The sequence below is a fragment of the Quercus lobata genome, chromosome 5 (genome assembly GCF_001633185.2).
Source record: "Quercus lobata isolate SW786 chromosome 5, ValleyOak3.0 Primary Assembly, whole genome shotgun sequence".
NCBI lineage: Eukaryota > Viridiplantae > Streptophyta > Magnoliopsida > Fagales > Fagaceae > Quercus > Quercus lobata.
In genome coordinates, this window is record NC_044908.1 from 55,582,507 (window position 1) to 55,654,595 (window position 72,089).

Here is a 72,089-nt window from a genome sequence, read left to right on the forward strand (position 1 = left end):
ACTTATGGCCTAAAGATCTCCTTGATCTTTACTTCAATGAACACATGATTGCCTAAGAGAGTGGGCTCTCTTCCTTAAGAATAGAATCCCCTAGTTGTGTATGTCTAATATGTGAGAGAACAATTCCTCTCCCTTGCTTTAAACTAGGGCGGGTTTCCTATTTCTGTCCCCACCCCACTCTCACTTCAGGGCCGGTTTTTTACCCCTCCCCATTCTAGTAGATACTCATAGGTACCCATCCCACCACTCTCAATTTTTTAATATATATCATTTATTATAATTTTATTTTAAATACATAAATTAAAACTCATAAAATATTTTTTATATTAAGAAAAAAAAAAGTTCCTGCATTACAAAACATTCTCAAACATAATTATACAAACATTCAAGTATTAAGAAACACAGAAACAATTCAAATATAATAGTATAACAAATAAAAAATATAAATATATAAATTCAATAATATAATATAAAACAAATCATTAATTTAAAGTTTGAAAGCTACAAACACATATATGCCTTATAAAAAAAAACCAACAAAAAATGTTGTTTAATAGTTTAAATATAAACAAGGCAAGTGCAAAGTGAGTATCAAGAAAATTGTTAACCCTCATTCCCACCTTATTTGCTATGCAGGGAAGGTAAAAACCTGTCCATTAAAGGTGGGTGAGGTACATACTTGTGGGGGGCGGTTTAAATTGTCCTTCCTACTTTAAAAGTGTAGTACATAAGAGTTTAGGGTTTTCTCAACTAAACCAATCCATTTTATACTTAGATTAGCTAATGGGCCACCCTACATGGGCTTTTAATAACGTGGCTTTATGTTAATTAAATTAAAAATAAATTTTAGTAACCCCTTACTAAAATAGTCAGACTTGACAATTTACATAATAAATTTTTATTAAATCTATCTTAAGATGATGTTTCATGTCTTTAATCGAATGGATTGAGAATAATGTTCCCAACATGCTACATGTGATTACTAATGTTTTGACAGTGCAAAATCTCACTTCGGTAGACATCATCGTAACCAGCAATTATTGTGAGATTATTGGTTCAAGTAACAATAGTTGGTAGAACACAAAAATCTCACAATGGTCCATTTTAGTGTGTCTCAAACACTTGAGACATACTAACATATCAATAAAAGTTTCCACCTGCATGATCAAAATAGATCATCATAATTGACTAGTTATGGTCTTTGTAGATAAATTGCCCTATTTCATCACCAACCACAAATTAGGGTTAATGATTTTACAAGGAACTTATGATTTAAGTTTTCTCTATGTGAATCTTATTCTCATACCTAAATTGTATACAATACTCCCTATGGACTACACTAAATATCCAAAAAACTCATGCCCAAACAGTCTTGGAAAATAACACACTTTAATTAATCAAGGAATGTCACATATATTACACTCAAAGGCATATATAATTTGATAGTTATAATAGGGAAACGAGGATTCGAAACTTTGAGAATGTTTTCACCATAAATATAAAAAAAAGTCTCAACCAATGAAATGACAATACTCTTAACAAAAATATATATTCTTTTAAACAGTCAAAATTTGGTATGAAAAAAAGAAAAAGAAAAAGAAAAATAATTGTTAGTCAAGTGATTGGTCTAGTGACCCAATTCAGCACATGAAATTATGTTTTTTATCTTTTTCTTTTCTTCTCACCCCTAATTTTTTGTTTTTTGGTTTCTCTCACATGTTATTACTGTTTTGTCTTTTTTATTTTTGAGAAGGATTACTGTTTTCTCTTAATGTATATATAGTATTTTTTATACATATATATGCTATTTTATGAATAGTATACTTTCTTTCTTTTTCTTTTTTCTATTTATTTAGCAAAAGGTCAGGGAAAATGTACTATACACTATCACTCCGTTTTTTTATGGATTTAGTTTATCTCCAGTACTTTTATAACTAATTTTAGTTAAAAAAAAAGTATTAGAGGTAAGTCAAACCCGTTTGTTTTAGTACTTTTTTAACTAATTCTAGTTAAAAAAGTACTGGAGGTAAGTCAAACCCGTTTGTTTGAGTATTTTTTTAACTATTTCCAGTTAAAAAAGCACTGAAGGTAAGCTAAAATTTTTTTTGATGTAAAGATAATTTTCAGTGTTTTTTCAGTGTTTGGTAGCATCGAAAAAAATAAGTTAAAGGAAAACTATTTTTAGTTAACAGAAAAAAAAAAAAAAATTGCCTATTTTAAGATATTATTTTCCATTAAAATTTTTTGTAAAACAATTCTATCTCACAACAAGCTAAATAAGTGAAATTAAGAGATTATTTATCAACTTATTTAAAGTTGTTACTAAACATATACAAATAAGATAATTTTATAGAAAATAATTTTTTTTTAAATAGCCCACTTCCTTAAAAACATTATCGCTGAAAATGCTAATACACGCGGTCTCAAAAAAGAATTTTTTAAAAATAATCTTTTTGGAAAGGCCAAAATTCCATGAATGAATGATTGAGTTCCATAAAATAAAATAAAAATATGGAACTTTATGGCATCATCAAGGATAGAGAAATCTGCACTTGTAAAGTAAAGTCATCACACGCGCTAGATAATCGGGTGGTGATTGGCGAATGAATACCATTTATATAGAATCGCTATTATCACCTCATGTGAGTAACCACGTGCTTCTACTAGTCTACAACATACATAGTTGGTGGTCTTGACTTTTGCCAAACAATCTTTTCTATTTTTTCTTCTTTATTTCCTTTTTTATTACTTTATATAAATAAAGTAATAAATTTCTTTCCTTTTTTTTTTGTTGCTAATATTAGTGGTAATTTTTTTTTTTTTTGATAATATTGGTAATTTTTAATTTTTTTTTTTTTTGGTATGGATTAGTGCCAAGTATTAATTGGTTCTTTTAATAGTTCTTATCCAATTATGAATATAAAGTAATAAATTTCTTTCCCTTTTTTTTTTTTGCTAATATTAGTAGTAATTTTTATTTATTTTTTTGTTTTTGCTAATATTGGTAATTTTTAAAATTTTTTTGGTATGGATTCGTGCCAACTATTAATTGGTTCTTTTAATAGTTCTTATCCAATAGTGAATATAAATGTAAAATATTTGAAAATCATCATCATCAATATTCAATAAGACAATTCCTTTATTAGAGGATGGCTTTTCCCTTTTAAACCCTTTTCACTTTCCGAATCTCTCTCTCTCACATGACACAAAACGCAACACAACAAAATACGCACGTACCCCAATCAAACTCTCACCCTATATTTATTGACACTATCCTCACCTCTTTTCATTCACACACTCTCTCTCTCTCTCTCTCTCTCTCTCTTATAGCTGTACTCTGTTTTTTTTCCTTATCTCTCTGGTTCTTTTTTTTTTTCTATGAGAAAAAGAATACTCAGTCTTTCTTAAAAAGACAGTCATCACAAGGAAGAAGAAGAGGAAGAAGAAGAAGAAATGGAAGGAGCGATACCTACGGCTGATGCATCAGCTTTTAGAGAATGCTTTTCTCTAGCATGGACAAACCCTTATATTCTTCGTCTAGCTTTCTCTGCTGGGATTGGTGGCCTTCTCTTTGGCTATGACACTGGTATATATATAATTCTCTCTCTCTCTCTCTCTCTTTGGGTATCTATGTATGTGTTTGTGTATTTTCTAAACATGTTTTTTTTCATCACTTTTTGGTGTGCAGGAGTGATATCAGGAGCTCTTCTTTACATTAGAGATGATTTCAAGGAGGTGGATCGCAAGGTTTTCCTGCAGGTGATTTATCTACTACCAAATATATATCACATAATCTATGCATGTCTTTGAATATATCTTCATCTTTTCCTTGTAAATTTTATCCAGTTTCTAAAAGCCTCTCACATATATGATAAATAAATGTTCCTATTTGTTTTTCCTAATATATATACATATAATAAATATTTATTTATTTATTTACCTTTACAATGGCCAAATTACCCTTAACAAGTTCATTATTATTATTATTATTGATGTAGAACTTATATTTTTTCTAACTTTTCCATTTTTTTTTTACCATAACTTTTCCATTCTTATATGTAAACCTTAAATTCATGAAAAAAACTAAAAAAAATGTGGATAAAAAAAAAATAAGAAATCTTTTTTTTAATATAAAAAATACCCAATATAATAATTGAGTCGTTTGGTGAAGTCCAGATTCATGGATGTTTGAAATGTTGTTTGGACTAATCCACCAGGTATGATTAATGCTTTTTTCCTCACTTGTCGTGTTCGAGGCGTGTGATCAAACTTTGGTCATAATTAAATATATTAAAAAAATTGGAGAAGTCCGTGTTTTTTTGGGTAACATAAAAATTGGAGAAGTCTCTATTGAAAAGTCTTTGTTCAGTCCCAAGCATGGTATCAAAAAAAAAAAAGTCCCAAGCAAATCTTTTCCCTTCTTTTTTTTTTTTGGTAAGTCTTTTTCGTTCAATTACTTTTATTTTTTATTTATATTTTTGCTCTTTATTATGGATAAGAATCCATAGATATAGTAAATCAAAAAAAAAAAAAAAAAAAGATCTTAGTGACAATAGAAGAGATTTAAGTATTAAATTCCACCAACACTAAAACCGATGTCACGAAAAGCCACAAATTAAAACAGAAAATTTTATTGTATGTATCTAAAAATAATAATAATAAACTAGTGTTAGTTTAACAAGTGTTGTTTGTTGTGAGGTCAGTATGTTGACAAGTGTCAAAACATGGTTGAGCATGACACTTTTAGTCTTTGACTTCACTTAATCCAACAACCCTTGCTCTTCCAACAAAACAAGAAGAAATTGGACCTAGAATATTTGGGTCAGCTCAGCTTTATTTTTTATGGGCTTTTACAGGCCCTTCACAACTGTGAAGGTCCCTTCGGCTCAAATTCTATCCATGAATTTATAAAATTAGTTTTTCAATTTTTACGCAATAACACTTTTTTTTTTATAACCAATATTATACCAATGAAAGGTGTTACATTCACAATATTTTCACAATAAATTATAGGTAGTTAGTTATTATTGATTCAAATTTGAACCTAACACTAAGATTACTTTTTTGTCTCAATAATAACAACCTGACATCTAGGATTTTTTGTAAAAATATTATGAAAATATTGTGGATATATAATTTCTCTTATATTAATTAATCTGCAGTATTCTGTTAAAATTTGACTAATTTCTATTTAAATTTTGTTGCTGAATTTCAAAAACCGTAAATTTACTCAATGATTTTGGACTATGTGGCATCTCCACCCTTATTAAACAAGGGACTGAAGTGAAATCACAAGATTCAATGATGTGATAAGAGTCTTGTTAATGGATGTTTTTAAGGCATTTGTTAATAGGTTATTTTAGGAAAATTTCGACACCGCTTTTTGGAGAAATATAAAAAGCTATCAAAAAAATTAATTACTTTTTTTTTTTCTTATAAAAAGTTTCTAAAAATATTTCCTTAACCAATACTCTTCCATTAACTTTTCCCATCTAATAATTCCTATTAAAATGTTTTAAAAAATCCAAAGTTTTTTTTTTTTCTTTTATAAAATCTTTTTTGATTTAAACCAAGAAATTTAATCTCAAATCATGGTGTATATATGTTGGGGGTGGAGGGTTAGGGGATTTGTAGTAATATACTAATATATAGTTATCTAAAAAATATATAAAACAGAACACGAACTTTGTTTCTCAAAAAAAAAAAAAAAAAAAAATCAAACCTTTTGCTAACCTCATAATATTGTGCCATGTAAGTTTTTGAGGTTTCAATATCTTACACGTCATTATTTTATTATGTTTTTTAATTAGATATAAATATAAATTATATTCCATTTTTAAACCCTCTATTAAAATTTTATCAAATCACATCTTATTTAAACATTAGAATATATAGTTCCATATACAAATATAATCATAATAAATAATAACTATACTAGTTCTATATAAAAATTAAATAAAAAAAAATATACTAGTATTAATTAATTACCTTAATTATTGAATTTCATATTTTGCATCATTGCATGAGTTATCAATTAGTTATTTATTTATTTGTTTGTACTTAGCAGGTTCAAAATTAAAAATCCATATTGTTACTAATTTGTGAAACTAAAATGTATATTAACTGTGTTTGGTGACAACACATGTATAGGAAACTATAGTGAGCACGGCACTTGCAGGAGCAATTGTTGGAGCTGCTTTTGGTGGATGGTTGACTGATCGCTGTGGAAGGAAACCTGCACTTCTCCTAGCAGACTTTTTGTTCTTTGTTGGAGCTGTGATCATGGCTGCTGCCAATGGCCCGCCTCTTCTCATTGTTGGACGTGTTTTTGTTGGACTTGGTGTTGGAATGGCATCAATGACAGCCCCTTTGTACATCTCTGAAGCTTCCCCAGCCAAAATCCGCGGTGCCCTTGTTAGTACCAATGCATTTCTTATAACTGGGGGCCAGTTCCTTTCCTACCTTATCAACTTGGCCTTTACCAGGGTAAGCAAGCAAATGCGGTTGTAAATTTTAAAGTTAGGAGTGCTTGGATACTCATTCACATTTCACCAACTTGCATTGAGTTCAATATAGCATTTCAAAATACTAGTGGTGGTTGTTCTATTTGGAGACACATAAAAAATTGGGCTACTAATTATACTGAACTTCTCCTTTGTTATTGTAGTTGTGTTAGCAAAACAGTATAATTTTGCTATTTCAACAGTTATTTTGCACTCTACAATCAGTTTTTCATCTTCATATATTGTAATGCTTGTACTCTAGGCAGATGAAAAAGATGTTAACTTGTGTGTTTTTCTGTATAGGCTCCAGGAACATGGCGCTGGATGCTTGGAGTTGCAGGACTTCCTGCTTTGTTGCAGTTTTTCTTGATGATATTTCTTCCGGAGTCACCCCGTTGGCTATACCGCAAGGTTCCTCTCTCATAAACTAGTTGTTTCATAGTCTTATATAATCAAACATATGCTTTGTTCGAATCAAAGATTGTTAACCGTGTCTTTTGAATTAACAGGGTAAAGTAGAAGAGGCAAAAGCTATACTGGAGAAAATATACCCAGCCCATCAGTTGGAAGAAGAGATACGAGATCTACATGAATCTGTAGAAGCAGAGATTAAGGAAACAGGATCTGCTGGAAAGATTTCCTATAGTGAACTGTGGAAAACCAAAACAGTAAGAAGAGGACTAATTGCAGGAGTTGGTCTTCAGATCTTCCAGCAGTTTGTGGGCATAAACACAGTCATGTACTATAGCCCCACCATAATTCAGTTGGCTGGAATTGCATCTAATCAAACTGCACTCCTCCTCTCACTCGTCACTTCTGGCCTCAATGCTGCGGGCTCCATTGTGAGCATCTACTTGATTGACCGGACTGGGAGAAGGAAACTTGCTGCTTTCAGTTTGGCTGGTGTGGTAATTGCACTTGCGCTTCTATCAGGAATCTTTTACGAGACCACAACTCATTCACCAAAAGTGACACCAACTTCAACCTCTCTCAAAAATTACACCTGCCCAGCTTATAGTTCGGCTGCAAATGCTAATAGTTGGGATTGTATGAAGTGTTTGAAGGCTTCATCTCCAGCTTGTGGGTTCTGTGCCTCAGCTACTAATAAGGTAGATGTAATTTCATTGTGTATCCCTCTAGAAAGTATTATCTCAAATTCTAAATAACAGTGCATTAGAGTGCTACTACCTCTTTATGGTTCACTTTTTTCATTTTATTTATTCTCACCTAACTTTGTCTTTGTTATCCATTTACAGTTATTGCCAGGGGAGTGTGTGATCTCAAATAACACAGTGAAAGATGTCTGCGGTGGAGAAAATAGGCTTTGGTACACTAGGGGATGTCCAAGCAAATCTGGATGGCTTGCACTTGTTGGGTTGGCTCTTTACATCATATTTTTCTCTCCTGGAATGGGAACTGTCCCATGGATTGTCAACTCCGAGATCTATCCACTAAGGTATAGAGGCATTTGTGGTGGAATTGCTGCCACAGTAAACTGGACCTCAAACCTTATTGTGGCCCAGTCCTTCTTATCATTAACAAAAGCTATTGGGATTCCCTGGACTTTCCTCATGTTTGGGGTCATTGCTGTTATAGGCGTAGTCTTTGTTTTGATTTGTGTTCCAGAAACAAAGGGCCTACCAATTGAGGAGATAGAGGAGATGCTGGAGAAAAGAGCTATTCACTTAAAGTTTTGGGAGAAAAGATCTGATAATTTGGAGAAGAATATCCAAATTCCCTGAAAAGAAGTTCTATTTTGTTGAGCTTTGAGTAGGGAATCCTGGTAATTGGACAATATTTTTATTTTTGCTATACCTGGAAATTGGTCATTATAGTTTCTAATGGTACACTGAAATTCCATAAATTTACTTTGGTCAATTGTAGTGTGTTTCTCTCTCCAAAAAAAGAAAATAAATAAAAATTGTAGTGTGTTGGAAGAAGGACATCTATAGCCCCCTGATGGGTGGTACAAACTAAATTCGGATGAGACTTCTTGTGGGAACCCAGTCAAAGCGGGGTGGTTTTTGTTGTGTTTGATTACCCGCCAAGCCCTGATATTTTGTATTTAGTTAATATAGATACTGTTGGCATGTATGTTAATAGGATAGCTGAAACTGATCTCACCTCTAGCGTGAGATAGGCTGTGTTTGTATTTCCTTTTAACCAAAAAATAAAATAAAAAGATATCTATAAATTTACTTTTCCTTGGCCAAAGTGTTGGATGGGTTGAAATTTCATCTTATGCATGAAATAAACGAGTGTCCTTGTGCATACTATTTAGCTATTGCCTATTGCATATGAATGACACACGCGACAAAACCAGTGGACCTCTGTCCACCCAAAATACTTCCTCATGACATGTTAGCTATTTATTGCATCTGTATACCCACATTGCTAAAATTCTTGTGCTGATAACCGTTTGCACCAAAACAAGCTCCTATTGCATTGGATGCCTAAAGTAGACTATATCTTTATGTAACTAAAATAAAATATATAGACCTATTCTTTGCCAATAAGGCAGGCCAAGAATTACATGTTGTATTTCATATTAACTTTTTAGACATTTGCAATCTAATAAATTTTAGCATACTCTAGTATATAAAATTATTAGATATTATTTTCATATTATATATATATATATATATTTATATTCTTTGTTTAGTACATTGATGGTCTGGGAGGAGATATTTCATATTCAAATCCTAGATTTCTTAGAAAGACTAGAAGGTGTCAACCAATTAAATTACAAGACCATTGACTCAATTTTTTTGATTCATCATTAATCCCCAATATAAAATTACATAATGCACTCAATTACCAATGAGAAGCACTTTGAATCAGAACTTATTTTTAGTTTACGATTTGTCAATAAAATCTCATTCTTCTCAACCATTTGCTTTACTTATAGTAGATCTTACCAATTCTTTCTTTGTATTTTAATGTTTGGATGCCACTGGAGCATTAAGCGTGATTCTCCTTGAGCGTTAGGCACTTATATTTCAAACTCAGATTGAGGAAGGATTTGCTTGAGATGATTCCATGAACTTTTGAAACAAGCTTATAAATCATTTCTACATGTTAAATTGTTAATGCTCATATATTCAGAAATTTTCTATATAATTTTTAGTTTTAGGGATTTAAAAAAAGTGATAGAAATTTTAAATATATGACTCTCCTAACTTATTTACGGTAAATTAAATAATATTAAATTCTTCACATGCTTTATGCCAGAGGTTTTTATTTATTTATTTTATTGTTAATGAGCTTTTTATGAGGTTATACTTAATAGGTAGATGTGAAAAGAACCAGGATCATGTAAATGACATTGTCCTAAAAACATTGAAATACTAAAGTTTGTTTGGTTGTCTTAAATATTGAAATCCAATGTCATTTAGTTCTTAAACAAAGATTTAAGAACTAAAGTTTGTTTGGTTGTCTTTGTATGAAGCAAAATAAAAAAATAAAAAAAATAATTTTCATAGGACAAAACATTATAAATAAAAGGCCTTAAATACATGAAAATACTTATAGTTTTTTATTTTTATTTTTTGCAATGTTCAATTATGTTAAAATAGACATGTTTAAAAGGGAAAATAAAAGGTATATAATAACTATGAAGTTTACAATTTGATGGTATAAATTTTGCCAAAGTAAATGATTATATTAAATTTTCTTTTGTTTAATGTTGTAATATAAGTACAATATTCATGTAAGAAGACATTAAGACAAGATAATTCTGTAATCCACACAAAAGCGCTAGGAACCATCTTTCTTTTTAACCATCTTCCTTCCGTGAATCACTCGCATTGTTTTGGGTGTGGTCATACAAAACAAGGCATGGAGCGAAATTTCTGGAACTTGCAGATGTCCTTCGTCTTCTTTGAGGGGCTCCACTGTGTCAAAATTCTCATCTGCTTCCTCCATCGTCTCTAAAATAAATATTTGCTGCTTCTTGCATCGATGCCCGGGGCCGAATTTCTCATCACAGTTATAGCACAACCCATTTTCTCTTCGAGCTTGCATTTCAACCCAAGAGAGTATCTTGAATGTTGGATTGGTTGTAGGTCGCAACCCAGTTGTAGGTGGGAAGGTAGGTTTGACTGGTGTTGGTGTGGGTAGTAAGGAAGGCTTGTATGAAGATGGTTGTGGCTAGGAAAATTTGGCAGGTGTTGGAGCGAAAATTTTGCGCTGCATTCTCTGTAATTTGTCTTCCTATAATCGGGCTAGGCTTGTGGCATGAAGCAAGGTAGTGGGTTGAAATAGTTTAACTTCTAATCGTATCTCCTCCTTCAATCCACCCATATAGCTTCCAACTTACGCCCATTGAGGCCATTGACGGACGCGAGCAGCTAGGTGCTCAAACTACATTTGATACTCTCGTACAGTTCCAATTTGCTATAGCTTAGCAAGGGCTTCGTCAAAATCTTCAAAATCCGAAGGTCCAAAGTGGATACACAAGGCACGAGTAAACTCCTCCCACTGCACATTTGGTTGAGACTGCTCATACCATTGATACCACTACAAGGCTTCCTCCTGTAGGTGAAAAGATGCAAGAAGCACCTTCTTGCTGGCATCCGTCTTCTGATAGAGGAAAAATTGTTCAGCCTTGTAAATCCACCCAAATGGGTTCTCCCCATCAAAGCGAGGGAAATCCAAGTGTGAAAATCGGGTCTGTATGCTGCCATGATGTGTGTCGTGACTCTGATGTCTAGAACATTCTTTGATTTCATGATTTTGGTTAGTGGAACTATTGTCTCTACCATTGTTGTTGCTGGGCTCATTGATTTGAATACCTTTTTCCTCCATAGCTCTGGTCATTTTGGCAATGGCGATGGTAAGGGCTTCCAGTCCTTCTTTCACGGTAGTGAATTCCTCTTTTTGAGACTCAAGTTGATGGGATGCAAAATCAGCCTTTCTCCTCATTAATAATTGCGGATAAATTTAGGCAAATTTCAAGAGTCCAACCAAAATAATATGCTAGATTTATCCAAAACTATGCCTATGTTAACAATCCTGCACTTAGGAGTCCAGTGTACTCCATTCTTCATGCAATATGCTCAGCCAAAGTAAGAATCTTGACATGCTTTTTCTTCCTCAGCTCATGAGGGACAAGCCCAAAAACTCTGGTGCCAATAGGCTGGCCTTGCTTGTCAACAAGTACCACAACATTATCATCAAACTTCACCTCACTGCCATTGCAACGACCACATCGCATGGCAGCATGCACAACCACACCATACACAACCTTTCCTTTCTTGACTTTTCCATTTGGATGGGCTTCCTTGACTGATGCAACTATTGTATCTCCCAATTTTGCACATTTCTTCCCCTTTAAAGCTTGTATGCACATCACCTTTTTTGCCCCTGAGTTGTCCACAACTTTGAGAACAGTCCTCATCTGAATGAAAGTCCTTCGTTGCTGTAAAATTGCAAAGAGAAAGATTAAGTTGATTAAGGTTAAAACAATGGACCTCCAACAACAGATCTTAGCAAAATGGATGTAAGGTTGAATTTAATCAACCATTTTGTTAGCTTTATTCCGTGCCAATTTGCTTGTAATTCAGCACTTAGAAACCCTGTATTTAGGTGGGAATCATGTAAGGATAGTGAGTAAGAGAGTGTGAAGAAATGCTCAAGAATGTGCACAGAAGCAGGGACTCGCGATTGGATCTCGCGACTGGCAAGTCGCCAGATGATGCACACGAGTGAAGCATGCAGAGAAGTTGAACCATCATGCCAGCTGTAGCACTACAGGACAAAAATTCTAAACTAGCCATTCAGTTAGCTCGTGGCTTGGACTCGTGACTCAGTCAAGTCGCGAGGCCAAGTCGCCAGTCCACTCTGTTTGGGAAAAACTGACTCTTCGCATTCCTTTCTCACTCTAGTATAAATACCCCTTATACCCACGAAATATATAGAGCTTCCAAAGAGAATTTTGAGAGAGAAACCCTAGAGAAAAATAAGATTGACTCATCCACAATCTTTACATAGTGACTCTTCAAATTCCGCAACTTTCACCCTCTCCATTGTTACATCCTTGAGAGGTTCTTTAGCTAAATCATTTTCTCACCATAGTCATATCTATGAGAAGGCTTTTTGGTGCTTTGGGAAGCAATTCGGAAGGGACCAATTCATATTGGTTGATGCTATGGGCTATAGTGGAATCTGGTAAGCTAAAGAAGAAATAGGTTCGGCGTAACCTCGTTGGTGTAGGAGCTCGAAGGGTTTAGGTACACTGGGTAGATTAGGCTTGGATGGTCTTCTACTATTCATGTATTCCAACTTCATTCTTTAGTGGATTATTGATTGCTTGGAGGGCAGCGGAGAGGTTTTACGACGAGGGCTTCAGTTTCCTCTTCGATAACACATTGTTGTATTGTTCTTATGTTCACATCTCTTTTCTCTTAATCTTTGCCATTTAATTTTTGTTGTGGATGTGATTTTATCTGGTTTAGATTATGTTATCAATTCTGCTTTAGCTTATTTACATTTTCCGCACATACATTGTTTGTTGATAAGCTTGAATTGGTAATTTGTAATTTGGGGGTCTAAACGTTCAAGGGTGTTTTACCCACATATTGAACATTTAATGGACTTCTTAACCCTTTGTCAAAATCATATAAACTACTCCACAAAAAGGTGTTATGAGCCTTTGTTCTTTCAAACAGAACGTATAATAGCTTCCTTCCAGCATTTTAAGGGAGATGGTTAAAGCAATTCTTCCTTTCAAGGCATAGAATGGTGCTAATTGGTCTTTGAACAAGTCAACTTGATAACCAACCTATATTCTACATTCTCTTAAAACTAATTTGTGTTCTCCAGCCCTGTCAAAATTCTACATTGAATTCAAGGAATTCAGGTAGGAATTCCACTCTGATTCGGGAGGAGAAATCATTTCTCTAAAGAGGACGCTTGTCCTATTTACAATTCTAAGAGCATATTTTCTTACTGTCAAAAGGTTTGATTCCTTGTATATATTTGACGGCAAAATATCAAAAAAAATGATGGCCTAAAAAGCCAAAAATTTATTGAAGTCAACAAGGTAATAATGCTTCTTCCAAACCATTAAGATTAGCAACAACAAGAAAGTTACTTCACCAGCCTATCGGAAGCTCCACTTCAGTTTATCTCTTACTTTGCAAAATTACAAGAATAGCTTTAAATTTTGGACACCCAACTAATAAAAAATTTCAAAGAATATTGCACAGGAAGCAAATCAAAATCTTAAAACAATTGTTTTTCTATTTATTAGTAACTCATGCACTCCACAAGAATTGAACTAGAGATATCATCTAACACCCCATTCTTATAAAGGCTGGAAGAGCCATTTGAACCAAAAGTCACTAATAGTGAAAAATCTTCAACAATCTCAACTACAATCTTACAAAATAAAAAACAACAACAATAACAGAAAAAGACACTGACTTGAGAGAAGGAATTGCTGCATGCCTCATGTGATGTGCTCAGAAAACCAGACAATTTGTCATAAGGCCCCCCAAAAATGAATGACCCACTAATATGCAGTAAGCCAAACAGTTAAAAATAATAATAAATAAATAAAAAAACCCCAAAGTCAAGTAAATAAATTAACAAGGAAATGTTGGGAAATATTAGGAACCAATAAGGAATTGCAGCTCATTATAATCAACCATCATGGTCGTCATGGTAGAACGAGGGAGAAGCAAGTTCAATTAGGCATGATTAAGTTCAGATTCAATTATTTTAGTCCAAGGAACAAACTTAAGCATTGTCAATTCTATTAGGCCAAATATTTAATTTTATTAATAGTACACGTATTAGTACAAGATGTGGTAAATATTAATTTATTTTAAATAAGTTTGCCATGTCATTAACTGATTAACAATGGACTGAAGCCCTTAGGGAATGACAAGTGACCTCACATCATTGGAAATTAGTTGGTGGTAGTTACCACGAGCGAAAACTGTCATTTCAAGTGGTTATATGTAAAGAGTACGTGAGTACCACATGAGCAGGTAGTTACCTCAAGGCAGTTATCAGAGTGCTTTCAACCAGGATCGTGGGATTAAAGGCTAATGAAAACGTGACACATTGTAATGACAACAAGATTAACTATCAAAGCCTCAAGTATAAATAATGAAAGATGTTCTCACGCAAGATAAACACACTCCGACATAAAAATCCTAGAGAGTCATCTCTCCTTGTATCAGAAATATTTGTAGGCTTGTAGGCAAGTAGGCTTACAAATAAATTTAAAAAGTAACTCCTCTAAATCCTATAAACCATTGTAAGACTTGCAACAAAAATAAAAACTATTAACATGTATAAATCATAGAGTTAATAAAAAATTAAATTAAATTTGATATGAGATATAGACTCACAAGAGATAACTATATACATAGAGGCGGGTTGGATCGGGCCTAGGTTGTTTAAAAAAACTCAACCTACCACCCAACCCCACCCGCCACTTCAATAGTTGAACCCACCCAACCCACTTGGAAATAATATCATATCCATATGGAGCAATATGGAGAGGACTGGGTTGGGTGGCTACTCACTGTCCTCTTCCTCCTCCTCTTCTTATTCTTCTTCTTTTTCTTCAATCTCTGATTTTTCAAGGAATTTAAAAACGTCAGGACCAACCTGGTCCCCATAGGTATCCTATAGGGCTCTAAGTTGATCAAGAAGCCATTGTTTCTTGGCTTTGGCAACAGCAAGGTCTCGAGTCTATTCCTCCACTTCTTGCTTTGCTGCCTCAACTTCTCGTCCAAGTTTAAATTCATCCTCCCTGAGCTTGGATCTCCTTTCTATTTGAGAAGGCTTCCTACCAGCACATTTCATTGGTTGTTGAACTTGTGATGGGATAGCCTCAGGAATATCTTCACTAATTGCTTAAGCCTGGTCAGATGGTTCTCTGATTTGGATAGAGGTTGATCTAGATCTTTAATTTGAGAAACCTGGGCTTGAGGAGCTTGAGGTTTGTTGAAGTTTGGCCGTTGAATTTGTTGAGCATAGTCCTGCGTCTGTTAAGAAGAAGCCCAAGCCCACTGTGTCTGTGAAGAAGAAGCCCAAACATGAAGAAACAAAATAGTAAACGTACTGTTTCACTTAATACCGAGGCTTGTTTTGTTTTAAGTAAAACGGTGCGTTTAGGACGTTGGATTAGGCACAAGATTTAGCCGATTGTTTAGCTTAATAGTTTTAACAAACTTCCCCATTTCTAGGAGATAGATCCGCATAATGTGGGCAGTTAACTTAATTAATCCATTGTATATAAAGGGCTTCATGAGCCTTACTGATCTTTATGTAATTCAGTATTATCAATACAAGTTTCTAGATTCACCTTTTCTCTCTTTCTTCTATCTCTGACTTTCTCTCCCTTTCTCACACTTTCTCTCACTTTCTTAAATATTTTCTTTTCTATGTTCAGCTGTGATTGTTGACTTGTATTTCCTATTACTTAGCCGTAATTGTTGATTTGTGTTTACTATTACTCAATTTGTGATATTAAGTTTCTCTTCATGGTATCAGAGCATGCTACTGCCGCTACTAGTCAAGCTTCATCAACGGCGAATTCAAGCTCAACAATGGCTTTGTCTTCATCAACCTCAATTTCTTCAATGTCAATAGGTTCAGCTGCTAATCTGGTAAATCAGCCTCTTTTCCTTCTATCTAATATGTCAAATATGATGACAATGAAGTTAGATAATAGCAATTATATCGTTTGGAAACATCAAATCACCATGGTTCTTGAAACCTATTCTCTGTATGAGTTGCTTGAAGAGCCTCAACTAATTCCTAAGAAATTTCTCAAGGATTTATCTGGTTCATATATTGCTATTGTGAATCCGGATTTTCTGATTTGGAAGTCTAAGGAAAAGGCTTTACTTACCTTTATAAGTTCAACATTATCACCAACTGTTCTTGCACTCACTGTTGGATGTGCTTCTGTTGTGGAAGTGTGGAAGGTACTTGAAAACAGATTTTCCTCAGTTTCAAGATCTCATATCTTGAATCTTAAGAGTGAGCTGCATAACCTGAAGAAGGGAAGTGATACTGTTGATGTGTATCTTCAAAAAATTAAAGTTGTAAGAGACAAGTTGCTAGCAGTTGGAGTAATTGTTGATGATGAAGAATTGCTCCATATTGCAATGAAGGGACTACCAAAAGAGTATAATGCATTCAGATCAACAATTAGAACAAGAAGTACTCAACTTGGTTTTGATGAGCTCTCAACTATGCTAAATGCAGAAGAAGAGTCTCTCAATGAAGGTATAGAGGTTAAAGATTCTATCTTTGCCTTGGCTGCATCAACTAATCAGAAGCCAAATAGCAATGGTTTTAATCAGAATCACAATAGAGGAAGAGGCAGAGGAAATTTTAACAATAAAGGAGGCAAAGGTGGTAGAGGTTTCAATGGTCAACCTTCTCAATTTAATCCTTTCAATTAGTTTCAACAAGGTCAATCTAGTTTTGGTGGGATTAGATTTGATAGGCCTATGTGTCAAATTTGTGGAAAATTTGGTCATTTGGCTGTGGATTGCTATCACAGAATGGACTATGCTTATCAAGGCAAGCATCTACCTGCAAAGCTTGCAGCAATGGCTACAGCTTCTAATGCCTACCTCACTCAAAGCCAGCCTTGGCTTGTTGATAGTGCAGCCACTGATCATGTAACAACCAGCCTTCACCACTTAAGGTTCCCACAGCCCTACAACACACAAGATCTACTTACAGTTGGTAATGGTCAAACCTTGCCTATCACACATACTGGTACAGCCCTCATTCCTTCCTCTTTCTTTAATATTCAGCTTAATAATGTCCTTAGAGTACCATCCATTGCATCCAATCTTGCTTCTGTTCATAAATTGTGCCATGACAATAATTGCTGGTGCTATTTTGATGAACATATTTTTTCAATCTAGGCCTTGGACACGGGGAGAACTCTCTACCAAGGCAAGAGTGAAGATGGTGTCTATCCCATCTATCCTCTTCAAGCATCTCAACTTTCCTTGTCTCCAAAGGCTTGTCATAAGACTTCTAAGTCATCTGTTTTCAATAAAAACCTGTGGCATATGAGACTTGGTCATCCTAATGATCAAGCTCTCCATTGTTTGTTTCCTAAGATCAATTTTGTACAGAATAATGTCAATGGTTTTAATCAATCTTGTATTCACTGTTTGTATGGAAAAATGCACAATGTTCCTTTTCTAAATTCTCAGTTTAAGGCTTCTTTTCCCTTTGAACTTGTGCATTCTGACTTGTGGGGTCCTACTCTTGTTGTCCCTGTCAATGGTTTTAGATATTATATACTGTTTGTTGATCATTACTCTAGATTCAGTTGGCTTTATCCACTGAAATCTAAATCTGAAGCCTTTACTAAATTTGTTCATTTTAATGTTATGGTGACAAATCAATTTTCTTTAAAAATAAAGACTTTTAGATCTGATGGAGGAGGTGAATTTACTTCCAATGAATTCAAATCCTATTTGTCAAACCATGGTATTCATCATCAACTGTCCTATCTTCATACACCTCAACAAAATGGAGTTGTTGAGAGAAAACATAGACACATCATTGAGACTGTCATTATCCTTTTGACTCAAGCTTCCTTAGACTATTCATTTTGGACTTTTGCAGCACAGACAACTGTGACTTTAATTAATTTAATGCCTACAACTGTTCTGAACTGGAAATCTCCTTGGTCTACACTTTATTCCACTTTACCTGATTTGACTCATCTCAAAATTTTTGGTTATGCCTGTTACCCTAACCTTTGACCTTACACTGCCCATAAACTTGAATCCAGAACTAGGGAATGCATTTTCATTGGTTATCCTACTCATTGTAAAGGGTATTTGTGTCTTGATCCTCATACAAATAGGGTTTACACTTCTAGACACGTGCTTTTCAATGAGTCCAAATTTCCTAGTCTCTTACCTATTACATCTGGTTCTACCACCTCTCATAACACTATTCCTCTAACTTGGTTGTCAAATCAGCTCTTTTTCCTTTCGACCAACCAGCCTTCCTTACTTGGTCCTTATCCATCTTCTGTTTCTCAATCCAATCTTACTCCTGTGTCTAATACTTCTCCTATATTACCTACACCTTCCTCATTATCTCCTTCCTTGGCTGCTCCTATACCTGCTACACTACCTGATCCCATACCTAATCCCATATCAGCTACACTACCTGATCCCATACCAGCTACTTTATCTGTTACCACTTCAAATTGCCATCCTATGCAAACCAGGTCCAAAAGTGGGATTACCAAGCCTAACTCCAAACTTTGTTATAAAACCACTATTGACTACACCTACACTGAACCTCCTTCCTATAAGGTGGTTGCTAAATATCCTATGTGGTGTGAGGCTATGGATGCTGAATTTCAAGCTCTCTAAAGACAACAGACCTGGTCTCTTGTTCTTGCTCCTCCTTATGTTAATTTAGTTGGATGTAAATGGGTGTTTAAGCTCAAGTTGAACAATGATGGTACTATTTCTAGATACAAGGCTAGGCTGGTTGCTAGAGGCTTCCATCAGCAGGCAGGTGTGGATTTTCATGAGACCTTTAGTCCTGTGATTAAACCAGCTACAGTGAGACTAGTACTAGCTATTGTTGTGAGCTGTCAATGGGATTTGAGACAACTTGATGTGTCAAATGCTTTTCTTCATGGCTATCTCAAAGAAAAGGTTTATATGCATCAACCCCGAAGATATGTTGACTCTACTCATCCAGATTACGTTTGTAAATTACATAAATCACTTTATGGTCTCAAACAGGCACCCAGAGCATGGTTTGAACAGTTTGCATTTCATTTGCTTCATTTGGGCTTTGTTGCTTCTATGGCAGATAGTTCCTTAGTTGTTTACAGCTCGGATCATACCATCATCTACCTTCTATTGTATGTGGATGATATAATAGTTACTGGCAATGATTCTGCTCAAGTTCACAATTTAATTATAGCTCTTGGTATGGTGTTTGAACTTAAGGATTTGGGGCCTCTTAATTACTTCTTGGGTATTCAGATTACTAAGACATCTCATGGACTCACCCTTACACAGTCTAAATATGCCTCTGATGTGCTTCACAGATTCAATATGGAAAATTCCAAGCCTACTAAAACACCCTCATGCCCTTCCACAAAGCTAGTTCCTCATGATGGAGTCACACTTTCTGATCCTACTTAGTACAGGAGCATGGTTGGTGCTTTACAATATCTGACTTTCATTCGTCCAGATATAGCTTTCAGTGTACATCAATTATGTCAGTTCATGAGTCATCCTACTACTACACATCTTGAGGCTGCTAAACATGTTCTTCGTTATATCAAAGGCACCTTAAATTTTGGGATTTCTTTACTCCAGGCCCATTAACTCTCACTGCTTTTTTAGATTCAGATTGGGCTGGAGATCCTACAGATAGGCATTCTACTACAGGCTTGGTTGTTTTTCTTGGGCCTAATTCTATATCCAGGTATGCTAAGAAGCAGAGTACTGTTTCCCATTCAACAACAGAGGCTGAATATCGCGCCTTGGCCACCACAACAACTGAATTGGCTTGGTTGCGTACTTTATTTAAGGAGCTTCGTCTTTACCTTTCTCACATTCCTGTCATTTGGTGTGACAATATTTCAGCAATTGCTTTGTCTGCTAATCCGGTGTTCCATTCTCGCACCAAACATCTTGAGGTAGATTATCATTTCACTCGAGAGATGGTTCTTCACAAACAATTACAGATTGGTTTTGTTTCTGGTCGAGATAATTTTGCGGATATTTTCACTAAGTCCCTTTCTGCTCCTCTGTTTCATCTTCTTCATTCCAAACTTCTGGTTGATTCCTCCCCCATCAGTTTGAGGGGGGATGTTGAGCATAGTCCTGCGTCTATTAAGAAGAAGCCTAAGCCCACTGTGTCTGTGAAGAAGAAGCCCAAACATGAAGAAACAAAATAGTAAACGTACTGTTTCACTTAATACTGAGGCTTGTTTTGTTTTAAGTAAAACGGTGTGTTTAGGACGTTGGATTAGGCACAAGATTTAGCTGATTGTTTAGCTTAATAGTTTTAACAAACTTCCCCATTTCTAGGAGTTAGATCCGCATAATGTGGGCGGTTAACTTAATTAATCCATTGTATATGGCTCCGTGAGCCTTACTGATCTTTATGTAATTCAGTATTATCAATACAAGTTTCTAGATTCACCTTTTCTCTCTTTCTTCTATCTCTGACTTTCTCACACTTTCTTCTTTCTTCCTGCACACGTTTAATTATTTCACCTCGAAGCGGAAATAAAATGGCCATGGATTCTAAATAACCCTGATTTATCTTATGAGAAACAGAAATATATGCTTCTTCAATCATTTGATCTAAAGGGTCAGAGCTACTTACTTCAAAACTCTCAACCTTCCCAGCTTTATGCTTGACCCTTTTGCTTTTGCCAGTGATGTTCTAAGGATTGGCTGATATATAAAAGTTTGGTATTTTAGTAAAAGCCCAGAAAATATAAAGTAAACATTGAATAATAAGATTTACTTAGTATTTGGTGTGTTATTAGAAATAAAAGTTGGGCAAAGGGTTTTAAGAGATTTAGGGGGTGTTTGGATTTGTAGTTTCCATAACTCATAATTCTGTTTCCATAACTCATAACTCAAAAATGGTGGGACCCATAACTCAAAAGGCTGTTTGGATTTTTGAACTTTGTTTCCATTACTCAATTCTCTGATTTTTGAGTGATGAGTTATGGAAACTAAAAACACAAAAATGTTGTTTTCAGTTTCCATAACTCTGTTTTCAATGGCATTTCCATAAATAACTCTACATACCCGGTCCCACAGTCAGAGCAATTAACGTGCAGCGCGCCTTTTGATGCTCTCTTCAACGGCTCTCTTCTTTCATTTTAGACCTCTGTCTTCAGTAAACAGAGCTCTCTCATCTCAAATCAAACCGAGCTCTCTCATCTCAAATCAAAACCTCTCTCTTCAGTAAACAGAGCTCTCATCTCAAATCAAACCTCATCTCCATTCCAGTAACACAACAAGCTTAAAAGAAGCTCTCACTGCCCTCACTGATCCGAGCTCAGCCAACCCACCCCGCCGTGTCACAATAACGCAGTACTTCACGCACCAACCACCGACCTCTTTCTCAGCTTTTTCCACAGAAATCCGAAGGTATTTCGCATCTTTTAAATCCAAATCAAGGATTGGGTATTTCACATCTTTTGCTTCTCTGTTTTTTTTTTCCTTTTTTTTCGTTGTTTGATGTTTGGGTTTTCGCCATGGTGATGGGTTTTCAACCCGTGGTGATGAAAGTTTGCTTCTCTGCTTTTTTTTTCTTTGTTTGATGTTTGGGTAAGCATCTGAAAAAACTGTCTCCAAGGCCTCCCCAGAGAGAATACGACTTTGAAAATTTTTCCCCAGGTTCTGTTTTTATTTTTTAATAAATTTTTATTAAAAAAATTTGAATATTTTTGGTTCTTTGTTGAATTAGGTGTTTTTATAATTTTGTAGAATTATTGGCATTGTTGTTTTTCTTGATGGGTATTATATGAAATCTCTGTTATTGTACTATGTTTTCTAAAGCTGATTTCTTGGAATTTTTTTTATTTTTTTTTTTATTTTTAATTGCTGTATGTTTGATAACTGAGAAAATTCTTGGAAATTAAAGAAATTGAATTAGTAAATTTTATATCTTTGGGGAGGCCAGGGATGGTAGGTTTACTGTAACATTGGATTTGAGTGATCCTAGCAGTAAACAAAGGGGAGAGAGAGAGAGAGCGCCATAAAGTCTAATCTTATCTCAAATTTACATATTTACATGCTTTAATTCACACTCAGTGGGTTTTGAACCCGTGACCTCACCATCCATTTGAGTTAATGCTCATTGGCAACCTGATATTGTTTTCTTTGATAAGCAAAGATCAATTTATTGATAGGATCATTGGAGAAGATTACTCTAATACACTAGAAGCATACTAGAGAAACTCCTAAAAAATTGCAATATGGATTTTAAAAGATCAACAAATTCTACGAAAGACTATTAATTTCTACTAGATTTTATTATTAGCAACAATAGCAATATAAAGTGTTAGTGGCTAATTGACATTCAATGACTCTTCAATATTGTTTTCACTATTTCACCTTAACTGGATAATTGGATACTGTGATTGACTCCACCTACATTTTGGGTTGTAGTTAAGTGGTTGAGCATGGTTTCATCATTATGTAGGCATTTCTATGGTTCCCCACTTCATTAGTAGTTATCTATGTAGGTTAGACAAGTAATTCTCCTCGCCATATTCTTCCTTTAAAGTGTCTGCCCTTGGGAATTGCTTCAACTTGCTTTTGGTTTTGTGCTGCATATGAATGGAACTCTCTGATTTCTCTTTTAATAATTAGATAGTATGGCCTAAATTGGGTAATCTACCAATCTCAGACCAAGATTGTTTCCATTTTAGTGTTGTATGGTTTGTAGTCTATTGTCCTGCTGTGACCTGCAGTGGAATTTGTCCTTTTTAATTTGTTAACAGGTTGGAATATGTCTTGAAAAATAGGCTTTGTGAATCATGCTTGATTTTATTGCCATTGTGTTCTTGGCATGACAATGTTCATCCAGTTAGTGATCAATATTTAAGAATGTTAATTGCATAGCTTTTGTATCTAACTACAAACTACCAGAAGTCTTTGTTAGTTGAGTTTGTATGGGACTTAGAAACTACTCTATAAAAGTACTTATCAAACAAAAAAAAAAAACCTACTCTATAAAAGTGTAATGTTTTGCTGAATATTTGTGTCTTCTTGATTTGCTTATATCTTTAATACTGTTTATGAAATGATTCAGTACATGTCATTGCAGTAATATATACATATTAATAGGGATCCTATGCAGGGCCGGCTCAATAAATTTAGGGGCCTTAGGCGAAATCTTTAAATGGGGCCTTTTATTATATTTAATTATAAATTCATATATTTTTTTCAATTAAAATTTATTTTTCTTGCTTTTTGAGAGGCAAAATTACTAATTAAAATTTTGCATTCAAGTTCCGCTAACATTTGCTTTTTAATTGGTAATATGGTTAATCCACTTAATCTTTCTTGTGACATAGTTGATCTTAAATAGGATTTTATTAATTTTAATTTTGAAAAACTTATTTATGCGGAAGCAACTGTAACATGTATAGTTAGTAATATTCTGAAAGCAATACATGCATTTGGAAAAGATTCTAGCCTCTTTATATAATTTAGTACATTAATTAGAGAGTTTTCATTTATTTGCAAAACTTCTTTTAAAACTTTTAGTTCTGAAAATAAATCTAAGCCATCAATATCGGAATAAGTTTCATGTGTGAGAAAATATTCAAGATTAAGACAATTTTTTTTCAAACTATACAATTTTTTGATGGGATATTATATAATATTATATAATATATTATTACTATTTGGGGGCCTCTTTATCAGTGAGGGCCTTAGGCCACTGCCTAAGTGGCCTATAGCTTCAGCCGGCCCTGATCCTATGCTCAATATTTGTTCCTCTAAAAATACTGGGATATCTTTATTGTACTTGTGATATGATTGTGTATGAGATGTGTGTGTTGTTCTTTAAGATGGCTACGGAGTTGAAAACATGGGATGCCAATTGTGAGGATCTGTTGTGTGACTCTGTACTTGGACACTATTGTTGTGGGAATTTGCGTCGTTATCATGCCAATGCGCCAGTGTGGGAGGAGATCACAGACTATATTAATTCCCGCTTGGGGAAGGCCTTTACTGTGAGGCAGGTAACTAGGAGGTGGAAGCGTATTCATCAGAATTATCGCAGAGCAATGGGTGGGCGTACTAGATCTCTTCGGCCCAACGATTCCCCCGTGGCCTCTCCAAACCGATTGTCTAATGACCCACCTCAGTAAGAGGCGGATGCATAGTCGAAGCAATTTAGTGCATGTCCCTTTTGATCTGCTGACATATTTTGTTCCCATTATGTTCAGTAGCGTACTTTCTTATGGATTACCATGTACTTAACCATGCACTAACCTAGTGATGAATTTGTGACCCTTATTTAGTTTACTAACTCATTGCTTCGACTTCCATCTTTTGTATATCTAGTCACATTGTATATGTGGTAAACCTCAATGAAGCATCTATATATTACCACTATTTCTTATATATTACCACTGTTTCTTACATTCCATGCATGCTTTTTCTTATCCATGTTGATTTAACTGTGGAATATTTTTCATTTTTTGGACCTCTTAAACCTATGTGATACATGAATCCTATAGTCCTATTAGTCAATTCTTAAAATTATTATTTGTCATGAGCTTACCACGTTAGATATTTCAAATAGATGGCACATGAATCACAAGAGGCGGATGAGAAGAAGTGGCCTCCCCATGTAGAACATATTTTTATTGAGATCATGTTGGAGGAATAAGTTAAGGGTAACATGCCAAACGGTGTGTTCAAGGGTCTTACATAGGCATCAATTACAAATGAACTTAACCAAAGGACTGGGAAAAACTTTATCTTTAAGCAAGTTCAACGAAAGCACAATAGGCTCCGACTCAAACAACGCAAGTGGAGCCAGTTGCTAAGACACACAAAGTTGGGGTGGGACGAGTAGACCCAAATAGTTACTTATGATGACGAGGTGTGGCAGAATGTAGTTGCGGTATGTTTACTATTGTTTATTACTTATATAACTTATTGCAATTATTTATTTATGCAATTTGCCTCCAAGTTGGTAATATATGAACTGGTGCGTTTTTTTTTTAGGTATATCAGTTATTGTCCTTATTTATTTATGCAAGTTTCCTCTAAGTTGGTAATATATGAACTGGTGCGTTTAGTGTGCTAATGTTTCCAAGGACATTGCAAGGCAATCGTGGTGCAGCTAACTTAAGGAAACAAGGATGCCCAGACTACCCATCACTGCAGCAGTTGTTCGCCTTTAGTACTGCAACTGGGAACCTACAGATCTCCTCAAACACTCCTCCCTTGAATAGTGACGAGGAGCGTGCCCTAGAGGAAGAGCTTGCCAATGCCAATGCCAATGCAAGTGCACCCATCAATGTGGACGATGACTGTTACACTCCTAACTTTGACAGTTTCCCGCAAAATGTAGAGGATGTTGAGGTTGAGGAGGTAACCCAACGGGCGGAAAAACGTCCTGTGCAAGATGCAAGTGGCAAGGGTAAGAAGGTCTTGAAGAAGTCGGATAAGCTAAGTGAACTGACTGTGGCCCTAAAGGACTACACCTCAATGACGAAGGATAGGTTCAGTGGTAAACTCGGCAAGTCCAGCGGTTCATCCGAGTAGTTTGCCCAATCTGGCGTAAGGGGTGATCCTTGTTCACTTGGCAAGGTAATTCAGTTGCTGAATTCATATGAGGATCTGAGTAACAAGGCCTATGTCAAGGTGTGAAGGTTTTGTAGCAAAAGGATAATAGGGTAGTGTTTATGGGTATGCTAGAGCATAGGAGGAAGACTTGGATTGAGGACATTCTAAACCCGGAGGAGGATTGACATATTTACATGCTTATTATTTAGTACTTAGTTGTAGTTGTATTTGGTTAGTAGTGAGAACAGTGTTGCATTAAGTCTAAGCTATTTGGTTTTTACATACTATGGATTCGGGTTGTTCTATTTACTTGTTTTTGTTTTGTATGGATAATATGAAGGTTTATGTTATTTACGAACTTGGGATGTTTGTATGGTTTGTGTTTTATTATGCTATGGATTTGGATTTTGGGTTCGTTGATTTTTATACGTTTATAATTGTGACTGTTGAATTAGGTGTTTATATTATATGTTGATATTATGCTATTCTTTATTTTAATTATTTTTTATTGTCTTCTTATAATCTATGGTTGATGTTATTAGTAGGACTATTTGATAGGTTTTTATTTCCTATGTTGATGGTCTTATCACTTTGTTGGAATACAGGCTGAGGTGTAGACTATTAAGAATAACATATTTACTAGAAATCTCTCTTTATATAACCTACCTGAATAGTGTGTTTGTGCTAATGTGTAGGTCACTTATGGCATCTGGAAATGACTGGTCACGAGCGTTCCAAGCGTATGACTTCAATGATGCATACTTCAATAACGTTGGTTCCAGCAATGTAGATGAAGATAATGATGATGACTGGACTGATGAGGAGTTCGAACGTGAAGAAGAAGCAGAGTTTAATTTAGTGAATCCTATAATTGGGGAGATGTATGCGTACATGCAGCGGCATTATGATAAACAACCAATGCGAACAAGTGCGTTGACCGGCAAGGCGTATATGGACGAGGTCACTGAAGGTAATCCAAGTAAGTGTTTTGAGATGTTCCGCATGACACCTGAATTGCTGTTACATTTAGTGGACGAGTTGGCTCGACATGGTTACTTGAGGGACGGACAGGGTTCGGTGAATGCCACTCAGGCCGTGGCCATGTTATTGTACGTACTTGGACACAACACCCGCTTTAGATGTGTTGCAGACAGGTTTCAGCACTCAACAGAAACCGTGTGTCGGCATTTTTGTTAGGCGTTGCGAGCTGTCCACCACTACGCGAAGCATTTAATTAAACCTGATCAAAATGTCACAGGTATCCCTGAACATCTTCAAGTGAACAAGTACTGGCCATGGTTTGAGGTACAAAACATTCCATTACTTAACTAACTTTGTATAATAGTAAAATAATATGATATTTGATATGTGCTTGCTAAGATTAATGAAAACTTTCATGTGTAGAGATGTGTAGGAGCAATGGATGGAACGCACGTGAGTGCCCGACTTCCTGCAAATGAGACTCAAGCACACAAGGACCGCAAGAGCCTTATAACAACTAATGTGCTGTGTGTGTGTAACAAGGACATGCAGTTCACATTTGTCCATGCTGGGTGGGAAGGCAGTGCGAATGACTCAAGAGTTTTCGAGGAAGCGACCAGTGACCGAAAGCATGGATTTTCATGGCCACCAACAGGTACTATACATTTCTGTGACTTTAACTAAAGTTATTTTATCCTCCATGTCTAAGTAGTATGTTTATGGACAAAATAATTATGTGTTGGCTGGTTGTGTGTGTGTAGGGTCGTACTACTTGGTGGATTCAGGTCTACCAATTGGCACTAGTTTTCTCCCCCCTCACAAGTCAACTAGGTACCATGCGCAAGAATTCCACTCGGCCGGTAGACGGATAACATCAAAGAAAGAGTTGTACAACTACAGGCACTCATCCTTGCAGATGGTTATTGAGTGGTCTTTTGGAGTGCTGAATGCCCGTTTCCCCATTCTGAATTTAATGCCAAACTTTAAGCCAATTAGGCAACGTTACGTGATTGTTGTGTGTTGTGCTCTACACAATTTCATACGTATGAACAATCTGAGTGATGAATTGTTCAGAACAATAGGGGAGAGTGATGGCGAAAGGCAATGGCAATGGCGAAGGCAGTGGTAATGGCAGAGGCAATGGCCATGCTGGAGCATCAACAAGCTCAGTGACCCAAAGGCATGTACTAGAAATGTCAAGTGCATCGAAGAGAGCGATGAGCCAATTTAGGGACCAAATCACTGGCACAATGTAGGATGATTATGTTGCCCGTGGCAATGTGAGATGATTATATGTTGAAAATGGCAATTGACCATTTACTAATGTGCAATGTAGATGCTATGGCTTTGCATTGTAATTGTTTTGGCACTATAATATGTGACGGAAATATTATTTATGTAAGTGGATGTATAACTTAGTTTAAAGTGACAAAAATATTATTTACGTAAGTGGATGTATAACTTAGTTCAACTTGTAACATTGGTGCATTATTTTGGAATGACATGACAAAAGTGGAAATGCCTGTGCTTAATAACGTTAGTGCATTATTTTGAACAATCAGTGACAAAAGTGGCCGCCCAACAAAACTACACAGCCATGAATCATAGGGCTCTGGTAAGTGATAACCTTACAGACAAGTCTATATATAAATAGTTTCAAAGACCAACTGGAAATGCATGTGGTTAAAGGATTTTAGGCCTTGTAAGCATGTCTTGGAATCCATCTCTTAAAGGAGAGAACATCTATAGTAGAGTGTCCAAGTTCAGCATGAACCCTATGCCCCAGCTACGTCAACCATTTCCTATTCCACTGTACTTGGCATAACTTACGTCAACCATTTCCTATTCCACTGTACTTGGCATAACTGGATAGTAGTGGTAATGAAAAAAAGGCAGCATGCTCCTATGCTTATGGACTACGGAAAAGTAGGATAAGGCAGCATGCTCCTGTGCTTATGGAAGTCATACAAGTACAAATTGTGCATGTACTAGAAATGAGTGAGGCTGGCCTGTTCAGCCAAGTTCCTAAATAGTATGGAGGCTGGCCTGACAAACTTACACCACAATTCTCATGCATCCTGTACATGAGAATTGCTATATATAACTTGATGGAGTGCAGAATATTTAAAAACAAAGCACCTAAATTCTTGCCTGAAATTACAAAATTCTAGGAACTCTTTCAAATTTCAATGCTTAGCCCTCAATTCAGTCCTCCCATACATCCATAAACCTGGGCAGAAAGCAGGGAGGAGGAGTAAAGAATACAAATTACAAATTCAGTCCTCAATTCAGTCCTACAATTCAGTCCCTAATTCTTGCTCTTATATCTGATATTTAAAGGAAAGTAATACTATCTACAACCCATAGAAATTACAAATTACAAGAGTCTGCTTAAAAGAGTACAAAATAACATGACATGATACAGTCATGTGTCTTTACAATCTCATCCCATCCAGCAATCATGGTCCCAACAGACGGACCCATTCCACAGTAAGAGTACAGAATGTTTGCCAACAGCTTTGATGCCCCTGTCACTGAAATTCTGTGCTTGTTTGCCAATCCGTGCAATTGGCACTAAATAATGCCAAGAAAGTGTCAATTAGGCAGTGACAAAAGAAGGAAAACACATAATATTGGGTTGTAGAGGTTCCATATACTAAAAAAGTGGGCACTGCCTGTGATGACATATTCACAACAGGGCATGCCAGGAGTCCAAACTATTTTCTATGGTTAGCATATGGTTTCTTAATTGGGCATTGGGTTAGCCACCACCTAAAAGATTAAGTAAAATGCCTAACTGGCTTTGCATAAACAATCAAATTAGAAGTGACTATTTAACAAATCACACTCTTTTTCCATTTTGGGAGGGATTATTATTATTTCTACCACTTCAATTATCCATCTTCAAAAAGAGCTAAGGAATAAGTGTCATAATGAAAATAAGTAATTTTTTTTTTAGTCAAGATAACCCAGTATGTAGAAACCACCACCACTACACTAATTTCTAGCTGCGTAATGTACATGCAAAGCATTGAGACATCACCTTCACTATACTAAAAAGGTTCGCTTAACACATTGGACTTTTCCTGATAACATCAACACCACAAAGTATACAGCATAAAGCTAACGATACTAACATATCATAATTGTTATACACTCACAGACTCAAAATTAATTGTAGCCAACATGCCTGAAAAAAATACATTCTAAATATGGGGAAAACAGCATAAACATTTTATTAAATTACCTTAATGCCCAGATTTCTGTGCCAAAATTGATAGTCAGCAGCTCCTCCAGCCATAGTGCCAAGCATGTAAGGATTGATTTCAATGATTTTCTTTACAGACTGTGATGCTGATAAGATAAGGAAGGAAAGAGTAAATGCAACATGCCATTTCACATCCACTTTAGACAATGCAATTGAACACTACGATTACTGTTATTTACAACATTAATCAGTCAATTATCTCAAAAAAGAACACATACAGGCTACTCCAGTTAAACTAACAAAGGAAAATTTCTAATACCAAGCGCAGTGTGATCAGTAATGTACATTCATAACAAGCATCTTCATTTAGTTTAATCCTATAATCAGTGAGCCATATGGTTCCATGTATGAAATAAAATCCATTTTGTTTCCATCAAATTGATGACTTTTTTTCTAGTCCACAGAACTGGCAGGATAAAAAACAATGCAATATTTGAACTAGAGACTCTTTAGAACAGATATTACATTGGCTGCTAACCTATATCAATAATTAATGTCATAACATACAATGTCATAAATACCACTGGATGGTCATACCACAGAATACAAAAATTAATCCTATACATAAAACAATAGCACTCTATAAGTTGACAAGAACTAAAGCACTTTTTACCACCATTACAAAAAGAAATAGAATTAAAGCCCATATTATGTTGCAGTCTTCTATTTTAGCGAAACCCACCCCACTTTTATAACCCAGTATATTTTTTCTTTTTATCTCATGTTTGTCCAAGCATGTTCCAAAAGCTAAACCCATCAAGTCACACAAGTTTGTCACTGACCCACTGCTCCAGTCAAAACCATCTCAGGTGAGCTATAGACCTGCAGTGTAAAATTGCACCCAGTCTGCCAATAAATGCTTCACAAGGAAAGATGATTATGACTAACAAGGAAAGATAGTTGAGGAAATTTTTGGGTTAATGAATGTTAGGCTGAGTTAGTTGAGGCAAAATAAGAAGTAGGGCATGTGCTGTGGAGCAGAAAGTCTCGAATTAATGTGATTAGTCTTGCAAAATCACATTAATAATAATATATGATTAATAAGGATCCTTTCCACTAAAAGGACATAAAGGGTTATCCATTTCAATGGATCTATTCAACAAACTCTTGTTTCCCTTGGTAATCTTACATCTCCAACGAACAAGCAAATCCCAACATTTTCAAGTGTCAAAATAAATATAAAAATCATTAAGCAATTAAATATGTGAGCAAATATCAAACCGTGCTATTTTAGATATTAAAGTATATGATTTGGCTTTATGCATTGTGTACACATTGTAAAAGATTCCCCCCCTTGTTTATTCGGACTAAAGCCTAGGAAACTAAGCTCACCAAATTGTTCATGTTGTCACTAAGGCCTAATTCCAATAGTTTATTATTCTGTTCATATAGTTCTACATATGCTTGCCAGCTTAAGAGATAGACAAATAAATTAGCAAAAAAAACTATAAAGATTTGGGGGGGGAAGAAATCAATTGAGCCAACACAGAAAATGTTACGTCTATAGGAAATACTCTTTTGCTGCCACAGAATCAAAGCATGATATCCAACAAGGTGTGTAGAAAACTAAGTACTAAATTTATAGGTAAAACCAATTTCAATTGTTAACTTGATGCCAAATCCTGTAATCATTACAAGTGTGTTAATATACCATTCGCTAGAAAGTCCACAAAAATTGGTTGATCAATAATAGCCATAACAACTGAAAGGGTTCTTTTCTGTTTAATAAAATTTATCCTGGCATATCAAAACGTTAATTACTTTTAAGTCTGCAACAATAGGAAAGAAAACAAAACACAATGTTGTCTTAATCTTTCCACAAATTACATAGAAAACAAACTTTCCAACATCAAGTAAAACTAAGCTCTTAAAGAAATTAGCTGTGTCAGCCACCCATATAGAATTCCAAGGTATGTAGTCTTGACAAGATGACTGATCGGTAAATGTATGATAATAAGTTCCCTGCGTTTTCGCTGGCCAATTCCTTCTTTAGAATAAAATATTTAAAAACATTATTTTGTTTTTAAATAAAGATATCCTGTTTATGAAAAGTGTTGGGGTATGCATCTGTAAAAGCCAGTATTTTTTTCTCTGAATTTTAGTATTGTATTAAAAAAGGGTAGAACTTCAAGGACCATTCCAATTACTCCAAAATATAAATAAAATAGAACTTATGCGAACCATATAAATGGCATAAAACGTTTTGGTTTTAAGTGTTGTAATAATTTTGGAGTCTGATCTCCAAAAGACTCCAAAACTTTTGGAGTTGTATTAAAAAAAAAAAGATTTAAGAATCTGTGAAAAAAAAAATTTGGAGTCTGATGTATGTTGTTCTATCAATCCTGTTAAGAATTTTTGCACTAAAGGACCACTATCTAAATGGAGGAAGTATAAACAGGAAACCAGAATGCAACGGGGAAACTAAAAATGGAGACTGCAACCAATTTGCATTTTGAATCACAAATCTGTGGAAAAGTTTTTAAAAAAAAATTGAAGTTTTGTTGTATAATCAGATTCATAGAATTGAAGTCCATAGAATTCAGATTTGATTTATAAACAAACCTACACAATAATTTTGATGCATGACTCGTATCTAATACTCAAAATTCAAAAATTGCAGATCGGTAACCCAAAAAAAAAAAAAAAAGCTAAATTGAAAAACATGCAGATCAGATCCATGCCGCCACTACAAAAACAGAATTAGCAGAGAATATGAAATCAAAAGGCAAAATATAAACAGATTCAAAATCAATAACACCCAGAAAGAAACGAAAAGCAAAACCCAGATAGGAAAAGGGAAAAAGGAAAGAACTTTACAAAGCAGTCATCGTCAATTGTGTAGATATACTTTTTCTTGAACACCATGTAGCCAAAGCAATGACAAGCAGAGTCTTTGAAGGAAATGCAAGAAGCTTTAGGACCCAGAATCCTGTTGATATCGTTGCGGTTGCAGAGTTCATAATCAAAGCCTTCAGGGACTTTGATGACCTTCAAAATGCAACGAGAAATTTTTATGGGTTCGGGTTTGTGCTTTGTGAGAGTGACAGGGCTGAAGCGGAAAGGGAAAATAAGAAAAGAGAAAAAGACGGGGAGGAAAGCCTTTTGCGGGTAACAAAACAGTTTGCTCTGACCCTTTGGCATAAATGGCCATAAATAGTGTGAAAAATATTGAGTAATGGAAGTATGTAATGGTGCCAAACAAGTTATGTATTTTTAAGTGATGGATTATGAGTGATGAGCGATGAAAAAAAAAAAAAAAAAAAAAACCAGCTGCCATATATCCATCCCATCCGTCTTGAAATTTGGCAGAAGTGCCCGAGCAATGTATAAAACACTGAAAAATGAACTTCTTTGCCAAATCTTTACTCTTCTTCACAAAAGAAGTGATCTCTTCTTTCCTCAAGCTTCTTCTTGAGTACCTGGGTTATTTCAGTATAGACTCGGGGAAAAGATACTAGTTGCTCAAAGCCTAGTTGGCGTGCAACAAAAGGACTATATATCTCTAGCCAAAAACAAGTAAATCTCAAGTTTGGAGAATGTTGGCGTATATGGCTCGAGTCTTATCATCATCTGCCATAGAATATAGGGTCTTAAATTCCAAGAGCCCAAATTTCATTTCATTGAAAGGCTTGAAATCTACAATATTGTAGGTTCTACCATATTTGGAGAATTATCAAACCACTGTTTGAATGACGGAATGTCCTAGAGCTTGTCGTATCTGGCATGGCATCGGACCAATGCTGTCCATAGGAGTTGGACTCATCTTTGGAAATAGGTGTATGCCCAAAGCTGAACAAACCATAAATGACCCCCTAGGGTATTACATTACATGGAGAAGCACAAGCCAATACCATAGCTCTGCTGTAAAAATCAGCCGGAAACATAGGGCCCATGGCTACTCAAATTCCTTGTGCTTGAGCTCAAGCAATTAGCACATAGGTGGAAATAATCCTCCTCGGAAGTAATTTTGAACAATGATCTACAGAGCCACAAGAGGTAAAACGAACACTCTTCATTGTACAAAATGGAGCCCAAGCCATGAACTCGTTTTGCAACAAATAAAAGCGCAATTGCTTCTTTTGGGCAGGTGAATGAATGCGAAAACTTAAAAGAAGTTAAGTGTGCAGGAGGAAGGCACGTCAGGGCAAAGACATCTTTGATAGTGAGTGTCATTACTCATGAAACCTTCAGAAAAGTGAAAACAAGCGTCAAAGCTCAAGAAGGAGGAAGAGCCTTCTTCCACCTAATTTCAAGAAGCAAGACATTGGGGGTGAAAACTTTCTGGTCAGCAGAAATGGTTTTCATGATCTGAGCAGCCACATCGCAATCCTTAATGGGTTCACTCGAAGCAGGATTGCTCATTCAAAGCTGAAATTTCTAATTTAAAAAATTGCACTTTTTGATAAAGTGATGTTTTTAAAAAGTGAGTTTAGTTCAGTTTTTTAAAATTAGGCTTTTTGAAAAAGTGTGATTTTTAAAAAGTGTGGTATAAAGAAGTGTTTTTTTAAAAATATTAGTGTTTGATAAAAGTTGTTAAAAAATGTTTTTTTTTAAAAGTTATGTGTTTAATTAGCACTTATAAAAGTGGTTGTTTGAGTAGTAAATTACGAAAAAAGACAATGTATATATAAAGTATTGTGAAAATACTTTCTAAAAAATTATTCTAAAAAGTACTTTCTAAAAAAAAAATTTTTTCACCAATATTAACTAATAATAACCTATTACTTAAAATTTATTATGAAAATACTGTGATAATATTTCTCAATTTTAATTCATCATTCTTTATTTTCTCTTTCCGTTATTTCTTTACTTTTTTTTATCCATATTTCCTTCCTTTTTTCTTTTTTCTCCCTCTTTTTTCTCCTTCACACACGTACCCTTCTCTTTTTCTTTTTCTCTTTTTTTCCTCCACACACATACCCTTCTCTTTTTCTTTTTCTTTTTCTTTTTCTTTTTTTTTTCCTCTTTTTTTTTCCCTCCACACACGTACCCTTCTCTTTTTCTTTTTCTTTTTTTTTTTTCCTTTTTCCTTATTTCCCTACCACTTCCTCTAGCTCCAGAACATTTCTAGTTTCATTCTGCAGACTCTTTTTTTTTTTTTCTTTTCTTCTTCCTTTCTCTCTTTTTTCTTTCCACTTTGTCTGCAAGTTTCTTTCCCTCTATCCCATCAAAACACACAAACTTAAAGGTCACACACACAACACACCACACCATTTGATTCTCATCAAACGAAGATAGAGGGGGAAATCGCCAAGGGAGGAATGGGTCAGATCGGTGCCTGATCTCTGCCTTCACCGCCACCTGTCTTCCTCCCCACTGTTGCTTGATCTCTTCCCCACTGCCAACGACATGCGGTAGAAATGGGTTAGATCGATTTTTGTTTTTTTGGTTTTGATTTCATTATTGGGTTCCTTTGTAATAAAATGTTTGGACAATTTGATAATTGAAGACAGACTCTCAAAAGTAATATTTATAAACGTGAAATGGCTTTTGCAAAAGCTCAGCTTCGGTGTGTTGTGTTAAAAGTTCAGTTTTTTCACATTTGTAAAAGTTACGTTTTACAAAAAGTAGCTTTTAATAATCTCACCAAATGCATGATTTATTTATTTGGTTTCAAAAAGTGCTTTTTGACTCCAAAAAGTGCAACCTAATGGGCACATAAACAATTAAAGAAAGTAAAAAGTAATGCTCGTGGATAATTAATGACATTCACATTTTAGCTCATGAATCATCGAGAATCACAAAATATTTGGTAAAATGCTGTAGTGAATTGACCAAAAAAAAAACATTTAGAATCTATTACACTATTAATTACAAGATTTTCTGATTAGGTTTTAACTTTTTGCGTATTAAAATATCCTCACACAAACTAGTTAAAAGAATAATTTACTATTCTTAAGTTTTAGAATTTTTTCTTTATCTTTTTCATTCAGTTTAAAATACAGGATACTATCTCTATCTCATTTTTAAATAGTATTTCATGTTACCTTATCTCTTTCTTTTTTTTAAAAAAAAAATATATGGTTATTTATATATCATTTTTAAACATTATAATACTAAACCAAAAAAATAAATAAGAGCATTATTACATGCGCAAAGCGCATGTGATGAGACTAGTTTTAAATTAATATTGAATTATAGTGGTGGTTTCTCTTAGACATTTTGTCGTCGAATAAAACATTTGAAAGTCAAATCTTGACCATACCAAAAACCAATTGATATCTTGGTCTAATAATAAAGAAGCAGTCGAATAAGAGATTTGGATGGAGTTCAAACTCTGTCTATACCAAAAACCAATTGTTGTTTTAGTCTGATAATAAAAAACAGTCATTGTAGGATGAACACCATTAATTGAATATCTATCATATCTGTAGGGGGCTTGGGCCTATATAATCTATGCTGGCCCGCTTAACTTCGGCCCAAGATTAGCCTAAGTAGCCAAGGCCAGCTTAGAAGATTAAAGTGGGCCCAAATCCTGTTGAGGTAAGCCCAGCCCAACGATACGTATGTTAGGGCTTAGAAATTATCGTTCGAGGGAATTCCACGGTGTTCGGCCCACTACCGACTGATGAGACGGTGGGAAATTGACGATGAAATGATTAAATTCAGGTCGATGCCCAAGAATTGTCAGTGCCTTTAGAGAGTTCGATGTTGAACGCCATTTGGTGCCTGGAACAAGTTTCAAGAGAATCTTCAAAAGATATGATTGTTTCTTGGGATTCTGAGTAAAAGTGGGATTGCAGGGAAATTGGTAAAAAAATAATGATTTGAACCCCACTAAGGAGAGACTATATAATGGGGGTGAGGGTAGACAATTGGAGTTGGTTGGGAAAAACTAGGGGAAAGAGGGAAAAGAAGAGAAAACAGAGCGAGTGAGAGTGAGAAAGGGGGAAGTTAGATCAAAAAGGAAAGGGATAGGGGTGTTGGTTCAAAAACTCACAGAGATAACAGAAATTTGACTGTCCAAGTCGTGTTTGAAGCCATAATTCGTAGGATTATCAAGAAACCCACTAATAAATAATTTGGGAACCTAAATCCTTTGTCCAGAAAAGTAACATTCACAAGTTCAGGTACCACAGTATCTATCCCAAAAAATTTACTCTCTCACAAATCATCTCAATTGGACTTACCACAAAACAAAAGGAAAAAGAGGGATCCTGAATTTTTGGGTAAAAATCTTGGTGCCCTTAACCTTATTGATAGTGGACAGCCATTCACTTTTGATTTTTAGAAGGTACAAAAGATTCATTTGCCTGATAGAGTACGTTAATATGGTTCTTGCCTATGAGCTACAAAAAATTTTCGGCATAGGGCAAAATGTCAAAATGTCAAAATGATTGCGCATGGATAGTGGTGAAGCCAGGAAGTACAAGTTAAAAAGATCGAGGATTTTCAAATCTCAGGAATAACAAAGGAAATCCCAAGTTGAAGTGCAATTTTACAATTCTTTTAGGAACCTTCAAGAATCAAGGTTCTATATCACATAGGCAAGAAGAGAACAGTATTAAGGAATTTTTTACAATTCTTTTATGATTTTATACTTCTTGAGTTTTTTTTTTTTTTTTTTGGTTAAAGGGGAATACTGCATTAACTAGCCATAAAAGGTGAAGTGTTGGCTACAAGCCTTAAGGAGTACAGGCCAAGAGCATCAGAATTTAAAATAATACAAAGATCTTCCAAAATAGGAGTGTCCAAAACAACAAAATTCCCATCAAGGGTGCAGCCTCCTTTGACAAGATAATCCGCACATCTATACGCTTCCCGAAAGACATGGCAATCTAGTTATTTCTTTTACTTTGTACCCAAAAAATAATTTTAAGCAATTACTTAATTGGCCAATTTGGGAGGCAGTAGTTGGCAACTTGGGCACACCCTCTAATTTGGCAAAATATGCTACTTTGGTTTTGGAGTGGTACCAATTTCCTAATTCATTTTTTCCTCTCTTTTTGTAAAGACCAAACTGTCTTGCTTGTTTTATTTATAACAATAAATCTGATCGTACAAAAAAAAAAAAAAAAAATCTCAATTATTGAGATGATATGTTATGATTGATGTTTAATAAAATGTGAAATACTATAAGTTAAGAGTCTTATAGCTCAAATGATAACTTTTAAAAAAAAATGAAAATATCAATATTTAATTAAATCTCTCTTCCCCAATTATCTAATTACAATTTAAGAAAAGTAAGACAATATTAAAATGATATTGTACAATTCACAATTTAACATCTCAACATATGATAACGAAAACTTTGGAAAGATTATGTCCTTGACCATGTTCTGTTTTTTATTTTTTATTTTATTTTATTATTATTAATTTTTTTTTTTTTTGAGATCACAATGATCTGTTTCTAAAGATTAAAAATTAAGTCATAGTTGAAAAGTCTTGGGTCTTTGTACCTTTATTTCTCTGGAGAAAATAGACCAACGAAAAAGACTAGTGCTCTTTATGAGAAGAAGGCAAAATTATATATAATTCTTTAAGTTCTTCTTATATATATATATATTAGACTCATCATACACACTTTGTGCGTGCAATAATGCTTTTTTTTTTCTTTTTTTCTTTTAGTGTTATAATGCTTAAAAGTGATATATAAATAACCATGTGTATTTTTTTTTAAAGAAGGAAATGTAAGGTAATATGGAATAATGTTTAAAAATGAGATAGAGAACTGTAAGAAGTTGAAATCCAATGAGACATTTGAATTTATTGATTGGGATAAGAATTATGATAAGTAAAAAAAATTTGAGATTTGAGCAAAAGAAAGATGATATACATTAGTGTGGATGAATGAGTATTTGTGATAACTATACAGAATTTGGATGACAAAAATTTTGGAATGTTTTAAAGATTTTAAGAAAAAAAGAAAAAAAAAACTATTGAAATTTCAGGATAAGAATGAGTAGATTTTATGTAGGGCAATGTGTGTGTGTGTGTGTTTTTTTTTGGAAGAAGTAATTTTGTAATTTTTTTTTTTATGAAGATAATTGAAGTAGTTGAGTTCAAATAGATAACAAATACAGATAGGAATAAGAAATTTGAGTACAAATAGGTGGTGAGAATAACGATTTTTTCTTTTCTTTTTTACATGAGATATAGTATTATTGTTTTAACATTTTTGCTTTTTGTAAGAAAAAAATTAATCTAAAAGGTATGTTATTTTAGAATTTATATGAGAATATTTTGATATATCAAAAATTGAAGATGAAACAGGAAAATCTTCTTATTAATATTAATAGTATAGATAGATAATTCTTTTAAGTATTGTATTTTAGTTTTTCCAATTATATTCAAGCATGTAGTTGTATTAATATTAACAAATGTTGTCAAATAATATTGTTTTTTCTAATGAAGATTAATTCAAATATGTGACATATTAATCACTTTTCAATCAATACAATCATATGATTAAATTTAAATTAGATAAGATAAAATCGTACTTAAATTTTGGTCCTTAAAAGAAAGTGTCTTCACACTAGGGTTTAACTTAAACTAGATTTGTGAATTCTAGTTTACTCAATTAGTAAAATCTTTTACCATCAAATAAGAGATCAACGGTACAATTCTCATAATTTGAAATTATATCTCAGAGAAAAAGGAAAAAAAAAAAAAAAGCACTTCGAAAAAAAGGACACTCCTTAAGTCCTTGACGCCACAACTTTCCTGGATCCTTGTATGTAAATATAAAAGAAGAGAAGAACCATGAGAACACTGTGAAGGGCTGAGAGCTTTGCTCTAAAAAAAAAAGCCCACGTTGCCATTTGCAACATCATCGTCAAATAATGGTACTACGGCCAAAATATCTGTACGACAGAGTGATTGCTTCATTGAAAATTCTATAAAGTTCTAGGGTATTTGAAAAATATTGAATTTCTGCAATCATACACCTAAGAAAAATTTGTGACGTCAATTACAAGTATTTTTTAAAAAAATTTTAAAAAAAAGGAAGAAGAAGAGAGAACTCTTAGAAAATTTTCAAATGAAAAAAGAAAAAAAGAAAAAGAAAAAACTAAGTGTGCTTTTGTTTATTTATTTTAAATGTGGTCCTAAAACAAAACGAAATACCTTTTTCTTTTTTTCTTTTTCTAGTTTCTACTCTGAAAAGTGGTCCCAAAAACAAAATTCACTTCCCACGTTACTCATTCCCAAATCCCAACTCTCATTCCCTTGCTCCTGCCATTCCTTCCCGAACCCATTCCTAAGAATTATTGTTGGAAGCCTAAGTAGTTGTTTACGAGAGCTTATTTAATTTTGGTTAAAATGCAAAATTCACATTTTATGTCTTGTCAAAATTTATTTCAGTCTTTTAATTTTATTATTATTTATTTAAGTCCTCTAAGTTTAGTTTTTTTTTTTTTTCTTTTTTTTTTAAAGGCAAGTCCTCTAAGTTTCAAGTGTATTCAATTAAGACATATCCATCAATTTTTGTTAAATGTTACAATTAATTGTTCAATTTTTCAATTTTTTTCTTCATATTTTTTAAATTAAAAAAATCTAATTAATGATTGAAAAATATTTTCTAGAATTTTTAAAAAAATAATAATAAAAGTTGATAAAGAGGTCTTGATTGAATAAACTTAAAAATTAGATGACCGATATGAATGATCGCAAAATTAAAAGACTTGAATGAATTATGATGTAACTTAGAGCATAAATTTTGCAATTTAGCCTTTAGTTTATTTAGTTTATATGTAACTTTTTAAAATTGTATTTACTTAGACAGTTATATTTTAGTCCTAACTCTAACTTTTTTTTTTAAGTACAATAATCTAATGAAAAATACTCTCACAAATGAAAGAGGGAAAAAGAGAAAAATAAAGTGAGGGAACAAACTAAGAAATAATAAAAATTGTGGTGGTAAGTAAAAATAAAAAATCTAAACATATAGTTGGTGCAGGACTAAAGAATTGGTGAATAAATTAAGGCTGAAATACATGTTTGGTCCATAAAGTTCGTCCACAAAGCATTTTTGGTACTTGAAGTTGTAAAAACAAGCTCTATTACTCATTCCATCAACTTCTATTTAGTTATTTTCGAAGGAAAAAAATTCTATTAGTTTCTTTACTTTATGTATCTTTTTTTTTTTTACAGTACTTTCTGTATCTAATGGGGCAGTGGCTTGACAACATTTTTATAATTAAAAAACAAGTTTTTTTTTTTTTTCCAAGTTTTATTTGGATAACAATTAACAACCGCGTTCTTTATTGTCACACCAAGGTAGACCTTAGCAATCGTATCTTAATAAGGACCATGCATGGAAGAGATCTCCTTAGCAGCAAACTACTTCTCCTCACCTTTGTAATTGACCAATCATGGGGGGTTATCACCACCAGGACCAGGAATGACCTTAATTGAATGGCCAAAGCTTCATGCCACTCTAGATATATAGAGGTATCACTGCATCACTGAATCTATTACCAATCAAATTCTTAGCATCGGTGAAGTGTGAACCCCAGCAAATAATTTACCCATAAAGCAGCTTTATTTATGTTTTTAACACAGGAACAAATTGTTCACTTCTTATCTCTCCCTCCCTTACTAGTTTCGATTCAATTTAGGGATTAATTGATTTGGGGAAAGACCCAAATAAAATCTAGCTTATTTATGATTTGTAAATTGTAAAATTTAATTTTTTTAAATGATTAAAAAAAAGGTCGTCTTGTCACTTTTTTTTTAGAATAGTAAGTATTTTAATATACACATACACGGGGAAAGAGAAGAAGGTCTTAAAAAAACTAACAGTGGTGTATATCCAAAATGGTCTAATTTTTGGATAAACAATATGAGCTTTAAACTTCTTTAACTTACACTCATTTTCTGATGTGAGATTAATCCAATATTTTTTCTTTTGAGAATACTAAATATTTTAATACTCATACATACACACAGGAAGAGGTGAGAAGGTCTTAAAGAAACTGGCAGTGTACAAGTTTTAAACCTCTTTAACTTACACTCATTTTCTGATGTGAGATTAAACCAATATTTTTTCTTTTGAGAATATTAAATATTTTAATACTCATACATATACATGGGAAGAGGTGAGAAGGTCTTAAAAAAACTGACAGTGGTGTATATCCAAAAAGGTCAGGTCGTCACGTCACCTAAAGATGCTATTTTATTACTTTATTAGAAACATAGGCAAAGAAACTAATAGGAGTTAACAAAATGAATACATATGTTGTTATGCATATGAATAGCTATTCAATTGTTTCATCTGATTTTTTTTTTTTTTCTATTTCATGGAAATTGGAATTGTTATTCATTTAAGGAATAGTTTTATGCATATGCAATAGCTATTAAATCGTTTTGGTTTGATTTTTATTACATGATTGAATAATTATTCCTTAAATTGAGGAATAACTATTCTTCTCTAAAAGGGTTGTGTAGGGTCCTTGGGCTCTGAAGTTCACTATTTGTTCATATATTGGGCCTGTGGCTCAAGCCGAGAACAAAGATCTGCCCGAGGAGGAGATGTCTTTGTCAGAGAAGATTGCACTGATGAATAAAATGTGGGGTTTGGTCCTAAAGGCTCCAAAGAGTGTGCCGAGGATGAAAACTTCCTTGGCCGAGGTCCTAGAAAATGGATCGATAGCAAGGATGACAACCCCTGAAATTCATTTGGGGCAGACAAGCATTGTAGAAATAAAAGATAAGGATGAGCCCCAAAATATCTGGGAAGAAAGCTGCTACCTCCGTATTAAATGCACTGCAGCTAATCCCCTGGCCGCATTAATGTAGAAGTGATACCTGAACAGTGTATTTCAGCCTTACCGCTACTACTTGAGGACTTATGAGAAAGGCTAATGGGACAAATATCAGCCCTAACCATTTAACATACAGATGGACGGTGGAGGTGAAAAGGGAGGAGAGTATAAAAGAAGAAGGGGAGAACAAGAGAGGGGGATCAGAAATTTGTGAGAAGAAATATTGTAGCAATCCACAATCAAATTTGTAACACTATCTAAGAACATTATATTAGAATTATTGTCCTTGAATTTCGCCGAGGATTTTCTTTCTTCATTCCATAATTGTTTATTTTTATCTTTTTGTCATCAAGCCTATCTATATCGTTGTTTGATCAACTAAAGCCCAGTTTTCCAACCCATTCCTCTACAAATTCATTGTTTTGGGCTTCTTGGGCCTAAGTCCGTCCACGTGTTGGGATAGGAACTTAAGTCTAGTCTTTACAATTAGCGTTGTCTGTGGGAATTACTGGTGCAATAGTGAGTTAGACGCTGAACAATGGTAGGATTAGGTCCAAATCCAGCAGAATCTATGGGCTCTCAGCATCAAAATCATTTCCGTGAACTTGAATGAAAGAGAGACCGGGAGGGAAGTGTGTGCACTACACACACCAGTAAGAGCCAGTCTTGAGGTAAAAACCATATCTCTCATAAGGAAAATGCTAGAAACATGCAGAAGGAGATTAATCACCTAAAGAGAAGCTTACGCCACGAACGCAGAAGGCGAGCTCCCTCCAATTCTGACTACTTTTTTGATGATGAGGAGGATCAAGACTATAGGCAAAGGTCAAGAACTCCCCCAATGAACCCTTCTTGTATGACGACTGCCGTAGACGTAGAAACAATAACTCATCTTCGAGAGACTTGGTAAATGATGCTATGAATAAAGCACTCAACCAAGTTTCTAAATCACCCTTCATTCGTTGGATTGAGGAAGGAAGATTTCCTCGGTGGTTCACTCAACCCACTTTCACTTTGTATAATGGCAGAACGGGCCCTGTTGAACATGTTAGCCACTTTAATCAAAAGATGGTGGTACATTCTAAGAACGAAACCTTGATGTGCAAGGTTTTTCCATCTAGTTTGGGGCCTATGGTGATGAGGTGGTTTGATGGTCTGAAAGCAAGATCCATCAGTTCCTTTAAAGAGCTAACCCGAACGTTTGGGTCCCATTTTATTACGTGCAGTAAAGCGTCTCGTCCTTTGGCTTCTTTACTATCTCTGTCCATAAGAAAGGGTGAAACTCTAAAAATATACTCGGACTGATATTGGGAGATGTTTAACGAGATAGAGGGTGATTTTAAGGATGTGGCCATCAGTACTTTCGAGCTTGGCTTGCCTGCAGAGCACGGTTTAAGGAAGTCTTTGACGGGGAAACCTATCACCAGTATACGTCAGCTCATGGATCGAATTGAAAAGTATAAGAGGGTTGAGGAAGACCAGATGCAAGATAAAGGGAAGGATAAGGTTATCCCTCAGGAGAGGAGGGATTTCAGGTCGGAACATTACAATAATAACAAACCCCGGCAAGATTTTGTTGGACAATCTAGACCTGCATCCCCATAAATAGTAAACACTGTGTTTCGAGAACCGGTGCATTAGGTCTTAAAGAAGATCAAGAACAAGCCGTATTTTAAATGGCCGAACAAGATGAGTAGAGATCCTTCAAGGTGTAACCAAAGCCTCCATTGCCAGTATCATTAGGATAGAGGACATACCACTAAAGATTGTTGAACATTGTGGAACCATTTGGAATAATTGGTTAAGGAAGGTAAGCTGCAACAATTTCTGTACCGACCTAATGGACAGGGAGACTAGTCAAGGTCACAGGGCCAGGATAGTGCTTCTTCAAGGCCCCCATTGGGCACAATTAGTGTTATATTTGCTGCACCTGGAAGGACTGGCTCTCAACCTGCCAGGGTGATGTTTGTGGCTAGGTCGCCAGTCGAGGACTAAAACTCTGAGCCAAAGAGAGCTAGAGTAGAGATCCGACCTTCATTGAGTTTCTCAGATGAAAACAAGATCGGCACTATCCAACCACATGGTGATGCTTTAGAGGTCACCCTTCGGATATGGGGTACAATGTGAAGAGAGTAATGGTGGATTAAGGTAGTTGTATAGAAGCCATGTATCCTGACTTGTACAAAGGATTAAACTTGAAACCTGAAGACCTGATAGCTTACGATTCGCCTCTGATGGGTTTTGATGGAAAACTTGTTGCCCCAAAGGATCAAATTAGGTTACCAGTGTAAACCGGTTCAGAAGTGGTGGAAGTGGATTTTATAGTGGTGGATGCATACTCCCCTACACGGCCATTGTTGCCAGACCTTGGTTTCACACCTTGGGTGCCGTTTCTTCAACTCTACATCAGAAGGTTAAGTATCTGTCCGGACACTGGGTTAAGGAACTAGTAGGGAACCAAACTATGGCTAGGCAGTGCCTCGTGTCTACAATTTTGCATCAACCAGCAGCTGAGTCCTCGGCCATAGTCAAAGAAGGTTTATAGCAATCAATGTTTCCAGAATTACCAATGAGGGAGCTTGCCAAGGATGCCAAATGTGAGGATTTGGAGAAATTCCCCATTGGTGACGATCTAGAAATTTTTTTTCATGTTGGGGCTCAGCTTCCATCTTGGGAGAAGGAAGAGTTGGTAGTTTTTTTTAAGAACAACATTGATGTATTTGCTTGGAATTCTTACGAGGCTCCAGGAGTAGACTCGAGCTTTATCTGCCATCATCTGCATGTCAATCCATCTATCATCCCCAGGAAACAACCACCTCCATGTTTATCCAAGGAACATCCCGATGCAGTAAAAGACAAGGTGATGAAACTTAAGCGAGCGGGGGCTATTAAGGAGGTTTTTTACCATGAATGGTTGGCTAACACCGTAGTGGTTAAGAAGAAGACAGGAAAGTAGCGTGTATGCATAGATTATACAGACTTGAACAAAGCCTACCCAAAGGACCCTTTCCCTATGCGTTGGATTGATCAGTTAATGAACGCCACTGTGGGCCACCCTCGAATAAGCTTTTTGGATGCCTTTCAAGGGTATCATCAAATACCTTTAGCCTTGGACGATCAAGAGAGGACACCTTTTGTTACTCCTATAGGAAACTATCATTACAAAGTGATGCCCTTTGGTTTGAAGAATGCAGGGGCTACCTACCAAAGGATGATGACCAGGATGTTTGAACCACAATTAGGAAAAACCATTGAGATTTATATCGATGATATGGTAGTAAAAAGCAAGGCAGAGTCCAAGCATGTTAGTGATCTCTAGAATATTTTTGATATCTTGAGGAAGCACAAACTATGACTTAATGCTTCCAAGTGTTCTTTTGGTGTCGGGTCTAGCAAGTTTTTGGGCTACATGGTCACACACCACGAAATTGAAGTCAATCTCGACCAGATTAAGGCGATCAACAACTTACAACCGCCTCAGAAATGAACTGGGGTAAGTCTTGGGCTTAAGCTTATAAGGCACATGTGGGAGGCATCTCTCCTTGATGTGGGATTGAGCAAAACCGTGAAGGCCACGAACAAATCGAGCCTACAACGGACAATACCTGCTAATTGGGGGCTGAGATTATGAAACCCTCTCACAAGTTATAATTTGAACCCACAATTAAAATCACATTTTTTTTCACCAATAACAATTTGTCACTTAAAATTTGTTGTAAAAGTATTGTGAAAATATTATAGACATGATATATATATATATATATAGGCTCTGCCATCCATTCTTTAGAAAGTTTTTTTATTTTTATTTTATTTTTATTTTTTTTAAATCGGGATTGGGTTGTTATTATGACACCTAGAATCCAGGGGCGTAGCCAGGAATTTTTACATGGGGGGGCCGATTCGAAGTATTGATATAAAAAACATAAATCATAAGTCTATTGAATATGAAATTTCAATTTTGATATATCTTAAACATTAATAAACATACAAAAATTGTCTAGTTCACTATAGACATATACAAAAATATCCACACAAAAAAAAAAAAAAAAAGCATTTCACATCAAAATCATGTCTGACGACAATTTTTCATGGAATAGAATTCATCCATAATCATTTCCATGGTGAAATTCCCAGAAATTTCCTTTTCTATATAAACTATCATATTATCTAACAAAAGTTCATCCTCCATTTTATTGCGAAGTCTTGTTTTTAATAGTTCCATAGTTAAAAAAGCTCATCCTGTAGTTGCTGTAGAAACTAGAAGAGTCAACACAAGATGAATCAATCTATCAATTATATGATAGAATTTAGACTAACCTGAAATTTCTAATCCCCTACATAGCTCAAATATTGTACCCATATTCTAAAAATCTGGATGCTTTGTCACATCAAGCTCATAATGTCGCAATTAATGCTTCAAAAGACAAATTTCTTGCTCAGTGAAATCTTGAGGATAATAATTTTCAGCCAAATTGCAAATATCACCAATTTTGAATGATCTAAAAGCATCCTCAGGATTTAATGTTGAACTAAGAGTGAGAAGATTTGCTGTTAGCTCACAAAATCTACTATTCAATTCTTGCAATTGAAAATCTATTGCAACTATAAATATGTCAATTCTTAAATGATGTTCTATTGTTGTCAAAGCTTCATCTTGATGATGGTATTTACCTCGAGCTTTAGTGTAACGAGCATTTAAATCAGGAATATCAATTTCATGTTTTCCACAAAATGATGTAACACTAGCAAGTAAAGGCTCCTATCCATCATCTCTCAACTTTTGAATAAGTGATTTTGTAGTTGAAACTAAATGCATGACATTTAAAAGATCCTGAGAATGTTGTTGCAAAGCTTGGAAAAGAATATTAGTAATTCCTATAATCTCTTTCATCATATTCAAAATTAAAATAAATTCAAATGATGTTTATGCCTGATAAGCTCCCTCGGCATCACCACATTGTTTATAATTAGCATCTTCCTCAGAGATAGTATTGATAACTTTGCAAGTTGCATCAAACATTTTTATCAAACTACAAATAGATTGAAAATGAGATCCCCCAACGTGTATCTCCAGCCCATTGCAAAATACCAATTTGGTTTGCTCCTCTTCTAGTCTCAATTTCATTAGAAGCAATCATATTCTCAGTTTGTTCCCCTTGAGCATATTGCAATCCATCATTACGCTTACTAGAACCAACGACAATATTGATAATATTAGTCAAATGATCAAAGAATTGATGAACAACTTTTAAACTAAAGCCAATTGCAACTTTTGAGCCATGCAATGTACATAATAAGTATATAGACATTCTTTAAGAAATAGAGCTTGTAATCCATTCTATTCACCACGCATATTACTAGCTCCATCATACCCTTAACCTCAAATATTCTTAATGTGAAGGTTGTAATGAGAAAGGAATGCACATATCTCCTTTTTTAGGGTCAATGCAGTAGTATCTCTAACATGCACAACATGAAAGAAACACTCTTTAATGAAACCATTTTTATCAACAAACCTTAAAATAGTGGCCATTTGCTCTCTCTTCAACTCATCCCGGGCTTCATCAACGAGAATGCAAAATTTTGCATCCCCAATTTCTTCACGAATAACATTTCACACATTACTAGCAAGAATATGCAAAATCTCCTTTTGAATTGTGGGTGATGTATATTTGGCATTTCATGGAGCATTTTCCAAGATAACATTAGCTAATTTGTCATTGAAAGTTGATGTGAATTTTATCAATTCAATAAAATTACCTCTATTTTTTGAATCAAGGCTTTCATCATGACCTCTAAAAGCACAAGCATGGAATGCTAGCCATCGAGCACACTCTATTGAGGTTTTGAGTCACAACCGATTATTCTCTAATTCTTTTGACGTTTGTTTCTTAATTAGCTTATTAATATGTCGTGAATAATTCTTTAAATTCTTGCAACATTTCACAACAATTTTATGTGGGAAGTTCGGATCTTTCCCTACATGACGAATTAAAGTACAATTCATTCCATCATTCACCTTTTTCCAATTATTAAAACCTGTTGAAATGAATGCATCTAATCCAAGACGAACTATTGGTTTCTTACAAAAAAATGTAGCAAGGTAGACAATATATTGCATCCATTGAAGGTGAGTATTCCAACCAATCCCTATGTGATTCAAACCATGAAGGTTGAAATCGACAACGATGAGTATCATCGTTGTATGGATAGTCTATATTTTTAGGTTGATATGGACCTTTTTTGAGATAAACTCGTCAGATTTCATCTTGTTTATTGATAAGGAATTCACATATTTGTTTACGTGATCCTAGATCACGATCTATTTCTTCAGATTGAATTCTTGAACATTTGGAGGGGTGTTCATCAGGCATTGAAGTATCAACATTTGTTTCTACAACCGCAGGTGTCTTAATTTCTGAATTGCTAACATTTTTTTCTTAAAGAATGCATCAATTGTTTTTCATTTGCTCATGATTCTTTTAACTTTAAGAATATGACTCAAAAATTAACTTGAAAAGAACTTTAAAAAATAAAATTTTAATTAGAAATTTTTACTTAGTTATATGGATATTATTAATACTCAAGAAAAAACAAAATTTCCACTATAATTTAAACAATCAACCCACTTTTAATACGACTTTAATTAATAATAACCCCTCAAACAAAAACAAAAATTAAACACACAAGTATTGGTACACAACATAAACCAAACAATTTAACAACACCCACAACCACATGATATCTAACTAATCAAAAATAGGCAATAAATGAAAACAATTTTACCTTAGAGACTTTGTCTTCACAAAGTGCAAAGATGGGTGTGGGCCGTGTGGCAATGCCTATTGCCTCTGCTTACAACTGTATATTTTCCCTTCAAGACTCATCACAAACAATCTCCTCATGCCTTCAATCATGTATTTCTCTGTAAATTTATGAAAATATAAAGAGCACGTGAATATTTAGGTGTAGATAGTTGAGAAAAAAAAAAGACACTAAAAAAAGATGAATGTCTATTGCTTAAGAAAAAGAAGAAAACTCACCAGGCAGTCACCAAGTTCCAAATCCTGAAATTTGACAATGAAATATGCTGGGTGACTTGTTTTAGAAAGCAAGAAGAAAGAAAAAATTGATCAGGATTTTTTTTTTTTTCCTTTTCTTTTCGAGGTCTGTGAGGATAGAGGATTGATGCTAAGTTTTAGGGGCTGGTAGGCAACGGTACCAGTGGGAAGTGGAAGTGTATCAAAGAAGACAAAAAAAAAAAAAAAAAAAAAAAATGAATAAGAAGTAAAGGGAATAAGGGATTCCGTGGGGTGGGTTTTTTGAGATTGAGAGAAAGCGAAATTTTGTTGTTAATGTTTGGACTTTTGAGTATTTAAATGTAAGTGAGCCAGCTTTTTGTTTTATTTGGAGTACATAAGGCCTAAAACTAAAGTTGGGGCCTAGGAGAATAGTGGAGTTATAGGTATGGGGGGGCCGGGTGTCCAACATTGGGGGGACCCAATTATTTTTTCTACATACTCTAATGGATTTTATTTATTAATTTTTTTTTAGGGGCCACGGTCCCCCCAAGGGACTACGTGGCTCCGCCCTTGCTAGAATCATGGTTTCTTTTAAAGAAAATGCTTTGATGTACTCCTATATTTCAAACGTTATAAATGAAAATAATCTATCATATTCTTTTTAGTGTTTCATACTTTCACTTTGTGTGACATTTTTTTTTTTTTTTTAAGTTTTAATTTATGGCATTCGTTTTTAATGATAGCTTTTCATCATCAGACCAAGATACCAATCAATTTTTATGTGACATTAAAGGTCCGTTTAGATAGAACTTATTTTGCTGAAACTAAAAACTGAAAACTGAAAACACTGTAGCAAAATAATTTTTAAATGTGTGAATTGTATCGTGGGATCCATTTTTAATGAACAAGTTGCTGAAAAATGAGATTTGTGGATCCCGTGAACAGTACACGAGATCCACTGATGTGCTAAAAAGTCAAATATTACGGCTACAATTCATGAATAGTGCATGAACAATAACCGTAACAGTGTTATTTGCTCCTGAAATGCATGCCAAAAAAAAAAAAGAGTAAAACGCACAAACGTGGACGCATAAACGTGTATCCAAACAAACGGATATTAATTATAGTATATCATATACACTTAAGTTAGTTATATTTATAAAGTTTTCTCAAAGGGGTATATATATATATATATATATATATATATATATAATAAAGAGATTATAATGGGTAGAGTATATAGTATAATACTTATAGTAGTGGGAGGTAAGGTTTAAACGTTTAATTACTTGATAAATATCCAACTTTGCATGGCTTTAATATTTATATAATAAAGAGATTATAATTGGTAGAGTATATAGTATAATACTTATAGTAGTGGGAGGTAAGGTTTAAACGTTTAATTACTTGATAAAATATCCAACTTTGCATGGCTTTAATATTTATATATATATATATATATATATATATTTATGGGAATAGAAGATAGAAGAAAATAAGTTGAATTAGCCAACTTAAAAAATAAAAAATTGTTCCCTAGATCTTATTCTTATTTGATCCAACTCTTTGCATTTACACTGGAATACATTTGATTCTCAAAATAAATAAATAAATACATTAAAAAAAATAAATAAATAAAAAATAAATAAAAAAACCCTTTAACACATTTGGGACCAGATTTGATCTTAAAAGCCACCTTACTAAAAGCTGATGAAATTGTACGGGTGATGTGATCGATGTCAGTATGTCACTGAATATTTTGTCAATCGACATTAGATTAGACTCCGCATTACCTCATATTCCTTAAGAACACGACACCACAACACCCATTATTCAACTTTGATTTTATTACGGAAGATTCGTGAAATGTTTAAAAATGAGATACAACACCCATTATTCAACTTTGATTTTACTACCGAATATTTGTAAAATGTTTAAAAATGAGATAGAGAATTGTAAGGAGCTGAAACTTAATAGAATATCTGTATTTATTGATTTAGATAAGAATTGTGATAAGTAAAAAAATTTGAGATTTGAACAAAAGAAAGATTATATATTTTAGTGTAAATGAATGGTGATTTGTGATAACAATATAGAATTTGAATAACAAAATTTTTGAAATATTATAAAGAATAAAAAAAATCATAAAAATTTTGGAATAAGAATCAGTAGTTTTTACGTGAGTTAGTAGGTTTTTTTAGAAGAAGTAATTTTGTATTTTTTTTAAATAGAGATAATTGAAATATTTGAATTCAAATAGATAACAAATACATATAAGAATCAAACATTTGAAAATAAATGGACAGTAATAATAACAATTTTTTTCCTTTTATATGTAAGATAATATTACTATTTTAACATTTTTTGTTTTTTTGTAAAAAAATAAAATAAATGAAAGAATATATTATTTTTGAATTTCTATGAGAATATTTTAATACACTAAAAATTGTAGACCAAACATAAAAATTCTCTCTATATTAGTATAGATAAATTACTAATATAATAGATAGACAATACAATACTGACAACGTTGAGACTCTATTTTTAGTCCAAGGCGATAGAGACAACGATGAGTATTACCTAATAATGGTACACATATAGATCCTTTCAACGTTTCCTACTGAGAAAAAAGGGTCACATCCCTCTTTTTGATGAAAGAAGCTAAGAGGCTGTTTGGATTGAGTTTTTTGATAACTCAATTCTCTGTTTCTATAACTCATAACTCAAAAATGGTGGGACCCATAATAAAAATGTTGTTTAACCAAACGATAACTCTGTTTCCATAACTCTGTTTCCATCACTCAATTCTCTGATTTTTGAGTTATGAGTTATGAAAACTGAAAACAACAAAAGGCTGTTTTCAGTTTCCATAACTTATAACTCAATGGCATTTCCATAAATAAACACACATGAGGGACCCACAGCCGCAACTTTTGACCACCTTTTGACTTTTTTTTTTTTTTTTTTTTTTTTTGGGTTGGCGTTGTTCTTTTTTTTTTTTTTTTTCTTTTTCTTTTTCTTTCCTAGGTTGGCTGTTCGGTTTGGTTATATATATATATATATATATATATTAGCTTCGGTGAGTTGGGTGCTAAAAAAAAAAAAAAAAAAAAAAAACTGTACTGGCTGATAGGTGTGGGACCCATGAATAGTGTGACAAAATTGAGCGATGAAAATAAAAGTGATGTTGCCAAATGAGTGTGAAAAAATGAGTGATGAGTGATGGAAATTGAGTGATGAAAAATCCTTACCCAAACAGGCCTAAGGGTCACATCTCTTAATTTCTCACTATACTAGTCAAAAAAATCATTAAACTACGCATTTAGCTGATTTGCTGTATATAAAAATTGAGTACAGCAATTTTGACAAATATTTTTTTAGCCTATTTGAATTAATTAAGTCAGACTTTCGATTTGTATATTTTTTTTCTTTACATTTTTTTTTTTTTTGTAAATTTCCCGTTGGCCATTTATTTTACATAGCTCTCAATTCTCAAGTTGCGTGTAAGAGCATTCACAGCAGTGGAGCTAAATTTTTAGCAATTTAGCTCCATCAAAAGTTACTTTATTTATTTTACCTACACGCATGCTACAGTAGTGGATCTATTTTAGCTTTCAACACAATAAAATAATATATTCATCACAATAAAATAATATTTCTACTACAATAAAAATAATAATATTTCTACTCTAATAAAATAATATATCACCACCACCACACAGCACAAACATCCTCCTCCACCACCACCACCACCACCAGTCCACAGCAGAGAAAAAAAAAAAAAAAAAACCCAAATCAAGGCTCAAGCGATTCCAAGGATCGGCTAAGACATCAACCCAAATCAAGGCTCAACCCAAAAAAAAAAAAAAAAAAAAAAAAAAAACCTAAATCAAGGTTTCGCTCTCCACCGCCACTCCAAGGATCAGTTGAGACATCAAGGCAATTCCGATGTCGGGGAGTGGATTCTCTTCACTAGTCCGACGCCGTTTAGCCGGTTCGTGTTCCTATAGTGCCCTTCGGTGTCGTTCGCTGGAGGCAAGGACGTGAACGAGAGGCTGGTGAAGGAGGACAGGCATTTCGTGAAGTTGAATAAAGGAAGAATGGTGGTAAGGAGTGACGGCGATGGCGTGGGCTGGGGCTGGGACGGCGATGGTGATGAGTGCTTGATGGAGTGAGAGAGATGAGTGAGGGAGATGAGAGCTTGCGACGGCGTGGGTTGGGCTAGGCTGGGCTGGGACGGCGACGGACGGTGTGGGCTGAGGCTGGGACGGCGACGGTGATGAGTGCTTGATGGAGTGAGAGAGATGAGTAAGGGAGATGAGTGAGGGAGATGAGTGTTTGATGATTGAGGGAGATGAGTGATCTAAGTGCACGGTGAAAGAAACGGAATAAAAGAATGAAAAAAATAAGATTAGTTTTATTATTTTATTCGGTAGTGGAATTAATTTTTTTTTTTTTTTTTTAGATGAGTGCTACAGTGCACATCTATAGATAGATGTGCACTGTAGCAAATAAACTAAATTTTATACATTTGGCTCCACTGCTGCAAGCCCTTTTTGCTATATTGGTGGAGCTAAAATAGCATTATAGTTTTTTAGCTCCACTGCCGCAAATGCTCTAATATTAAGACAGTCTATTTATATATTTTTATATATCAAGGTCATGTTTGGTATACTCATTCAAATACATGTTTTCAGTTTTTAAATAACATTATACGTATTTTCACACACTTTTTCACCTAAACGTATTTTCATATATATTTTCAAACAAATATTTTCAGTTTTTAAGTACATGTATCAAACACTCCCCAAGTTTTACTCTTCCACCCAAAAATCACTTTCACTAATAATATCAAGTTTTTTTTTTTTTTTTTTTTTTTTTTTTTTTTTTTTTTTTTTTTTTTGTACGTAAAAATATATGAGTAATACTACAATTACAAACTATTTTACAATATTTTTATAAACTGTTGTTGTGACCCATTACTAATATTAAATTTTCATTTACCAATAATCACTTAACATATTAGGAGTTTGTAAAAAAATTTGTAAAAGAGTTTGTATCTCTAGTATTATTCAATATATATATATTTATATATATATATAAGGTTTTTCATAAGAAAACTTGGGTATAAACCTTTTTTTTTTTTTTTAGAAGAACTTGGGTATAAATTAAAGACATTGATGAGGATAAAATTAGATAGACAAGAGTGACGGTATACGCTTGACAAGGGTGACGAGATGTTTTTGCCGTCAGCATTCCTTCAAGGCTGACGGGGATATGAAGAAAAAGAACTCCACATATAAAGCTATACATCCTGAAGCTGACGGGGTAAACATAAACTGACGGGATAACATATACTAACGGCGTCAGTCTGTGGAATGATTGATCTGCACGTTTACGTGTATAAGTGAATAACTTGCTCCCCACGTTTCATGAAACCTAAGGATTCCTATATGGAAAGAATCCCGTAAAATACGCTCAAGAAGACTCCTATAAGGAAAAGACTTCTACTCCAAGGAAAAGATGTCAACCCTCTACTACTATAAAAACCCAAGCACCCTCACAAACCAAGGTACGCATAGTTTACCCTCTCTAACACTATAGAGCAGTGAGAATAGTTCTAACATGACCTTCGGAGGGTGTTTGGCCGGTACTACACCGGTACTCTCTGCTAGGTTATTCCTTTTCGTTGTGCAGGTGCCATTTGCGATCGTACGAGAAACGTGTGACTCACTGGTGGTATTATTTCCGGCATCATCAGTTGGCGCTGTCTGTGGAAAACGTAGCACATTCTCGCTTCCTAGACAAAAGAGTTACATGGTACTCACTCGCTCAATGGCGACCACCAATGACGTTCAAGAAGAAGAAGCCCCTACGACTGCGCTTGAAAGACAGGTGAGGACACTCGTTGCTGCCATAGAGCGCCTCACCAAACAAAACCACGACCTAGAAGAGCAACTGAAACAGAAAAATGCAGCTCCCAACAACCAAGGAGCAGATCAAGAAGGAACCAGCGCCGACAGAAGAAACCAGGAAGGACCCCAGGCCAGCAACGCCCCGAGCAAACTAGAACGACAGAACACAAGTATCCCCTCCCTCGCAGAAACCACTCCGCCACTTGTTATTGCGGAGATACAGGCCATGAAGGAACAAATGGAGGTTATGATGAATGCTCTCAAGGGACGCGTATCAAGCGACCTTGACGACCTTGTCAACCGAACTGACTCGCCGTTCACCGCCACCGTCAACTCCTATCCTTTACCAAGTAAGTTCCGCATGCCACAAATAGACAGTTATGACGGGGTCAATGACCCACTGGACCACCTGGAGACCTTCAAGACCCTAATGCACCTTCAAGGAGTAGCGGACGCCATCATGTGTAGGGCCTTCCCTACAACGCTGAAGGGCGCAGCGAGAATTTGGTTCAGCCGACTGACACCAAACTCCATCAGCACCTTCAAAGAGCTCAGCGATCAGTTTACCGCACACTTTATTGGAGATCATCGATACAAGAAGTCTACGGCTTGTTTGATGAGTATGAAGCAGTGAGAAGATGAAACTTTAAGAGCCTACATCTCCCACTTCAACAAAGAGGCACTCTCGATCGACGAAGCCGACGATAAGATACTTGTTGCAGCATTCACGAATGGCTTGAAGAAGGGCAAGTTTTTGTTCTCCCTATACAAAAACGACCCAAAGACCATGTCGGAAGAACTTTATCGCGCCACAAAGTATATGAACGCTGAAGATGCGCTATTAGCTCGGGAAGAGAGGCCCAGGAAAAGAGAAAGGCAGGAAGACACTCGGCAGGACCAAGGCCGAAAGAAGACAAGAACAAGAGACCGAAGGGACGAGGGGCGCCCTAAGCCCCCGGGGGGAAAATTCACGAGCTTCACCCCTCTGACAGCCCCGATAGATCAAGTCCTTATGCAAATCAAGGATGAAGAGGCTCTGACGTTCCCGGGAAAGCTAAAGAGTGACCCCTACAAACGTTCCCGAGATAAGTATTGCCGTTTCCACCGCGACCATAGCCGCGACACGTCTGATTTCTATGATCTCAAGCAGCAAATTGAGGCCCTTATTAGACAAGGAAAGCTGCAGAGATTCGTTAGCAAGGAGAAAACGGATCCCCCCTCACAAGACCAACACCCCCGACGGGACAATTAGCGACCGAGGCCCCCAATTGGGGATATAAGGATGATCGTAGGAGGAACGGCTGCCGCCAGGTCCTCCAAGAAAGCCCGCAAGACCTATCTTCGGATGGTACAAAATGTTCAGCTGACAGGGGTCATGCCAAAAATAGAGAGGAGAGAAGGTCCTATAATCGGATTCTCAGAGGAAGACGCGCAACGCCTTCACCATCCACATGACGATGCGCTCGTCGTCAACTTGCGGGTAGGAGACTACAACATGCACCGGGTGCTGGTCGACAATGGCAGTTCAGCAGATATTTTATACTACACGGCGTTCCAGTAGATGAGGATCGACAAGGAGCGATTGATCCCAACAAATGCCCCGCTTGTTAGCTTCGGCGGGAGCCGGGTATTCCCATTGGGCGCGGTCACATTATCCGTCATTGTAGGCGATTACCCTCAACAGATAGCCAGGGACGTGACATTCTTGGTAGTCGACTGCTCATTAGCCTACAACGCTATCCTCGGGCGACCCACGCTCAACTCATGGAAGGCGGTAACTTCCACCTACCATCAATGATAAAGTTCCCGACTGACTACGGAGTAGGGGAACTGCGCGGAAGTCAGATGGCCGCGCGCGAATGCTACATAACCATGATGGAAATGGAGGATCAGGTTTAGGCTTTAAGCATAGAAGAGCGCCTGACGGTAACAGAGCCGGTTGGGAAGTTAGAAGAGATACCCCTTGACAGTTCCGATCCTAGCCGAACAACCAAAATTGGGACGCTCGTTAACACCACGATCCGCCAGGAGCTCATAACCTTCCTCAGACTCAATCGAGACTTGTTCGCGTGGGGTCATAAAGATATGCCGGGAATAGATCCATCAGTCATGGTGCACAGGTTGAACGTATCGCCCGCCTTTCCACCTATCAGACTAAAGAAGAGTGTGTTTGCCCCCGAGCGAGACCGAGCCATAGCAGAAGAAGTTAGAAAGTTAAGGGAAGCGAGTTTTATTAGAGAAGTATACTATCCCGACTGGTTAGCAAATGTAGTGATGGTAAAAAAGGCGAGCGGGAAATGGCGGATATGCGTGGACTTCACCGACCTCAACAAGGCCTGCCCCAAGGATAGCTACCCCCTCCCGAGGGTCGATGTCCTAGTAGACTCTACGGCTCGACACCAGTTGCTGAGCTTCATGGACGCTTTCTCAGGATACAACCAAATCCGAATGCATGAAGCCGATCAAGAGAAAACGTCGTTTGTAACCAGCCAAGGCCTCTTCTGTTACAAGGTGATGCCCTTCGGCCTGAAGAACGCAGGCGCAACGTACCAGAGACTCATGAACAAAATGTTCGCGCAACAGATTAGGAGAAATGTCCAAGTCTATGTAGACGACATGCTGGTAAAAAGACGAAGGGAGGAAGATCATCTAGGAGATCTCAAAGAAACATTCGACACACTGCACTCCTACAACATGAAGCTCAATCCAGGAAAATGTGCCTTTGGAGTAACGACAGGAAAATTCTTAGGATTCATGGTGTCTCAGAGGGGAATCGAAGCAAACCCGGACAAGATCCGGGCCATCATGGATATGGCACCACCAAGAAATGTGAAGGAGGTGCAAAGCCTCAATGGAAAGATAGCGACACTAAATAGGTTCGTATCAAGGGCAACGGACAAGTGTTTGCCCTTCTTCCGAACATTGAAGAAATCCTTCGAGTGGACTGACGAATGCCAGCAAGCATTCGAAGAATTGAAGGCTTACCTCTCCTCCCCACCATTGCTGAGCCCGTCACAGCCAGGAGAAGAGGTTTTTCTCTATCTAGCCGTCTCCCCCGTAGCCGTTAGCACGGCCTTGGTTAGAGAAGAAGAGAAAGTGCAAAAACCCGTGTACTACGCAAGCCGAGTGCTTCACGGTGCCGAAGAAAGATACCCGCCCATGGAAAAACTTGCCTTTGCATTAGTTACGGCAGCCTGCAAGCTCAAACCGTACTTCCAAGCTCATACAGTGAACGTCCTGACTGACAAGCCCTTACGGCGGGTAATGAGTAATCCCGAGGCCGCGGGACGATTGGCATTATGGGCTATAGAACTGAGCGAATTTGATATTCAGTACCGCCCGTGGACCTCCATCAAGGGACAGATCGTCACCGACTTTATAGCTGAGTTCACTTATGATGAAGATAAGGGGGCAGCAGAGTCCCTTCAATGGAGTATATATACAGACGGGTCGTCCAACAGACAAGCCGCAGGGGCCGGCATTGTGCTATTATCACCCGAAGGAGACACCATTGAATGTATGGTCCGTCTCGACTTCCCCGCTACCAACAATGAATCAGAGTATGAGGCTCTGATAGCAAGGCTCGACCTCGCCAAAGCAGCAGGAGCCGCGAAGGTAGTCATTTACTGCGATTCACAGGTCGTCATTAACCAAATAAATGGAGACTACGAGTGCAAGGGCGAAAAGATGAAGAAGTACCTTGATGAAGTAAAGGCAAGAATGGATGACCTAGAAGCCAAAGTCGTCCAAATTCCCAGAGAAGAAAACGAGCGAGCCGACTGCCTCGCGAAGGCCGCTTCAGCAGAACAAATGGTCATCCTTGGTAATGTACTCTCTTTCGTGCAGCTTTCTCCGCTAATAGATCTCAGCAACATGCAGGAAATATGCTCCGACAGAAGCTGGACGACGCCGTTAGTTTCATACCTAAAAGATGGGGTCTTACCAGACGGAAAGGAAGCCGCAAGGAAACTTAAGGTCCAGGCGGCGAGGTTCGTCCTGATAAAAGACATCTTGTATAAAAGAGGTTTCTCCCGACCATATTTGAGATGCTTGGATACGGAAGAGGCAGATTACGTCATGAGAGAGGTACATGAAGGAATCTGCGGAAACCACTCAGGGTCCAGATCATTGGTACACAAGCTTGTGCGAGCAGGGTACTATTGGCCCACCATGCAGAAGGACGCCGAAGCCTATGTTAGGGCCTGCGACAAGTGCCAAAGGTTCAGCAATATTATTAGACAACCAACCGAAGAGCTGACCCCTATGACGGCCCCATGGCCGTTCGCACAGTGGGGCTTAGATATTATAGGACCCTTCCCTACAGCAGCACGACAGCTAAAGTTCCTGGTGGTAGGCATTAACTATTTCACAAAATGGGTGGAAGCTGAAGCTTTGGCCACAATCACGGAGAAGAACGTACGAAGCTTTGTTTGGAGATGCATCATATGCAGGTTTGGCATTCCTAGAGTCTTTGTCTCGGACAACGGATGACAATTCGACAACGACCCCTTTCGGGATTTCTGCTCACAACTAGGAATAAAGAACCACTATTCCTCCCCCGCCCACCCTTAAGCTAATGGCCAAGTCGAAGTAACGAACCGATCCTTGCTCAAGATTATCAAGACTCGGCTCGAGGGGGCAAAGGGTATATGGCCCGATGAATTGCCAAGCATATTATGGGCATATAGGACGACAGCAAGGACACCCACAGGGGAAACACCATTCCGACTGACGTATGGAGGCGAAGCGGTCATTCCGGCAGAAGTTGGGCTCACAAGCTACAGGGTGCACAACCACGACGAGAACAAAAACGACGAGGCTATGCGACTACAGCTGGACCTAGTAAACGAAATCAGAGCAGTAGCAGAACAAAGGCTCGCTCGGTACCAGGACCGTATGGCTAAACATTACAACTCTCGGGTCCGACACAGGGACTTCCAGGTTGGAGACCTTGTTCTTAGAAAGGTCATGGGCGCCGCTAGGGACCCTACCCAAGGGAAACTCGGCCCCAATTGGGAAGGACCCTACAGAGTCAAGTCATGGCAAAGGAAAGGCACATACCATCTAGAGACGTTGGAAGGAAAGAAACTGCCGCACCCATGGAACGCCGAGCACCTACGAAAGTACTACCAGTAGGAGCGGCGGCATGAAGTTCAACCCTTTCTTATTTTATTTTACATTCCAGCAAAACTTTAGTCTCACTCCTCAGAACTATCATTTATTTTAATCTTTTGCAACAATTCTTCTTTTTAAGCCCAAGGGGCAGGATTCAGTTTTAATTACTTTTACTTACAAATGCATGGCAATAAGAGGAGTTTATTTAAAACTGGTGATTTGTTTATTTTTAAGTCTACGGTTTAGAGTCCACGGAATGGGCAGCTAAGTTCGCAAAAAGTGAACAAACCAAATGACCAAGTTCATAACATACGGACTAAAAAAGCCGACGGACCCACGGGTGAAGCAATCATCATCTAGACGGGATCCTGAAACTGACGGATTCATAAAGTAGGTCAGCAAGGCCAAGTCCAAAAAAAGGGCTGACGGTCCAGAAAGATGAACCCATTATCCTGTAGACGGGATCATGAAACCAACGGACCCATAAAGTAAGTCAAGGCCATAAAAGCTGACGGCCATATAGATGAAGCTATCATCACGTGGACGGGTCCTAAAACCAACGAATAAGACGATTAGCAAGGCTAAGGCCAGTAAGCTGACGGTCCTGTAGATGAAGCTATCATCATACGGACAGCCCTCGTGGACGGGTCCTAAAACCAACAAATACGACGATCAGCAAGGCTAAGGCCAGTAAGCTGACGGTCATGTAGATGAAGCTATCATCATACGGACAGCCCTCGTGGACGGGTCCTAAAACCAATAAGTATGAAGATCAGCAAGGCTAAGGCCAAAAGCTGACGGTCCTATAGATGAAGCTATCATCATACGGACAGCCCTCAAACCAAAGGGCCTACAAAGACGAGTCATAAAGGCCAAAGCTAAAAAGTTGACGGCCTAAAGTGGTGAAGCAATCACCATACTGAAAAATTAAAAGACAGATGGGGTTCCCAAACAGACGGGAAATTTTACCAGAATCTCGTCTAGGTCTATCATCAAGAAAGAAACATAAAAACAACGGAAGTAAAACCATACACAACTATATACAAAAGCCCCAGAAAACCAAAAGGACACTTAAGCATTGTTTGCCGAATATTTCAAACTACAAACTGTTTCCTAAATAATTAAAATACAAACATTGTTCATAAAGTAAATACATGGCCAAAATACGAAATAAAAGCTAAGGGGCAGGAACGTCAGCATCATTGTCGTCAGTTTGATGGTCTTCAACATCCACAATCACGGCGGGAGAATCAGAAGCAACAGGATTGGCAGCAGGTTGAGCTAGGACCACACTGTCGTCAAGCCTCGGAGTAGGCTGACGGAGGCTGTCGTCTCCGTCATCCATGGTGATCCTGGACAAATCCAACTTCGGGTAGGCTGACGCGACTTGCTGAAGGCAGTCTTCGAACCCGGTGCCATAATATTCACCACACGAGTCAAAGAAGGACTGCGACACTTTGAAATCTTTGATCGCGTCAGCCCCCATCGTCTGCAGCTTTTCACCTAGATCCGTCACCTCTTCCTAGAGTTTATCATTCTGACGGCTAACCTCCGTCAACTTCTCCTTAACTTCCTGCAGCTCCTTGTTGAGGATACGGACGGCTTCCTTGTACTGAGCTTGCTGGTTCAACAAATTCGTATTGTGCTTGCGAACTCGAGTGACGACCCCCTCCTTCAGCGCACAACGGTCTTGAAGGGCCTTGACGCGCACCAAGGCCTAAGAAAACATATCCGTCAGTTGAAAAATATACCAAAGCAAAGTAAAGCTTCCCCAAACAAAATTGTAGTAAACATACCCTGGTGAGGTCGAAGAGGGCTGACGCCCCTAGGTCCTCCGTCCCCACCTGGTCGCAAGGTTCAATGTCCGTCGGTTTTATTAGGGACTCAACCTCCCCGACGGCATAATCCTTGTGAGTCAGGAGACGGCAGAGGCCCTCGCTGACGGGACCGGTAAAGGTCATCACCCCCTTGCCCGCGCCATGGCTAGGCTTAAGAGGGGACTTCTCCTTCAGTGGTTCGTCCCCAGGAGTGACGACAACCTTATTTGTGGGACGGCTGTCACCACCGTCAGGCTCCCTCTTCGTCACCTTAGCAACGGCCTTTGGAGTTGACAAGGCCTCCCCTGCTGCCTCCTTATTTTTTCTCTCCTCCTTCTGACGAGCTGCGGCAGCCCTTATCCTTTGCTTCGCAGAGTCCATTTCTACAACACAAAGAACACCATTGGGGCAAGTAACGGAGGAATAAAACTGACAGGATAAATAAAAGTTTACTCACGTCGGCGTGCAAATTGCTCCAACCTTCGGGCAGTCGCTGACGGTTCTGGACCCCCACAATATAAATGAAGGGTGTCGAGGGTGATCAAATCCCTGCACTTACGATCTTCCAAAGGGATTTCCAGAATCCGTTGGATGAACTCCTCTTGCTCGTCAGTTACGTGCGGACGGGTATAAGCTGAAAGAAACAAAGTGTTAATGACGTCACCTCATAAAATAAACGGAAAGAACATAGCTGACGGGGTCAACCTGAGTCCTTGACAAAGGCCCAAGTGTTGTCAAAATAGCCGCAAGGCATCGTCGCCCACTCTTCCTGACGGCAAACCCAATCCGTCCCTTCAACAAAAAAGTACCTACTGTTCCAGTTCCTATTTGAATCCGGCATGTCTGATACAAGCCGTAACCTTTTCTCCCTGGCGTTGAAATGATATGTCCCCTTGGACGAGGCGATATGATGGGGCCTATAGTAATAAAAGAATTCGTCTAGCGTAAGCTAACGGTGTCCTCCACTAAGATTGCCCCATAGGATTTCAGCTCCTATGAATGTCCTCCAGGCGTTAGGGGCAATTTGGGTGACGGATATGCCTAGGAAATCTGCGAGTTGACGGTGTAGGGCCGTCAATGGTAACCTAAGTCCCGCAGCGAACATGGCATCATACATGCCAACGTTAGCTGTCCTCCCAAAGTAACACCTCTCGTCCTCTCTAAGGAGACGGATTGGGATATGGTCTAGGATTTGATAACGAACACGTAACTCCCTGAAAACTTTACCACTCATCCTAGGCGAAAATTTGTTGAAGGCCCAATCCTCAGGAAGAATGAAGGGACGGTTATTTCTGGGACCCTTCGAGGTTCCTTCATTAGATCCCTCATCCCCGTCACTCTCCTCTCCGTCAACATCCGTTCCATCCCCTCTCTCCTCTTCCTTATCTCCCTCAGCCAAACTCTCATCAACGTCAGGAGATTGTGCCGACATCTCTCTCTCTGACGAAAGGGAAAAGTCTGACTCATCTCCAGAACCATAGGTCTCGTCGTAGCCCGCTCCTTCGCGGGCTGACGACTCCTCACAAGACGCGTCACTTGACATCTGACTACCTACAAGTGACGGATTCAATCTAAGTACCTAGACTGACGTTCTCACTAATGAGGCAGAAATAAAAAAGAGAGAGAAAGAAGAAAGAAGTGGAGATGAAAACTTACCAGTCTGGTGACTTTCTGGATGGCTCTAATGACGGTGACGTTTGAGCTAACGGACCAAAAATTGACGGAATGTGAGCGACGGTCTCTCTTTCCAGAAGATCAGCAGGGTTGAAATAGTGGAAATGAAGGGGAGGTGCTATTTATATATGGAAAAAAGGGCGCGGAAGATGAAGCGACGCCTCGTTAGAAGCTAAGCCAATAGGAACGAGCCACCTGTCCAAGGCATTAAATGCACAGATCCACGCGAACGATATCCCTGCCTTTCTAGAAAACAAACTCCACAACCTGTCAGTATAGAGTCTGACGGAGGTATGGAGTAGGGGGCAAGTGATGAGGATAAAATTAGATAGACAAGAGTGACGGTATACGCTTGACAAGGGTGACGAGATGTTTTTGCCGTCAGCATTCCTTCAAGGCTGACGGGGATCTGAAGAAAAAGAACTCCACATATAAAGCTATACATCCTGAAGCTGACGAGGTAAACATAAACTGATGGGATAACATAAACTGACGGCGTCAGTCTGTGGAATGATTGATCTGCACGTTTACGTGTATAAGTGAATAACTTGCTCCCCACGTTTCATGAAACCTAAGGATTCCTATATGGAAAGAATCCCGTAAAATACGCTCAAGAAGACTCCTATAAGGAAAAGACTTCTACTCCAAGGAAAAGATGTCAACCCTCTACTACTATAAAAACCCAAGCACTCTCACAAACCAAGGTACGCATAATTTACCCTCTCTAGCACTCTAGAGCAGTGAGAATAGTTCTAACTTGACCTTCGGAGGGTGTTTGGCCAGTACCACACCGGTACTCTCTACTAGGTTATTCCTTTTCGTTGTGCAGGTGCTATTTGCGATCGTACGAGGAACGTGTGACTTACTGGTGGTATTATTTCCGGCATCATCAGACATCATCCAAAGGCCCCTTATATTTTATTTTACTTTTTAAAATTTTGGGGCCCTAGCCTATTCTTTTTCTTTGATTTTGTTTAATCGTAATTTTTATTATTTTACTTAAAGGGGTGATACCTATAATAAGGGAAATCCTATATATTGACATTGTCGAACTTTGTTTTTCCCTACTCCCCACAAAGCCAAACTATGATCGAAAATTGAAAGATATTAATTATAATTAAGTGTTAAAAAAAAAAAAAAAAAAAAAAAAAAAAAAAAAAACTCGATCGTTTTACTAGCCCATCTCTCTTTTTTTCTTTTTCTTTTTTTTTCGTTTTTTTAATTTTATATTTATAAATTTGCTAGCCCATCTCTTCTTCTTTTATTGACTAGTTTTATTTGGTGAGACTTTTCGTCGTTTTATGAGAGTATTTCAGCTTTTAAAAAGCATAAAGTATTGTACAACTCGTCTGATAATGAGTGTTTAGGAGTCACTTGATGAGAAACAACATTTAAAAATCAATTTTCATATTTTAAACAATAGTATTTTTTTTTCATAATATTTTTTTATTTACACATATTTTCATAATATTTAAACAATATTATTAAAAATCTCTTACCAAACGAGCCCTAACTTCTGAACTAGATTTCACCTTTTTTTAGGATCTATCCTACTAGACAACAAAATCTACTAAAAATGTATCATTTTATGTCAATAATTTATAGTTTTATTAATGAGTGCAATGATGTACCTATTAAGAAAGAATCTAATGGGTCACATAATATTGGGGGAAAAAAAAATCAAATAAACAATAATCCTATTAATAAGTGTCAAAGGAAGTGATTACGATTGAGTTTTTTTTTTTTTTTTTTTTTTTTACCATAGTAGTTTTTTAGGTGCAGTTGTGCATAGCATATTAAAAAAAAAAAAAAAAACATTTGTTTACTTGTTTTTGTTATTTTTCAATGCAGTGTGACCAATTAGATTCCTCCTTAATAGATACACGAATGCATCATTTAACAAAAGTCATAAATAAATATTTCTTTAAGAGATTAAATTCTATAAGGACATGGTGTAAAACTCATGTTTTACTACTCCAATCTCAATATGCCACATCATCTTATCACGTATTTAAGAATATTAAACACAATCATGCTTAATCAATTTTAATACCCATATATAAATCCAACCAAATTAGGAATTTATTGAGATGTTGTTAGGTGTGGTAGGATGTATTGAATTTTAAGTAAAATATTGATGTGGCAATCACTTAATGGATGGTGTAAAACCCATAATGGATGGTGTAAAACATGGGTTTTACACCCCATCCTTATAGAATTTAATCTCTTTCTGTAATTGAATGTTGTTCAACTCCCACAAAAAAGCTTATCGATTACAATAAAATACTTAATCTTAACTTATGCACTGAGACACTTGTTAATCACACTCATAATATATCTATATATCTATATGTGTGTGTAGATTATTGTGCTTCTATGGGAACAGGGCCGGCCCTAAGCTTAGGCCATTGCCTAGGGCCCCTTACTAGAGACGGCCCCAAATGTGGGGGCAAATTTTTTTTTTTTTTTTTATTTCTTATAGATAAATATTTTTGGGAGATATTAAAACATTTTAGTTTACATTTTTTTTCACTATTAAGAAAGCTCAAAGAATTAAGTAATGTTAGAGACAGAGATAAGACAAATTTAAATAAATAGGTCTTACAAATAGACGTGTTACTAATCACAAGTAATTCAAATAGGAAAATGTTAAAAATACTATAAATTTTACTACATAACTTGTATTTATTTAATTATTTTTATACAAAATAAAAATTCTACTCTATCCTAATTTAAGTGTATGTGTGTGCAAAACTCTCTTCTAGAAACTTAAATCTCGGTCATTGCCCCCCACACCTCACAAGAACTTATATTTGTGGAGTGATCATTACACCAATGATGCGTGGTGGTCTCCATAACTTTTATAATTTGATGTGACAATGAATATGATAGATGGATTTCAACAAACTATTGAATGCATTTTTTAATAAATATTTGTGATTGGTAATATATCTTTGTAATTCTCATGTTGTAAATTTTATAATATTTCTAGTATTTTGCAAGTCTCATGTCATTGATCACATTCATTACAACACCGGTTTGTAGTAAAATTTGTAATAACTTTAGCATTTTCTAAAAAAAAATTCATGTTAAAAAGTAAAAAGAATGGATTTAAAAAAAATTATTATATAAAATGCTAGTTAAATATTATATAAGTGATAACATAAAGGCATAAAGGCCCCATTTAAAGATTTCGCCTTAGGCCTCCAAAACGCTTGGGCCGGCCTGTGGGAATATTCAAGCATTTCATGGAATGAGGCTTTCAAAATAAATATTTTTTAGCCTACCATTTGAATTAATTAAGTCAGACTTTCTATTTGTATTTTTTTTTTTAATTTCCTCTTGGCCATTTATTTTACATGGCTCTCAATTCTCAAGATGCGTAACATGAAGACAGTCTATTGATATACTTACAAATTTCAAGTTTTACTCTCCCACCAAAAAAACGCTTTCACTAATAATATCAAGTTCCTTCTTTTCTTTTCTTTTTTTCATTTTGTTCGTAAAAATATATGAGTAATACTACAATTACAAACTATTTTATAATATTTTTATAAACTGTTGTTGTGGCCCACTACTAATATCAACTTTTAATTTACGGTTTACCAATAATCACTCATCACATTAACAATTTTTTTATAAAATAGTTTTTTTTTTAGAAACTTGTAAAATAATTTGTATCTCTAGCATTACTCATGTGTAAGATTTTTCATAACAAAACTGGCGTATAAAACTTTCTTTCCTTTTTAAGAAAAACTTGGATATAAATTAAAGACATTATCCAAAGGCCCTTTATATTTTATTTTATTTTAAAAATTTTTGGGGCCCTAGCCTATTCTTTTTCTTTAATTTTGTTTAATCGTAATTTTTATTATTTTACTTAAAGGGGTTGATACCTAAAGGGGTTGATACCTATACTAAGGGAAATCCTATTGACATTGAAACTTTGGCTACGTTTGGTTCAATGTAAATCGAATTCCGAGTGTAAAATGAATACAGAGGAAAGTGAATTCTCTTAAGGAAAATAAAATCCGGGTGTTTGGTTGTGCAATGGAAAATAGTCTGGAAAATGATTTTCGGTGTTTGGTAACATTCTAAAAATGTTATTTCCCTACAAATTTTTTACATTTTCTTAGTCATTTTCTCAGCATCCAAACAAATTTTATTACAGAAAATTTCAATATATACATTTAAAGAAACAAAAATTTGCTCAAAACAATTCATTAAACTAAAAACTTTGGCCAAACTGAGAGAGGGAGGAAGAGAGAGTGATCGAAAACTGAGGGAAAGAGAGAGGTAGGGCGAGAAAGAGAGAGATCAGTCATGGGTCATGGGCGACGAGATCGGTCATGGGCAACAAGATCGAGATGATCGGTCATGGGCTATGAGATTAAGACGACGAGATCGGCGACATCGATGAGCTATGGGTCGAGAACAAGAATGAGAACAACGGCGCTAATGAGCTTTGGGTTGAGAACGACAGCGCAGATGAGCTTTGGGTCGAGAATGAGATCGGTTTTGGCTGGATCGGTCTTGGGTGGTGACGATCTAGATGGTGGTGCCGGTGCTGGAGTGCGATCTCGGTGGTGGTGCGATTTAGAGGGCGGTGGCAACGTGCTTCAGGCAGCGGCGGGCTTCAATCAACAGTGGGGTTTAGGTCTTAGGTTCAAGCGCGGCGGTGGGCTTCAATCAACGGTGGGGTTTAGGTCTTAGGTTCAAGCACGCTCTCTCTCTCTCTCTCTCTCTCTCTCTCTCTCTCTCTCTCTCTCTCTCTCTCTCTCTCTCTCTCTCTCTCTCTCTCTCTCTCTCTCTCTCTCTCTCTCTCAGGTAGGCTGAAAATGGGTGTAATTAGTATAAAGGTAAAATAGAAGAGGAATTAATTTTACACTGAAAGGCTTGATATTTTACGGTCAATGGAAATCATTTTCCGTTTGACTAAATTTTCCGGCTGTTCCCAAACACGCCTCATGATATAAAATGATTTCCAGATTCTTTTTACTGCCAAAACAAACGCAACGTTTGTGTTTCCCTACTCCCCAAAAGGCCAAACTATGATTGAATTGAAAGATATTAATTATAATTAAGTTTCTTTTTTTTAAACTCGTTTTGGTATATATATATATATATATATATATATAAATAAACTTGCCAGCCCATCTCTTCTTCTTTTATAGTTTTATTGACTAGTTTTTATTTGGTTGGACTTTTCGTGGCTTTATAAGAGTATTTCAGCTTTTAAAAAACATAAAGTATTGTACAACTCGTCTGATAATGAGTACTGTTTAGTAGTCACTTTTTGAGAAACAAACTAAAATAGCTTCTGAAATAGATTTCAACTTTTTTTACGATCTATCCCACTTTACAACAAAATCTAGTAAAAATGTATCATTTTATGTCAATAATTTATAGTTTTATTAATGAGTGCAATGATCGATGTACCTATTAAAAAGGAATCTAATGGGTCACATAGTATTGAAAAAAAAAAAAAAACCAAATAAACAACAATCCTATTAATGAGTGTCTAAACAAAGTGATTACGATTGAGTTTTTTTATTATTATTATAAGTAATTTTTTAGGTGCGGTTGCGCATAATATATTAAAAAATACATAGGTTTACTTGTTTTTGTTATTTTTTAATACAGTATGAGACATTAGATTCCTCCTTAATAGATGCACAAAGGCATCATTTAACAAAAACCGTAAATTGAATATTGTTCAACTCCGCCAAAAAAGCTTATCCATTATAATAAAATACTTGATCTTAATTAATGCATTGAGGCATTTGTTAATCGCACTCATAATATATCTATATGTGTGTGCAGATTATTGTGCTTCTATGGGAATATTCAAGCATTTCATGAGATGAGGCTTTTCTTTTCTTTTTTTTAGAGGGTCCAATTACGAAAAAAAAAAAATAAGAATTAAAAAAAATATAATTGAAAATTAAATTAATATATGAAAAGAATAACATCTATTCAACATTAACAAAATAAAATATATAAAATTATTTTTTCCAAATATTGTTTTACTCAATCATTTGTGATTTATCAAAATATGAAATTTAACATTCTTTAGATTGCAAAAATTATCTACGATTGATTCTCTATTAAATGTCTCAACAATTTTACTTTCAATATACAAATCAAAGATCCATTAAAAATCATCTTTAATTTATTGAGAAACATTTTTAAATAATATTCACAACTAAAAATAATTGTTTCATAATTCCAGTAAAAACTAGAAATATATATAGAAGTACAACCATTCTATAAAGGAAATAGCATAAACGCAAAAATAAAAGTCATATTTATTATCATTATTTTTAAAATATTCTTCTTTTTATAAAAATGATTAGTGTTGCCAAGTATGTTTTTTCTTAAATAAACACCCAAACACATAGACAAAAAAATAAATAAATACCCAAAAACAATCTTTTAGTTTTTTCTAAATTTTTTATTATAGATTATAGAGTTTCAACATATGGTATCTATTTCTAATGATTGTGTTTTTTATCAACAGACAAAGAAATCAATCGAATGTTGGTATAGATGGGGATTAAAACCTAGATTGCTTATTCAACCATTAAAAACTTAACAAGTTGAACTAACTGAAATTCACAACAATTTTTTAGTTAGAACTAAACAATACCCTCTTATTCAAAACCCAAATTTTAAAAATTTTAACTTTTGGTCCCAAATATCAAACATCCAACTATAATGCTAAATACATATTATCCAAGTGGCCATTAAAAAAATATTTGGGATAGCTTTCAAATATATATGCTAAAAAAAAATAGATACGTTTTTGGGCGCCATGGCTATAAAAGTGGCTCCGCCACTAATGTAAGTACCAATCGAATATTGCAAGATGTTTGATACACCCACCCACCAAAGAGATACAAATCGCAAATTGGCTAGTCTTTTCTGTCACATATTAGGTTCGATTAAACCATGATTATAGAGTCTGTCTTTTCATTTGGGCCATCATTTTATTTTCATTTTTTACATGATAAAGTGCCTCAACGATTGCTTAGTTGCCAATATATTCAAACAAACGCATTATATATTCAGATGAAAAGTAATTGTCTTAGTGACTAATGGGATAAAATACCATCAGATCAAAGATTTATACCTTTTAGAATTCTCCATTCCCTCAAGGCCTCAATTAAAACATGCGGCTAACAAAATATATGCATGTCACTTATTTCTCTGGTTGTTACGTTTCTTCTTATTATTTGACTTTTAAAAAAGAGAACAATTCAGGTCATTTTTTAGACAGCTTATCTGCCCCCATGCTTCTCACTAATCACTATAATACAGTATGAAAGGATCTCCAATACAAAATTGATTCCCTTATTATCAGCATCATGCCCTTCACTGATCACTATAATACAGTAGTTATTTGGTAATTTGTTAATGACTATTTTTTTTCCACGAGAAAAACAAATTTGAGCTCCGGAAATCATTCTCACATAGGAGGGAACAATATGTCATGTGGATCGTGTGGTTGATTTTTTTATTCTAAATTTTGTATATTTTATTAGCTAGGGAGAAAAAACATATGAAACAAGTTACGATTGATAAAATACTGAATGGGAAACATACATTTTAAATAATAAAAAATTAAAATTAAAAAGCTTTCATTCTGGTGGAGAAGATGCATTTAAAATCCTCATAATTTTAATGTTGTGGTAGTTTCAGTGAATCAACATGAAATATTTGAAGTATACACTTTTTTTTTTTTTTAATGAAAACATTTCAAGAATACTCAGGCTAATAC

General features: G+C 35.9%; 5 protein-coding genes across 6 annotated transcripts; 3 read left to right on the forward strand and 2 right to left on the reverse strand.

Moving 5' to 3' along the window:
* The first annotated feature begins 3,306 nt into the window (after positions 1-3,306).
* LOC115991481 (probable inositol transporter 2) lies at positions 3,307-8,707 on the forward strand. Its single transcript, XM_031115214.1, has 6 exons — positions 3,307-3,586; positions 3,689-3,759; positions 6,151-6,486; positions 6,807-6,914; positions 7,013-7,612; positions 7,760-8,707. Exons 1-6 carry the CDS (start codon positions 3,454-3,456, stop codon positions 8,243-8,245), a joined length of 1,734 nt encoding a protein of 577 aa, XP_030971074.1. The 5' UTR covers positions 3,307-3,453; the 3' UTR covers positions 8,246-8,707.
* A 2,840-nt stretch (positions 8,708-11,547) lies between these two features.
* On the reverse strand, positions 11,548-15,265 carry LOC115990721 (50S ribosomal protein HLP, mitochondrial-like). Its single transcript, XM_031114517.1, has 3 exons — positions 15,126-15,265; positions 13,929-14,016; positions 11,548-11,922 (listed from the first exon to the last, which is right to left on the reverse strand). Exons 1-3 carry the CDS (start codon positions 15,263-15,265, stop codon positions 11,548-11,550), a joined length of 603 nt encoding a protein of 200 aa, XP_030970377.1.
* A 12,075-nt stretch (positions 15,266-27,340) lies between these two features.
* On the forward strand, positions 27,341-28,103 carry LOC115990722. Its single transcript, XM_031114518.1, has 2 exons — positions 27,341-27,449; positions 27,556-28,103. The coding sequence occupies exons 1-2, from the start codon at positions 27,341-27,343 to the stop codon at positions 27,921-27,923; spliced, it is 477 nt and encodes a 158-aa protein (XP_030970378.1). The 3' UTR covers positions 27,924-28,103.
* Positions 28,104-28,938: 835 nt separating this feature from the next.
* On the reverse strand, positions 28,939-34,366 carry LOC115989184 (proteasome subunit beta type-5-like). 2 transcript variants are annotated; one of them, XR_004091836.1, is made up of 3 exons: positions 32,880-33,292; positions 30,042-30,148; positions 28,939-29,368 (listed from the first exon to the last, which is right to left on the reverse strand). XR_004091836.1 is itself a non-coding variant. In XM_031112846.1 (3 exons), exons 1-3 carry the CDS (start codon positions 33,020-33,022, stop codon positions 29,186-29,188), a joined length of 402 nt encoding a protein of 133 aa, XP_030968706.1. In that variant the 5' UTR covers positions 33,023-34,366; the 3' UTR covers positions 28,939-29,185. The 2 variants fall into 2 exon arrangements, 1 of the variants encoding a protein (XP_030968706.1); XM_031112846.1 differs by having other exon boundaries at positions 32,911-34,366.
* Positions 34,367-57,048: 22,682 nt separating this feature from the next.
* LOC115990723 lies at positions 57,049-57,602 on the forward strand. Its single transcript, XM_031114520.1, has 2 exons — positions 57,049-57,260; positions 57,371-57,602. Exons 1-2 carry the CDS (start codon positions 57,049-57,051, stop codon positions 57,600-57,602), a joined length of 444 nt encoding a protein of 147 aa, XP_030970380.1.
* Positions 57,603-72,089: the final 14,487 nt, after the last annotated feature.

Bases quoted from the DNA above. Each gene is read 5' to 3' on its own strand.
- LOC115991481 (XM_031115214.1), top strand. From the start codon at position 3,454: ATGGAAGGAGCGATACCTACGGCTGATGCATCAGCTTTTAGAGAATGC. The intron at 3,760-6,150 runs GTGATTTATCTA...ACACATGTATAG, and splicing joins ATCGCAAGGTTTTCCTGCAG to GAAACTATAGTGAGCACGGC. The intron at 7,613-7,759 runs GTAGATGTAATT...ATCCATTTACAG, and splicing joins GTGCCTCAGCTACTAATAAG to TTATTGCCAGGGGAGTGTGT.
- LOC115990721 (XM_031114517.1), bottom strand. From the start codon at position 15,265: ATGAATTTAAACTTGGACGAGAAGTTGAGGCAGCAAAGCAAGAAGTGG. The intron at 14,017-15,125 runs GTTGGTCCTGAC...ACTGCATATTAG, and splicing joins AGGATACCTATGGGGACCAG to TGGGTCATTCATTTTTGGGG. The intron at 11,923-13,928 runs GTCAGTGTCTTT...GCAATTTTACAG, and splicing joins GCAGCAATTCCTTCTCTCAA to CAACGAAGGACTTTCATTCA.
- LOC115990722 (XM_031114518.1), top strand. From the start codon at position 27,341: ATGCAGTTCACATTTGTCCATGCTGGGTGGGAAGGCAGTGCGAATGAC. The intron at 27,450-27,555 runs GTACTATACATT...GTGTGTGTGTAG, and splicing joins ATTTTCATGGCCACCAACAG to GGTCGTACTACTTGGTGGAT.
- LOC115989184 (XM_031112846.1), bottom strand. From the start codon at position 33,022: ATGAACTCTGCAACCGCAACGATATCAACAGGATTCTGGGTCCTAAAG. The intron at 30,149-32,910 runs GTATATCTACAC...TTATCTTATCAG, and splicing joins TACATGGTGTTCAAGAAAAA to CATCACAGTCTGTAAAGAAA. The intron at 29,369-30,041 runs GTAATTTAATAA...GGCATTATTTAG, and splicing joins ACAGAAATCTGGGCATTAAG to TGCCAATTGCACGGATTGGC.
- LOC115990723 (XM_031114520.1), top strand. From the start codon at position 57,049: ATGGTACAAAATGTTCAGCTGACAGGGGTCATGCCAAAAATAGAGAGG. The intron at 57,261-57,370 runs GTAGATGAGGAT...CCGTCATTGTAG, and splicing joins TTATACTACACGGCGTTCCA to GCGATTACCCTCAACAGATA.